The 72,089-nt window shown below is 38.9% G+C and overlaps 1 protein-coding gene across 2 annotated transcripts; it reads right to left on the reverse strand.

Moving 5' to 3' along the window:
* Positions 1-1,244: 1,244 nt before the first annotated feature.
* Positions 1,245-56,863, reverse strand: rpn2 (ribophorin II). Of its 2 annotated transcripts, XM_072556445.1 has the most exons (18): positions 56,734-56,863; positions 45,416-45,603; positions 42,644-42,739; positions 41,726-41,901; positions 39,206-39,281; positions 36,747-36,881; positions 32,223-32,399; positions 27,700-27,818; positions 27,358-27,463; positions 24,297-24,388; positions 24,037-24,151; positions 22,262-22,456; positions 20,206-20,292; positions 18,262-18,357; positions 13,996-14,071; positions 10,927-11,056; positions 5,030-5,107; positions 1,245-1,560 (listed from the first exon to the last, which is right to left on the reverse strand). In XM_072556445.1, exons 1-17 carry the CDS (start codon positions 56,744-56,746, stop codon positions 5,056-5,058), a joined length of 1,929 nt encoding a protein of 642 aa, XP_072412546.1. In that variant the 5' UTR covers positions 56,747-56,863; the 3' UTR covers positions 1,245-1,560; positions 5,030-5,055. The 2 variants fall into 2 exon arrangements, with proteins under 2 accessions (XP_072412546.1, XP_072412547.1); XM_072556446.1 differs by lacking the exon at positions 5,030-5,107.
* Between the last annotated feature and the right edge of the window lie 15,226 nt (positions 56,864-72,089).

Consider the following 72,089-nt stretch of genomic DNA (forward strand, 5'->3'; position numbering starts at 1 on the left):
GCAGGTTCAACTAAAATTGGGGATATGCATTAAGGTCAGAAGTTGAGTGAAGAGATTTCAAAGGCTTGTAATGCTGGAAGTTAGAGATATAGTGGGGCAAGCCTCAAAGGCATTTGATTGTAATTTGTTATTGTTACGTTTGCCCTATAAATACTGTTGAAGTACAACATCCTAAAGTGCAGTTCACTTGCAGTTTGGATCCAATGTAATACTCTGAATTATAATCATGCACAAATACTAAAGCGTAACTGAAGCAAAACTAATCAATTTGCAAAAGGGCCATTTCAAGTGATTGATCATATTAAAATTGATTTTTGAAAACATTATTTCTGTTCTGAAACAAAATCCAGAAACTAAAAATCAATTTTGTTTTTAACTACAGACTCCAGCCAGAGGAATTATTATGCAATGGTTATAAGTTTTGATGGCCTAAATTCAATAGCTGAAAGTTCATCTTATTTTGCTGTAGAACTTTGAAATTGATGCATGATAGTTCAATTTCAGAAGTCAACAGCAAATTAAGTAGTTTTAATTTCTTTTCAACTATACTCAACTTTGTGATCATTCACTGTATCATTGCAAAAGCTGCCATATTTCAATTAAAATTTCCCTTCAAGTATAATCAACTGTAACAAGACATTTGAGTTTACCAACATACTTTTCCATGTCATTATACATATAAAAAGTTTTTGATGCCCTTCAAAACATTTGAGAAAATAAACATTCTACCTAATGTAAGTTTTATTTATACACTTGAAATGCTAAATTAATGCAGATAATGCATATTTTGTAAACCAATTGTTATTTTAAATCATAACAGATTTACATGATATACCATTAATACCAGTAAACAGTAGTTATACTGTAAAACAAGTGACAAATATTTCCAAGGTATTGTAAATTTCATGTTATCCAATATACACTAGAATCAGGAGGTGCCAATAAATCAAAAATGCTGGTTAATCCACTGCAGTTCATGGTAACAGTAGGAATTGAACAAATGCCATTATGTATACTCTAACCTAGAGGCTCAGAGCCTAACCATGACTCTTTACTGTAAACACTGGAGGAAATACCTTTTAACTGTTAGCTGGTTCTTTTACAATCACTGCAAACTGACAACAGGGTCATTATTTACAGTGACAGTGATGCCTGAGTGGATTATGAAGACTTCCGTTAGATGATGTGAATTTGACAATATGCATTCAAGAATGATGGATGTTTCAATGAAGGTAATGACAATATTTTATTTCCTGCTCACGTTTATTGCAGAAAACATAACTGATATTACAAAACATGTACCAGATAGAGCCATAAGGGAAGCCAGCACTCTTGAGGTGCACCCAATTACTTGAAAGAAATCAGAATTGGCCTCACATTGGAGGCCTCACATGGACCAAATATCAGTGCAGTTTCTTAAAAAAAACATAAAAACATCTTCACCACTTCAAGAAGGAATTTACAATCATGTTTCAGAATTTGGTGGCACACCTTCAAACTTCAGAAATATTTTTCAGCTTCAGAGGTTTCCTCTTCATGAACTTCTATCAATTCCCTGATCTAAAATGAGAAAACCAGATCGATTTAGAAAAAAAAACTCCACAGGAAGTAATGAACACATCTGCATAATGTGAACAGCTATCACCGTAAACTCCTTTATCAGTGACTGACCACCACACAAAACAAAAACACAATTAATTCTTCGAAAGCAAACTTATCAGTAAATCACTTATTTGAGTTTCTGCAAATTCTAAGTTAGTTCTTGAACTATCTTCAACAGATATGGTTCTATTTCATTTGTAGTGCTTTCTGTCATATATAACCTATGCACTTCTGCCACTCACATTGCATAATTATTTTTCTTTGAACAGTTTAACTTTATAATCAAAACACATCTGACATAGAGCATGTATACAAATTTAGGAATTTAGAATTGACAAAGAGAGTCTCTTCTTTTTAGTAAAGATTAAACAGTCATGTTTTGTGAAATGAGTGTCCACTTTTATTTCAATCATATCAGAAAGCATACTATTCTGAGCTACTGTTGAAGTCACTTGCAAGATCACCTTTAAAGGTTAGCTTAAAATATCCTACAGTACTCACCTTTTGCTCAAAGCAAATTTTAAATAACATTATTGATTTGCAAATATTTAAATGTGACATTTTCGTGTCAGATACACAAAATAATAAGCAATTCAGTTAAATTCATGGCATGAACTGAACATTTGAGAAGAGAAAAATTGAAGAACTGTACACCCATTATAACACTGGTTCAGAAAATAGACTCATTAGAAGTTAATTTATATAAAGCCAACTTGTCTTCAGGGTTTTTAAATATCTATTCCATCATGGGTTGTGCACATGCTGGATAGGCCAGTACTTACTGCCCATTCCCAGTGAGGGTAGTGGTGAGTACACCCAAACCAGAGTTCACCTGGTATAAGTAGACCCACAGTCTTATCAAAACAAAAGTGCTCCAGAATTTTGACCCAGCAACAACGTAGGGTTGATATAGTTTCACATTGGAATGGTTTATGGTTTGGAGCTGAAATTGCAGGCATGGTTGCCACTTTTACAAATGTTATGAGTAGAATATATATTTGGGGGAAAAAAAAACTGGCTGCAGGTGGTTGCGTTCTCATTCATTTGCTGGCCTTGCTATTCTAGGAGGTATAGGTCGCAGAATTGAAAAGTGCTGTCAAAAAGGGCTTGACAAATTGTTGCAGTGCATCACTCCAGATGGCATGCATTGCTGATACTGGCTGTTGGTGCTGGAGGAAATGAATTTTCAAGTTGGTGAATGGGGTATCAATCAAGTGGGCTGCTCCATCTTAGACAATGTCAAGATGTTGGAGCTCCTGACTTGTGTTTTGTAGACAGGGAATTAGAAGGTGAGTTACTTATGACCTGCAATTTCTGTGACAGGTTTAGGTACGATTCTGGTCAATGACAAGCCCAGATGTTGACAGTGGGGGATTCAATAGTTTCATTAAGTTCAAGGGAAAATGGTCATTGTCTGGTTTGAAAAAAAAATTCTGAAGATTTAATGTAGTAAAATGGAATCAATGCATTTTAATTCTCTTATGCAGCTTGTGGCAATTTTAGAACCATCACACATGGTTGGGTTTGGTTGTGTTCAACATAAACTTTAGAAAGACATTCAAGGATTAATATTACATTTTTAAAATAAAATGCATTACATATAATTAAGGAGAAACAGATCAAGATATTGAGAAGTACTAAGAGCAAAGTACCCAAGTCAGTCCCTGCAATAATATTTTTTGAAGGAAAATCAAGAGAAGTAATAAATGTTTAAGTATGTGTGTCTGTGTTTGAGGGATACAATGATTAACTTGTCACTATGTGTGCAGCCAAGACATTTATTTTAAGAAGCTAGCATGAGAAGAGTTCCTGGAGTGATAAAAGGGTTATTTTTTGCATTGCGAGAACTTTCCAATTGGACATAATAAACACTGAAAAACATTAGCTTGCTTTGGTATTACAAGAACGAAGAACTGATTTCTTTTTTTGCTTTGAGGGGAAGTTTTGCATAATGAAGTTATTTTATTGTTAAAACCAAATATGCAATATTTTGAGCTTGCGTTTCAGTGGAAGATCACTATTAAAAAGAAACAAAACATAAACTAGTAAACCAGATTTCAGTCTGAGATCTGACTGTCCAGTAATAGCATTGTTTGGGGTCATAAATTAAAATGGAACTCAAAGTGACACAATCCAAGTAAAAATTCTAATAAAAATACTTATCAAATTACTGAGTCATCTCATCTTACAAATGCAATCTTTGTCATATTGCAAGTTTCCATTTAAGGCAGTCATTGCATTTCAAGCAATATTCTACAGGAAATAAGATATAGTTGACTTTTCCCCAGAAAAGTTGACGTATTAGAACTAACAATTATTACTTCAAAGCAATTCAATTGCATTTGCACTGAGGCTGAAATGTTCAAAACATTTTTCCTGAATAATTGTGCCCTATTAGTAATTCGAAGAACACATAAACAAATGAAGAGTGACATTTAAACATGACAACGCAGCATGCAAGACAACATGCAACTGACTACAATCAACACTGGTGAAACATGTCCCATTCAACAGAAACAGAATTAAAACTAGTACACTTTGTCAAGCCGGTATGATGAAATGTTGAAAATTCATTACGTTCTATGCTCAAATGTTGTACATCCTCGGCTCAGGTTATATGACCATAAATTCTCATATCTCTACTATGAAATTCTTACCTTATTTCTTATTATTGATTTGGTTAGTACAAATTATAGCAGCTGTTTTCAGGATAACCTTGCAATATCACAAGTCACTACGTATTTCATTCCTTTGTGGGTTTACTCTCTGACCCTAACCAGTTCTCTAAAGTACATATTATTTAGATTGGCTGACTTTAATAAAAAGTATTAATATAGAATACTAAAACTGAAGGATTGAGTACAAAACTTTCAAAGAACTGACAATTATTGATATACCAATGGATTAATTCTGTATAAATGTATCAAAAGCTTACAATCTTTGACACAATACATTCCTTTTTTCAATTCCAAGCTAAAATAATGTAATGCTATGGTCAACATCAGGACATAATTTGAAATTGGAAAATTTTGAAAAGAAATTTGCAATTTGGCACCTGAATCCCATTGTACTGCAGTCAGTTGCTCTGATGTTTAAGGTCATGGCACCAGATTGAAAGAAATTCTGTTTTGAACAAGCATTGCACTTCCAAGTAAAGTCTGACAGCAAAAGCACTTTGTCCAAATCTGAAATTGGGGGGCTGAATAACCTACTCCTGTATCTATGATTTGATGAGAGAACTGAATGATCTCAACAGTGACAATTTTAATTTTAAAAACCAACATTAAAATTTAATACAGCAACGTATTTCAGTAACAACTTTTATCGTACATAGTGGAATGGGAAATGTTTAATGGATCACATGCATCAGCAAAGCTAATTTTTCACATACATATATGTACACAGCTGATACGCTTAAAACCCTTACTTGGGTTAGGTTGTTTAGAAACCTTTTTACCGAAGAGTCCTATATTTTGCCAATCTACTGCTTTGTTCTGCTGCAATCCTGGCAAAGGAGAGAGGAATATAGATTTAGAAAGACAAAGTTGTTAAGGACAGAGGAATATGATTCAAAGTAAAGTTCACAGTGCAAGACATTCTTCAGTGAATTGCCACTAATGATAGGTCAAACTATTGAAGCTTACATGGAAGATTTTACCAAATCCCTAGAAGTCTTTTAGTTTCTTCCCTCCATTTTACTGCATGCATAATTTGCTTGAACAAATTTAAATAAAACTTCTTCTAGTTAGAGCTCAATTTGGATTCAAGCCATAATAGATGAAAAAGAAAACAGCAAATTCTACTTTCAATTTTCTTCTCTCCTGAATGCATGGGTCCATGCTCAGCTAAAACACTCACCCTTTGACATTTTCACTTGTCACTAAACAGCGTATGGTTCCAATTGACATCTCACTATCACAGTATGTGTTACTAAAGGAGTTATCATGCAGTTGCTGCTGGTGAAATTGTCTGTACGGGGGGCAAGGGGGAGTCATAATAGCATAGCCCATTTTGACATCATACATATATACATACAGTATGACAGCTGGATAGGAATTCTAAAATAATCTACTGTTATCATGACCCTCAGTAAACTATTACACCATAAGGAACATCACTTCCAAGTCTAGAACTGTCCTCCAGTAACACATGGAGAACAAGACTCACTAGTTCTGCTTTAAGAACTGATCACTAACGAGTCAGATGGAGGTATTTGACTTAGAGGATTCAAAAGAACGGTCAAACATGATAGACATATTATTTATATCTTTTCATTTCAAAACACGGCACCTTGGGTGACAGTAAAACATATTCCCCCATGACTCAAGTCCCTATGATGAAATACAAGTAATCTATTTTCAAGTGACTTTAACTGCATTTCTAAAATTATAGATCCAACAGGAATTCATCCAAAATATACGATCAGTCATCTGTGAACAAAGGAGCCTGCAGCATAAACAAACATTTATTTATAACAGTTATGTGCTAAATTATAGAGATTAACAGAATGGAGAGATGTGGGACAAAAGACGAGAAGGATGTTGAGAAGGCAGTTGAAAAGGTACAAAGGTGTCATGACTTTTTAAGCGTACAAAAGCAAGGATGTAATGCTGAACACGAGTTATATTCCAGTTGGAGTATTATGTCCAATTTTGGGCACCACACTTTCGGAAGAATGGGGGTTGTTTGGAAACATGGACGGGTATCAGGAATCTCTAACTGAGATACCAAACTGGGATCACTTTCCTTAGAACAGAGTAGGTAAAGGAGACATTTATTACAAGTATTCAAAATTATGAAGGGTTTGTTGAGAGTAAATACAGAAAAAAAAACAATTATCAACAATCAAGAGGGAGTTTTTCCCCACAGAACATGTTATGGTTGGAAATGCATTATCTGGAAAAGCAGTGGAAACAGAGTTTCAAAAGGCAACAAAATGTCTTCAAAGGAAGTAATATTTGCAGGGCTACAGTAAACAATTGGGTTAACTGGGTCTTTCAAAGGCCAATACAGATCTGATGTACAGTATGGCCTCATCTTTTTCTGTAGATTTGCACAAACCGTCCATCAAAAATAGTGTATGTACACTGCACAGCATTTGTTAACCAAATGACCAAGGGAGATGGCAGGTCTAATCCAAGGTATGCTACAGTGTGCCTTGACCAAAGTGGGAAAAACTCAGTGACCATCTTGTCAACCACTGATAACCAGTTAATATACGTTGGCTCAGCTTTGGGAGTCGCTATGGTTGAACAGCCTGGCAAAACATCTGTCTAGGTAGAAGGAATGAATGTTTACAAGTGGACATGTGTAGAATAAGACTTACATTCTCTTCAAAAGGATGGGGTGGGTTTTAAAGAGTAGAAACATCAGTGATAAAGATTATAATTTTGTGACTATATTATGGCTTTAAGGAGGTGTATTTTGTCCTGTTTTCATTTTCAGGGAAGAAAAGGTTGAAGCAGAGATGCCAAGAGATCTGCTCAAAGGGCAATTGTGAGGCCTTGGGTTTTTCAAAAAACATTGGAACAATAGCATTCTGAATGGATGAGATCAAGTTCCCTCAGAACCAGGAATTCAGTTTTAGCTTTCTACAGTTTTTAGGGTCTTGAAGCTGGATGTGGAAGCTCTTACCCCATTTCTGTTATAGCTAAAAGCTGGGGTTCTCTTCCTGCTGCTGGAACTGCATATGGGAACTTCTATTTTACTGAATTTGCCTTTGTCAAGACTGTGTTTATGGCTTATTACTACATTGGAACAATTAATTAGTAGTTAATGTATATATCATTTTGTTAAGCACCTTGATAGAATTTCATTTCAGCCAATTTTTTTATTTTGTCTGTTTAACTGCAGTGTAAGAATAAAGTGTGTTTTGAATAAATTCAAGCAGTTTGACCAATTAAATTGCATCTGGAAAGCAACACCTTCTATTATTTTCAAGAAAAATATAAAGTTATGAATTTGTAATTTCTACTTTCTGTATGTATATATATACACATACAAAAAATATAAATTACAAATCCATAGTCGTATACATTAAGACTTCGAGATGTAAAATGGGTATAAAAACAGTCACGTTTTCTGGAACGTTCCAAGAATATAAAATGGCATTCTACGGAAGAGAAAATACAAAGCTCTTTGACATCTCAAATATATTTAATTATTTTATAATTTAATCCTGTTTTTTTTGTGTCAATAGAAGAGAAATTAGCTCATGAGCTAACATCTGTTGATAAAGCTAATATACATGCAAACTAAAATATTTGTGCAAGTTATTATAGAAGATGAATAACAGATAACAAAACTGTTGGAAGACAAGTTATTACCAACAAAAAGAACAGAGAAAAGTTTTTTTGGGACAGGGAGGAAGAAAGATTCAGTAGACAATGTGCAAAAGACTTGTTTTTGAGCACAACACAATGACTGAAACAATTTTTTGCCCTCTGACCATCATCTCAGGTTCATTTGACTGCTTTGCCGATGACCCAACTTCCGTCATAGTAATGGCATTGCTCTCAGAACTTCACTATTCACATCTTATCCTGCACCAAGTCATGTTAGTCTCTAATGCTTAAATTACAGTTTCGCTTGGGACCTCCAAAACATTGAAATTAAAATTTCCATTGCTATGTTTTTAGTTCATAAGTCACTCTCGATCCTCCAACATAGCTGGTTCTGGTTCATGGCATACCTTATTCTCACAACCAAATCACAACACCCCTATATCTCAGTAATGGCAATTCAATCCACTTCTTTCTGCTTTTGGATCTTGCTCAAAATTCTGTCCTTAGCCTTGTTTTTGAGTTCGTTCAATGTAAAATGTATTTAACAAATGCATATTGTTCTTGAGGTCAAATAATATGGACTGCCCAAAACAATACTAAACTGCAATGTGTTAACTCCCAATGATTGTAAAACGAAAAGATTTAAGTGTTGGGTTTGCCATGGAACAACATTTTAGCACAGAGTACTTACAATATGTGTTTCTTTTGAGTTTTGAACAGCTACTAGATTTGGCCTTCTCTGAATAAAAAAAAAGGTTTTTTTTGCATTTTACAGCCAAAATGCCACAGTCTTCAAATCATTTTTGTCGTACACAATAAATTTAATTGCATGAGTGAGCAATGAAACACATTTATGGTCGGCAGCTCTGCTACAAATAATTTAAATTTTGAGACAGTGAATGATTGGAGTAAAATACAGTTCTAAAATATTTCAGACTCCTAAAGCCAACGGAATCAAAATTCTCCACCAAATACCCTGCCAACACTCTGAAACACCCTATATTATTAATTTGCTCAGCACAGTCGGGTATACAAACACACTGAGCAGTTGCACTCAGTGCAGTATATCCTGGATGGGGAAGGAGATTAGGGTCAAGAACTTTTTGAATGTTGAAAGATATGGCAAAACTATTTTGAAAGTTGCTTTGAGTTTTTTTCCCTCAGTTCCATAAACAGCAGTCGGAAAAGAATCAAAAATATCATTATTTAAAAATACATGAATCCTAATAATCTATCAAGTCAGTTTTTTTTTGATAAAATGCCTTACGTTTCCTCCTTTTTTTAAATAATCATGCATCCAGGCACAAATTTTTTCACAGCAATATTTGGGACTGACTGCCACCAAACAAGAAGCAGGAAAAGCCTAATTTTTCACATCAATTTAGTTCCTTGATATGATTAAATACGTTATTACAATAAATTTCATTCTGCAGGCCCTGGTCGAGATTTTAGCTTCCTTTATTAGAAAAATTACACTTGTGGAGATGTACTAGAAAGCACTACTATTGGACATTTCCAACTTGAATAACCACTGTCCGTTATCAACTAATCCCAGCTGGTCCTAGCAGCTGCATTACAACTGTCCCAATAATTGCCCAAGTTGAATTGGTTTATGATTAATTTTTGCAGACCTGATTGGGAGCTGGCCATTATTGACCTACCATTCATATGGAGTTACCTTGCTCAAGTTTTCTGCAAAAAGTCAAAATGCTCTCTCAACCACATAGCAAGAGGACTTTAAACAAGGCATTTTAGATAGAATAATTACATTGCTTTGCACTAGGCCTTGACTGTTTGGCAATTACTTCACATAAATGCTCTGCAGATACGTACAAACATATATGCAGCCAACAATAGACTGGATATCCTGTCACGTCAGTTATTTGTGATCTCATAAGTATAGCTGCTGTATTTAGCGGCAAATAGCTTTATTACCCCTCTCCCAACCATCAGGATGTTTTTTAAAAACCCACTTCATAGACAAAGGTTTTGGTATACATCTTTTTATCTAACACATGTTGCTCAGCATTAATCTTTCGTTCACATGGGATGTTTTACTATGCTAAGTGGGCTATGGAAATAGGACAGGCAGCAGTGAGTTAGTAATCAACATTCTGACTAAGTTCCATTTAAGCTGATCTCGCAAGCAGCCACTTCAAGGTTACGCTTGTGGGCCTGGGAGGAGACCTGCAGTGCTGGAAAGATAATTAGAGGGAAAAGCTGTTAGCAATCTAGAGCCCCGTCCTAATGTTCTGGGAAAATGGGTTCAAATCCCACTGTGGCAGATGATGCAATATGAATTCAATAAAAAAACTGGAACTAAAACTTGGCCACCATTAACCATTGTTGACTGGCGTAGAAACATACCTGATTCACTACTATTCTTTAGGGAAGGGAATCTGCCATCCCTATTTTATATGGCCTCGAGAGTTAATCAGTTTAAGGGCACCCAGGACTAATCAATGGCCTTGCCATTGAAGCCCACACCCAATACAAGAATTTTTTAAAAAAGTTTCAAGTATCTGTGATAGTTTACCTAAAAACTAATGCTATACATTATAGTGCAATTAGTTTTTTTCTGTTTACACTGGAACTTGTATGTAGTAATTATGAAGTTTGAGAATCAGGAATCAAAATCACTCTTTGCAAAATCCTATTATCTGTGTAATTCCCATCATCGTTCCTGTTCAGCCCACTTTAATTAAGACTGTAATGGATCTCCAATAGTTTATTTTCTCAGTTATGTTGAGATCGCAATCAAAGACAGCAAACTCCACAGTTTAGATGCGCAGGGTGAAACTTCCACCTTCCAACAAATTGGCCCTCTGTGGATTGCTAAAGTCTTGATTATCTGAAAGTGTCTGCAGTTCCCATCATTTAGTATGCTGGAAGTTAAATATTTAATTTATTTATAACATCAATAAAATATTCAATGTTAACTGTAATTTAAAAATTCCTTTAAAAGCATTTAGCTTAAAACAATCAAACATACAGTGATAAAGAAACAACAAAGTATTTGGGATGGATGAGAATTCCTTACCTCTTTACTGCCTTCTGAGCTAACATTCTGTTCCCAGCAAAGAATGTGATGCTGCCAAGTATAGCAAGATACTGCAGAGTCTGAAACATGTTCAGTTGAGTCCAGTATACATACATGAGTCCCAACATTCCTGATGGAAGCAGAGCAAAAGGAAACTTTTAGTATTATCAGTATAGAGATCACTTAAGCTGAATTTAATCTGTGAGCAGCTAAATACTTCACTGACCAGGTCAAAATGAGGATGCTGTATGTGCTCATCAAGTTCTTTAGCAAACACTGATAGTTGTATTCAGATTTTCTTTTCATGCAACATAAATGTTTAAACTTCAGCTATCTATATGGAGCATCTGACTTCACTAGTTCTCTGAAACATTAGACTATTAAAGTACCTGCACCACAATTCTTCAAATCTTTAAACTGCTTCTTATTAGAAGACTAGCAGATCTAGACTTCAAATTGTACACCATCATTACTGAATTCCATTTCTCTCCCAAAACATATAGGCTGGCATGGTTCCAAGTCAATTAATTGCTAGACATTAGAAAACTAAATACAGTTTGACTTGGATTTCCAATCAATAGGTTCAAGCTAATCAATAACAATAATGCAATGACTCTTAAAGCACTTAGCAATGACAACCAATATTAATAGCCAAATTTTGCAGCGTAAGCCTTCATAGCTGTCCACAATGAAGCTAAATATGGAGCCCCTGCGGTCTTTCCCAAGTACATACAAAACTAGGATTTAAATTAGTTCAATTGTATTGTATTTAAAATTTTTTCGTGTCATTGTTTCATTTTCATTGGTGTCTTTACATCAAGTTGTAACTTCATCCTCACTTTCCGCTTGTGCCTAATATTTTCTTCTTGCCTAACAAATAATTTTGCAACAATGGGGGAATAAAAACACAACTCAATGAAAGCAAAATAGTCAAAAATGATTAAATCACAGGGAACAGCAACAATTTCTGAAATTAATAAAATTTTGCACAATTTCAAAATGGCAACCTATTCGCCCAACTGATGTTAAAGTTATTTCATATACAGGTAATTAAATGACTAATCTCCCACTTTAAGATCTTGTAAACAATTAACAAGCAGACATCCCATCATATTGTTCATACAATGTGAAAGACATTGTCTTATATTGATAGGATGCCCTATAATCATGATAAGGTAAATATTACTGTAAATAAGTGACAATTTAAGGCAGTAAAGACATTACCAACCCAGAATGTTTACTGGGGTGTTGAATGGGATCCTGAAGTTTAGCAGTGTTATAGATGGGCTGCTGGAGTTCCGTAGCATGGGGATGTCAGGCAGTTTAAACAGGCATTACTGTGGGAAGGGAATCTGTGGAATGCACAATTGAATGCAAGGATTTGCTGAATGACAGATTTCAGGCAGGTATTTGTTAACCGCAATGTGAGGGACAGGTAAATCCCACTTTTAGCAGTACTGGTTGGAGACTTTTGGGGAATTTTTGGATACATTAAATTCATTATTTGCAATTGGTTCTTGGAGATGTAATCTCGTCTGTTGTTATGCTAACGTAAAACCTCCAAGTAACACATAAGACCATTGCTTTCAGATCAATAAGATTTGTTAAATTTGAAAAAAAATGCATTTAAAAGAAAAAAACTCTCAAGACAGAGCACTAATAGCAGGGCTGCCATTTGATTCCTCTTTCCAAATATCCTTAAAGGACAGAGTATTGTTCTCCTCGTTGAACAGCTACTAGTGCTTTGATAATTTTAATTCTCTCTGAAATGACGGAGTCAAAAATCAACCTGATAATATAGCAGGTTTAATTTTCCAAATAACTTTGGGCAATTTGTTATAAAATCACAACAATCTTATTGCCATTGTCACAATTTTTTAAACACTAACAGATTTTAATTTCTGAGTTTTTAAAAGTAGACTTCAAAAGTCTTCAAATGATCTAAATTCATTCTGGTCCAGCAACGGCCAGAAATAAAGCAGGCAAGCTGTCTTTCATTTTGTCTCAAAACTGCTTGAATAGAGAAAGGTACAAGTGACATCTGAACGTTGAATATTCATTTGTCTAGCACAATATATAATAGCCAACCGTGTTAATTAAAAATAGCTTCTAAATTCAACATATGTTTTGAAAATTAAATTACAATGGAATATTTCTGAATATAATGCTCTTTTTGGAGCTTGTGGAACACAAAACAAAACCTACAACAACTGGGTATGTAAATGCAACATTCCCACATTAGAGAAAAAAGGAGGTTTTAAATAAAAGATTTCCAAATCTGTTCTTCAACTTTTCTTCAAATAATTTTGATAAATGTTTGAGTAGAAATATATAGCAAATTCCATCATTGTGGTTAAATACTGATCCACTGCAGGAAATCAGGTACACAGCAGATGCTCTGCACAACTGCACAATCCAACTTCAGCTTAGAGTCATAGCAGACATAATATCAGATTGACATCCAGAAAAATATTGGAGGAGTGGAAAGAAACAAAGGGCAATTTCATGCACAATTTTAACTATCCTGTGACAGACGTAATTTTATTATTTCTTTTTTGTCTAGGTTAAGTCCAGTACCTGGGCACACATTTAATAGAAAACTCACTATAAGTACTTGCTCCATTTGTTATTTTGGTGTTATATCCCGGATATCAGTTTTTTAAAAAAGGTACCACATTTGCTTATCATACAATCATTAGTTTGCAAACGAGCCCATTTAGCCCCTAAAGCTCCATGCTGACTTTCTTCAAAGTAACAAATTACGGTACTATTTCCCTCTTTTATTCCAGTGACCTCACAATTGTATTCCCTTTGAGTGCCAGTTGGATTTACTTACATTATCTTTACTTCCACCACACTTGCAAACAGCAATTTTTAAGTCATGACCATTTAATACATTTAAAAATGATAGGTTTTCTTCCCATATCTCCTGTATCTCTTTCCCAAAACCTTCAAGAATTAGCAGAGAGTCAGCCACTAGGAGCACCTTTTCTTTGTTTACCCTTTCTAAGCTGATCATAATCTTGTTCACTTGTATTAAATCATAATTTTAACTTTCTAAAAACTCACCAGCATGGCCCAAATGGAAGATGATGGTGCTCGGAGAAAAGGTGAAATTAGAGATATTGACACCAAGTTTGATCCACTGCAGAAAACATTTTAAAATTAAAAAACACAATCTGCAAAAGTAATATATTACTTTCACAAACACAAACAGGTCTCAAAAATATCACAATGTACAGCTCAACATGTCTTCTTTAAAAGATTTCATCTCATTCTTTTAACTTGCACAGCTTCGTACAGGGCGAAGTGTAAAGGATGGCAAAGAAAGCCCATCAAATCCAAAAATGATGCAACTTTCAGCAGGTCTGTTGCCAATAACATTAATTCTTGGGAAGTTCAAGCAAAAAAAGAGCAATTCCTGTGGAAGATCTCCCTCAGACTCGCTAGGCTGCCTAAGGTTGCTGAAAGCATATTGCTACAGATAACTGAATCTCTCCCCCACCTCCAAAAAATGGGTCCCAAACCATTTTAGAATAATAATGCAAAGGATCAAAAAACTGTAATCTGAACACCCCAAAGATCTCCTGCCTATCAAAAAGATGTTGTGAAACTTGAAAGGGTTCAGAAAAGATTTACAAGGATGTTGCCAGGTTTGGACGATTTGAGCTATAGGGAGAGGCTGAACAGGCCGGGGCTGTTTTCCTGCGGCGTCGGAGGCTGAGGGGTGACCTTATAGAGGTTTACAAAACTATAAGGGGCATGGATAGGGTAAATAGACAAAGTCTTTTCCCTGCGGTCGGCGAGTCCAGAACTAGAGGGCATAGGTTTAATGGTGAGAGGGGAAAGATATAAAAGAGACTTAAGGGGCAACGTTTTCATGCAGAGGGTGGTATGCGTATGGAATGAGCTGCCACAGGAAGTTGTGGAGGCTGGTAAAACTGCAACATTTAAGAGGCATTTGGATGGGTATGTGAAAAGGAAGGGTTTGGAGGGATATGAGCAGAGTGCTGGCAGGTGGGACTAGATTGGGTTGGGATATCTGGTCAGCATGGACGGGTTGGACCGAAGGGTGTGTTTCCATGCTGTACATCTCTATGACTCTTATCAGGAAAATCCTGAAATGAAACACCGAAGGCATTGCAATCACAAGTCTTCATGGTGTACATGCCATTTCCGTGGAAATTGTTTGTCACATACAGAAATTACTTATTTCTAAGCTTCTTATTTTTCGAACAAAGATAATGCTGACTCTTCAGCTCAATCTCACTTTTTCTAAAGTCAGGTTCATTTCCTGTAGGACTGGTTTTGAAGCTGGTCCCAAAGCAGTTTACTTACTGGTAGTTGGAAATCTCAATTTATTTATTGATACTAATACTTAAAAAAAGTATTTCATATACTTTCAGTTTTACCCTCAAAGTACCTCTCATACCTGAAATAGATATTAAGCATATTATTTACTTAGACTATGCTTAGTTAATATGAATCAGCACAGTAATAAAGTGTCACATTGACAATCAACTCATCTTGTACATTAAACTTACAGCTTCAGCTCATTAAAAAGGAGACAATTTTTGAGAATTTAGATTCTTTACAGGAAAATGCATTTGCACAAGGCTAAATGCAATAATTGCTTTTCTAGAAATAAATGCAACTATGTGGATCTGACCATATGCTTGTCGGTTTTTCTTATGTGCTATCTAAAGCAATTAGTAAAAGCCTCGCTGATAGCGGCCAAAGTCGTTAAGGTTATGCAGTTACTAAATTTACCATAGTAATTGAGTTCTCTTCATTCTTTATGTGAAACTGGGTCTAAAATTATTCAGTTCAGCTAATTCGAAACTAAATTCATCTTTGTCTAATTGGAGTATTCCAATCATTCCTAAAGGATTAAAGCTTAACTTGATGACAGTATAAGAAACAAATTCCTACATGTTCAACTAGTCTTCCAATTCCATTTAGCTTCAAATTAGCATTTTTAAAATGTATAAAAGTAACAGTATTTTTATTACAAAACATTCATATTGCAATTGAAATGAAAATCACAGAGTCAAAATTGAATCTAAGAGTATTCTACTCAGTTTGACAAATCTTTTAATTAAAAACTGAATAGTTACAATGACATGATGTTGTCACTGTAAAATTCAGTACACATGAAGATTGTAAAAACTGCATGTACGTTACTCTAGAGGACATTGAGCAAAACAGAATAACTCCCCTGTCATAGTTATTGCGCAAATGGGTTTGTGATGTTCAGTTCAATTTCTCATGAAACTCTGATCATGAACTATTCAATTGAACAGAGGACATTGTGGGCCTGGCTCCACTGAAGTTAATAATCAATTTCAAAATGCAATCAGAAACTAAGTTCAAAGTATTTACACCACTCTAGAAGTCGGTCTTGCCTTAGCAAGGGATTTCTTCTGATAGTTTTCCGCAGTAGATCAGGTAGCCAGAGCAGCGGTTGATTTGTAAATGTAGTTTGGTCTGCATCAGAGACAATCCATAGCTAACTTACATAGATCTATCAATATGTGCACACAAGAAATGGGAGAGATCACATGCCCGTCTAATTCTGGTAAGCTTTCAATAACATCCCAGATGAAAATGTCCAGGACAACACTGGTGCGGGAGAGTTGATGGGGGAAGATATAACAGGGGAGCCTAGTAGAAAATCACAGATCGGTAATGTAGAGGTTAATGCTCTGAAAAGTGTAAAGTCATGCATTTTAGGTGGACTAACAAGACAAAGAATGATCGGACCCATTGAAGTACAGTGGATCAAAGCAACCTTAGTGTGCATATCCATTAGCTCCTTGAAGTCAGTAGGACAGGTAAATAAGGTGGTTAAGAATACCTTCATTAATCAAGCCACTGAATACAAGAGCAAGGATGTTCTAATAGAGGAGGCCACAGCTGGAGGATAGTGTACAGTTCTGGTCATTACACAATAGAAAGGATACGAACGCACTAGAGAGGGTGCAGGATAGGTTTACTGGACTGGAGTAATTCAGCTATGAAGAGGGACTAAATAGGCTGGGGTTGTTTTCCTTAGAGTAGAGAATTTGGGGGGGGATCCAAACAAGGTGCACAGAGTTTGAACAGCATAGAATGGTAGACGAGGAGAATCTTTTCCCCAAATAGAGTGCTCAATAATCAGAGGGCACAGTTTTAAGCTAGGCAGCAGGAGGTTTAAGGGGATTTGAGGGATTTCTTTTCACTCAAAGTGTTTTCAGTATCTGAAATACTCTGCCTTGAAGTGTGATACAGGCAAGAACTCTGAAGACATTTAAGAGCTACTAGATGAGCATGTGAAAACCATAGCACACAAGGCCACGGAGCAAGTGTTGGAAATTATGTTTGGTGTATGCTCAGCGACCACAATGGGCTTCTTTCCATGCTGTAAAAATTACAGCTGTATGACCACCTCGATGGACAAGAGCAGCAAATGCAAGCCAACGTTAGCAAGCTACCCTCCTAGCCACTAACCACAGTGGGCATGGTGGGAGAGGACGGGGTTGGGGTCGTGCAGGGTTGGGGTGGGATTGGATAAGGTTGGGGGCAGGCGGGGGGAGCGGAAGGGAGTTGGCGGGGGTGGGGTCGGCAGGGCAGGAGCGGATGGAGTTGGGGTTGGGTGGGATTGGGGGCCAGCGGGCGGTGACTCATGCGCGACATGCTTTTGCCTAATCTCCTGAACGGGGAGCAGACGTCACAGAAAACTCCGAGCCCCAGAGGAAATCAAATAACCGAATAATCAATTATCTGAACGAAATAGTGCCCACCCATCTCGTTCGGATAATCGAGGTTCCTTGTAACTAAATTTGGATATATATTGCCATTCTTTCATTGTCACTGGGTCAAAATCCTAAAAGCATTGTGACTCTACCTACAGAAGTGGATTGCAGCAGTTCAAGTTAGCAACTCCATCACCTTCTCAAAGTCAACTAAGGATGGGCAATACATGCTTGCTATGTCAGCAAAGCCCACATACCCTGAATGAATAAAAATAAAATTCTCAAATAGTTAAGATCAAGTGTCAGCAGGCCGTGAAGACATTTCCCACAGGACCCCATAATGAACTGAAAACCTTTCAATGTTTTAATTACAAGAGCATTTTTCTCAGAAGTTGATTGACCCTTCTCAGGGTAATAAAGGATGACATTAAATAATCTTTAATTTTAATATTAGAATATGCAATTCATAATTCCTTATAAGACCTCAGTAAAAACACATGGCTAAAATGTCTTTTCTTAGTTAATTTGAGGCCAGTTCACTTGAATTAAAATTCCAGTCAAAGCCCACAATCTTAAAAACTTGGACAAAACTACTACGTACCAGAATTATAAGCAGTAAGAGGGGTGCTAGAACAAGGGCAGTGAAAGTATTTGAGACTGCAATGGGTGGCTTCTTTTCAGGCTCCCGAAACAGGTGCTGTGAAGAGAATAATATTTAAATGCTTACTATTTTCAAAAACAAGCAGAGTCTAAAAGAAAATCAATGACTATATTGCAGCTAACATTAAAAATCATTTTCTTACATTAAAACAATCAACACATTTGTATTATTATGGGTGCCATTCTAAGTTTAAAGTCTTGAAACGCTATTTCAAAATAATCAATTAAATGGATAGGTTTTTGGTTTACAAAATTCATGTATCTGCTTAATAAAAGTGTGACCCAGAGCAAAGAACTGAAGCAACTTGCAAATGTGCATGTTCTTTGAGCGCTATGTCCCATTCATAGATCAATTACTTCTGAAAGAGTGGGAAGTTAACTGGGGGATGGGGTTGGGAAAGCTGGGGGTTGCAATGTGGTAACAGCTTGCCCAATCACAATAAGAAACAATAGATCAGGCTAAAAATACCCAAGTCTTTTTAAATTCACTCAGTAGAAAAACAGAAGATGACAATTCAGATTTAAAAACCTTCCTCTGTCTTGCAAGTGCATTTTGATGGGAACAGAAGATGGTTAATTGGCATTGATATTAGCAGTAAACAAAACAAGGCAGAATGTAGGAAGGTAACAAGTTGGAATAGATGCCTGACCTTGGAGTCTGCTAGAAGAAAGGATAGTTAACATTAACCATGCAGATCAACATGCTAGTAGAGTTCCAACAGGGACACCAGTCCCAGATATCAAATTGTTCCCTTTGACCCTGCCATGCCATGCTCTGCCACCAGCATTTACAGTACAACCAAAGAGAACATGGGAGGTAAAGTCTGAAAATTGGAAGTTTAAGGTCAAAAAAGCCCCTGGTAGATAAATGATGGGTGTGCCAAGATGGCAGATGAAATTTAATACATGGGGGTGTATATTAAAAAAAGGAAAATATAAAAATTTGATTTACACTGGAAAAAGAACAAGTAATGTGTGACTGAGTTCAAATACAAAAGATAGTGAAGAGTGTAGATAAACAGAGCAATCCAAATCTGTAATTTCCCAAAAATCGGCAGGCATGCAAAGCTATTGATGAGGACAATGGGAAGTTGGGGTAAGTGACAGAGAATAAAAACCTTATAGTAAGCTTGCAGTCCAATTATTGAACGGACAGTAAAACCATAGAGAACTAACAGCAAAAAATAACTTCAAGAATATGAAATTATGGTTACATAGAGAGACTTTAAAGAAAAACTATCCCTTCAGGTTGGATAGTCAAGATCATTAATTTTTCAACATAAGAGTGAACAGAGATGATTAATCATTTCATTAAGCAAATAGCGATTAGAACACAGACAAGGAATAACTGAGGCAAGAGGAACACTGCAATTTGTAAAGAGGAATATTGATACCTATTGAGTATGACAAACTTATACACACTGGCAACATATACTGAACTTTACTCTTCTCAAACTTAGATAAATTAATATGTTGTATTAATGTGCAATTGGATCTGATAGCTCACAGCTGGAAGCACCATGAAGAATAGTTTACATTTGGTTGTGGGTCGTGGTTCCTGTACTATAAATTTAATTTATGCCACTTTTTGGGTTATTGATTGCATAAATTGAGTGTTTAAAAATGGATCTGTATATGAAATTGATGCATCGACTGGATTTAGAGACATCACCGGCATTTTTAACACCTCTGTCCAAAATGTGGTATTATCTCAAGGAAATACATAATAATCTACAGGTGGTCACGTGGTATGAGTTACATAATTAGTACAATTCATTGTGTACACTGTAAAACATCTTGTTTTTCTAATCAACAGTATAATATTCTAACAACACAACATTTTATTTTATTGACATCTGTTTAGGGGTACTTTACCAAGTTTTACCTGAATTTCAGGCTTAGGGGCAAAGACATTCTGAGTTTGCACAGGAGTTGGAACCTCTTCATCAGGAAACTTAATAGCAACATCAGCCTAGGAGGGAATTTTAAAAAAATGTAGATTTACTGCTTGCATTTAGACAAAACTCATTACAAAAGTCTTGGTCGTAATGTGACTTCCTAGTTTTTGTGCTTGAATTACAAACAACTGAAATATTTCATGCCAAGTTAAGTTGTCTAAAGCACATGTTTAGAACATGAAAGAGATTAAGGCATGAAAAGCTATTCCCCCCAACCCACCCCCAGTGAATTCCTTTAATGTTGTACAAATGGTGCATTTTTCGCATTATAACTTTACTGTAATCAAACAAAATTACTTAATGTTGAAAATATCCTGTTCCATTTAAATAAGAAAAATATACATGCGTAGCTTCTTGAACATAATAAACCATTCCAAGGTCCTTAATAGAAGTCTGGTTAAATAAAAACATACTGATACATATTGAGATATATTTGGCCAGGCCTGGTTAAAGAAGTTGGCTTGAAAGGACATCTTAAAGGAGGATTAGAAACATAGTTCGAAATCCAGTCAGTGAACTGAAAACTAGTAGCTTTCAAAAAACCAGTTTTCACATTTGATAGCAAAGGACTAATTAATTACAAGATGTTTGACAACAACTACTTTCACAAGACCAGTTGCTATAGGTTAATAATTCTGATGCATTGGACAGAAAGAGTGCGTAACAATTTTTATGTGATGAATTTCACAAAAATACTTTAGATAGCCATTTTAACTCTGGTTTCCAATCATTTTTTAAAAACAGTTTTGCACTGAACACGACCAACTCTGGAGCTCATTAGGTATTAGGAGTAATAAACATTTACCCTTATACTTTGTTTTGACTGGACTTGAACAATTACAAAACTCCTTTATAGAACTCCATGGAACAATTATGTGAGTTGGTAAACAGCATAGCAGATGGACTGACAAATCCCATAGTTATGTTTGTTATTTGTTTCTAAATATTAGAATATAGAGAGTCCACAATGCATCAAAAACACTGAACTAGACGCAATGACAATCTAATACTTCACAAAGGGATTCTATTGGACTTACTATGTTTTAGATGACTATTATTCAATAATCAAACGTGGGTTCTCATTGAGATTACCGTAAATTTGGATTAGAAAACAAGCCAAACTGATAAATTTGCTTACTAAGGGAAAAATTGTTACAATATTTTCTACTGCAGTTACATTTTGAAAATATTAAATACAAAATACATGAGAAAACTAATTCTGATTTTTTTAAAAAGCAGGATGTATAAGTTTTAACTGGCTTGGATGTACAGTTACTTTGAATATGGATGAAGATTGGACTGGCAATCAGATGGAGTTCTAACTGTCCTGAATCATGGAACATTTCCTTCTTTTGTACTGTGACATTAGGTAATTTGACTGACAGTGAATTATAGTCTTCAATATAGCATGTGTGAACTTTGCTCTGGAGTCATGTAGTAGAAAAAAAAAGCTCAAAATACAAATGCCATTTAGTAATGAGAAAAAGAACTGTACATTCTGATATTGTGACAGGATGGGAGCTCTAATGGATGAGGTGTGCTGAGCACAATATTCACTGAGCTTAAGATCAAAGGTATGCTCAAAAAGGTAGTGATCATATTTTGTTTTTCACTTTACTGCACTGGACAAAGAAATTAAAACTATTTTGCCTGGAACAAGAGGTATAAAACAATGGTAGTTTATTTTTCTAAAAACACACTCAAGCACTCTGGTTATTTTCAGTCAATTGTAAAACAGCTTTGTAATGTCAGCATTCTGAGAACAAACAGCATACATTTATCATATTAAAATGAAATCATACCCTTAAACATTACCAGTATAACTGCAAAACTTCAAGTCTTGGTTTATCAAACACATCCAAGCAACATAAACATAGTCAGAAAATTACTGGGATTGTTAAAATAAGCACTACAGGATTCACTTCCATTAGTATTAACATCTTTGAAAAATAAATAATTTTCAACTGGAGAACAAAGACTTACCAGGTGCCAGAGAATTGGGTTTTCAATTGTTGCATCTCCAATAATCAAAAAGAGGGAATAGGTTCCAGAAACTGAGTTAAATTCAGATTTTCTTTCTGCCACATCTAGGTCAAATTTGTACACTTTTTTACTGTCTGGTTCTGCCACAAAAACGACCTCCTGATCAGTCTTCTGATTGTAGAGACGTACAAAAGTCTAAAACATACGATGTACCTTGTTATTAAATACTGCACAAGCAAATTATTGAGAAGGTCGATATTTTACAACAGACAATAATAAATTACTGCACAGAAAATGCACAACCAATATTGCACACTGCACTAACAATTCACAAAGTTATAACTTTGCAACGTATAGGCCTTGCTGCAGTGACAGGAAAGTGTGCTCATCAATTTTTAAGTAAAAAATTGATGTAGGCAGATTTCCCCAATTCCTCAAATTCGCTCTGTTTGGCTACTTTCATCTTTACATCATTCCTATCATACTGCTTGCTTGCAATAAAAAAAACCCACTATAAATCAAAATTGTTCCTTGGAATAGCTTAAGCAATTTGGCAAATGGAATTATGAAGACTGCTGCAACGTTTTATTGGCATGGGGGTGGGGGAGAGGTGGCAGTACTGCAGGAAATAGAATTAATATAGAAATTTGGCTACAATCTTATTAAAAGCAGTGTGGGGTAATGCAAAATTCTTGTTTCAATCTTAAATCAGGCAGAGCACAGATGCTTAGTAGAGAATAATGTAGCAATTCTTTACACAAAAAGGATAGCCGAGAAACAAAAGTATTTATGATTCAGTCTATCTGCAGTAAAATTCTGTGGACAGAAGCAAAAAATAAACACGTCTAGGTATGTTCAACAGATCAGGTAGCATTTGCAGAGAGAACCAGAGTTAAATGTTTCAGGTTGATACTTTATCATCAGACTAATACTAAATATATTGCCTTAGCTGATAAAATCATTTCTCTCCTTTGGAATTGGTGAGTTATCCTAACTTCTTGGAGCTGGGAATGTCGCCAATATGATGGGGGAGGTTGCCAGGAGGCATGCCTGAGGTCTTCTCTCAACCAGTGTTTTTCCATAAGCAGAATCCTTGGTGAAACTGCTGAACAGTAGCTCATTAAGGGCCCTTTCCACAATCATGAGAATCTTACTTGAATCAGAAGATCTCTCAGGATGGTGAAGGGATCATCCTTTATTGGCATTCCATGGACTGTAGAAGGGTTTAACAGTGGCAGTGGTCACCTCCAAAGCAATGGAATATAAGCACCATTTCCTACACTTGAATGCTGGAGCTTGCAGCAAGCCTGGACCAAGCTTCTCTTCATTAAACTTCCCTCTCTACTAAAAAATTGAGATGCCCTGTCCCTGGGTCTGCAACCTCAGCAGTGATCCCTGCCAGCAGGAGCGATGACCCACTTAACAAGCTGTCGGGACTTAGGGTTTGAAGTCATCCTCAAGTAGACTACAGCCTCTAATTGGATGCCACTGACAATGTGCCCCTCTCCCACCCTTTCCTGGGATGGATAGTCACCTCTTTTGGCTCTGGAGGTGGGACTTTGGCTGACCCTGAAAAGCTTTGCCCATTGATCTGGACTGATACTAAGGGCATTTCCCCATAATAAGTTTGAACACATCAATTCACGCGAGTGTCTTGGTGTGTTGTGTGTTCTAATTCTAGAACAGAAACTCTGCAGGTCAAAACTACAAGTGCATCCTTGTTTCAAGAGGCAAATAAAAAAGACACAGTTGGAATTAAACTGTACAATACATACTTGATGTGGAGTAAGCTCAGTTCCAGTATTCACATCTACCAACTGGAATGATAATGCAAAGCTCTGGTGACTGTCAGCAGCAACAAGCCCCTTGGCTTTTGACGGATAAGTCACCCTAATGGGAATTAATATTGAAAACTAAATTTTAAAAATATTCTTAATTATCTATGTATTTAAAAATTCAGAAACATCATTTCAATTTCAAAAGTGGCACATATTACTACAAATGTTTCAGCATATTTAATACTAATTTGCTGTACCTGGTGGTCTTTGGTGAAATGCTTTGATCCCTGTCAACTACTGAGAGGTCAACATTAGTGATATCGACTTCAGTGGCAACCTTGACTTTGATCTAAAATCAGAAAGATAGACAAGTTAGAGACTTATAAATCACTACTGATGTAAGAACAATGCCAACAAAGTCTCAATAAATAGGAAAAGCAACAAAGTTTTAGAATAGACATCAACACCATGTGTGAACATTATGGAGTGCCCAAGTTACCCTCAGCCATGGTGTATTGCCAAAAGCAGAAGGCCGGAATATACACTGATATGGAGGATCAGCCATGACTATTTTGAATGATGGAGCAGGCTTGAAGGGCTGATTTGGCCTACTCTCTCTTCTAGATCTAAGTTTCTAACAAAATTGAACTCTATTAAATGTCTATGTCTTTGTGGATGACAATTTTCAAATTTTGACAAGCTGCAAGCCAATGCATCAGACAAAATGTTTGTAGAAATGAACATCGGCTACTATCTTCCACATCTAGATGTGACTGAACTCTCCTAATATGGCGGCAGCATGATTTAGATCAGTCACTTGTCAAAATTGATGAAAAAACTGATATTTAAATAATTACAGAGGGCATGTTGTTTCTTATGGAAGGTGATTCTAAGAATTTTCATTTTTGAAATGAATGTTTTAAAGGTAAGACTACAGAAAACAAGTTCACATATGGTAAGGCCTCATTAGTGAATCAATAAAAATTTGACAGAAACGCTGTGGAGGAACAAGGTTAAATGTAAACCTGAAAAAATACTGTTGAGTTGCCAGACTGCCATTCATTGTATTAAATCAGACCAGAAAGAGACTTTGATATTATAACACTGGGTAACTCAGGATAAAGAAATCTGTTCAGCGCCATTCAATTCTTTTACTTTGATGTGCATGACCAGTCTTCTGGTGGACACAGAATATGAAACCTAATAATTTTCTCATGTTATCAAATTACCCAGTTTATATTCTCACAGATCAGTGTCACTTAGACAAGGTGGCCTATTAGACTTGGTTTCAACTAATCACTACAGGCAAGATTAGGAATTTCAGTGAAAGAAGCATAAATACCAACCATACAGACTGGACAACCATTAAACCTATTTATCTTTAAACACTGTTTGCAAAGGTTTTGGTACAAGCATTTGAGGCCTCTAAATTCCACAACCTTACATGAACACTTTGACACCTCTAAGTCAACTTGCAGAAAATGAGTAGTGGTAAGTTTGTCATTTAAGTACATTATAACAGTAACTGATAACCCAGGCTCCAACTATTTGATCGGCATCTCTAAAAAAAAGTTCCAAAATTAACCGCTTCCCAACGTTCTTAAGTTTCTACAGAAATACAAAAAGTAAAATCTTTTCATTCTAACCAAATCTCATGTCGATCAACCTGATCAACTACTGCCACCTGTATTCAATTCAGAAGCATCCAACTATGCTTTGATGAACTACATTGTTGACACAGATTTATCAAAAGATTTAGTATATTTTGTGGCAATGTCACTTAACATCTCTAAACAATGCTATAGCCTCAAATTGGCATTTTACATTCCTATATTTGCAGTCACTAGATATTTTGTCCCTCCATCTGCAGTTTCTCCCCCAGACACCAAAAACAAACTACAACTACACTCACTACTACTTTAAACTTCTGACCAAAGACAAGAGTTTGCAAAATTCAGCTGTACAGCTGCCTTGCCCACACTTTCTGGCATATCCACAGACTGCTTTAACTTTTTGGATTTCTAACCTCCCACCTCTAAGTTACATTTGTAAAATGTCATTAAAATGCCTCATAGGTAAATATGATTTCTCATCAAACAACTCCAAGTTTTAAAATGAAACTAAAAACGATTAACGTCGTCTTCTGCTGAACATACAAAATAAGTTAATCTTCAAATTATATATTTTATTAATATTCATCCAAGCACATGCGTGAAAAAATGTTCAAAATTGCTCATGCACAAACCTGTCTATTGAAGAATGCCATCTAATAGGCAATGAAATAACCATTTTGGTTAAGATTAGATTCCCTAGTGTGGAAACAGGCCTTTTTAGCCCAATTAATCCATACCGACCCTCTGAAGAGTAACCCACCCAGACCCATTTCCCTCTGACTAATGCACCTAACTCTACGGGCAATTAAGCATGACCAATTCACCTAACCTGCACATCCTTGGACTGTGGGAGGAAACCGGAGCACCCGGAGGAAACCCATGCTGACATGGGGAGAATGTGCAAACTCCACACAGACAGTCACCAGAGGCTGGAATTGAACCTAGGCCCTGGCGCTGTGAGACAGCAGTGCTAACCACTGTGCCACCATGCCACCCAGTGTCCTTGTATAACTCACTGACAAGAATTTTTTGATTGGTCTAATTTCAACAGCATCTTCAATACAATCCTTACATACACGGTTTCAAACATTCCATCTTCCTTCTGATTTATTCTCTACTTTCCATGCTAACAAGAAATATATTAAAATGTTTTGTCTGATTCTTTTTCCAAGCCTCTCTCTCAATTGCTGTGCAAGTCTCTTCTTGATGTTTTTAAATCTTCTGCACAACATCCATGTGTTAATTTATTGATGTTCCCAATTCTATCCTGAACATTATTTATGGAATTATTATACATAGCAAGGTATGCTGGATTAGAAATAGGCACCTGTATTAGAAAAAGAAAAATTTAAGAATTGGTGAAACACTACTAAAGAAAGAAGGAAGCCTAAGGACCTGCAGGAAAGGATGGGGGACAGGACGAAAGTTAAAGCAACATGTAAACCAAGGGAGATCAGATTAGTGTACGGCAGGCAGCAGGCAATGAGCGCAAAGCAAAGGTGGCAGCATCTGTGGAGACAAAAACAGAGCTAATGTTTCAAGTCCAGTAAGATATTTCTTCAGACCACACAGTTATGAAATAAAACCAGGAGTCCACAATCATTGATACAACTACATTCATCAAAATAATGTCAGTAGAACTGCTCTTTCATATTTATAGATGATTTAAAAAAAAAGCCTATGCCAGTTAAAGCAAAGCACATACCTCCACATGGTTTCCTATAAAACGGCTATCACCCTCCACACTGAGAGAAAAGTCATAATATCCACTTGGTGGCTTTACTTCCATAAAATTCATCTCAAAGATATCACTAATGGAAAAAAAATGTGAACATCATAGTGTGATCCTTTGACGAATAACAATAACTCAAAGCTGTTTGTTATAGCTAAATTATCAATGACTTTTTGCATTCATATAGCCAATAGCCTATTGCTAAACATTACGTACAAGTGATTTATGCTCATGACATGGTGAAATTTGGTGTTAACCATTTCAGGTGGTCTACAGAAACAAGAAAAAATACACACACACAATCTTTTTTCTTACCCTTTCAAAGCAAAGGATGTTTGTTGAAGAACTGTGTTTTTTGCCATTGTAGACTTGGCACTTTCAACCTGAACATCAGCTGAAGTCAGACTCTCAGACAAAATATTTGTCACATGCAACTGGAAACAAGCAATGAAAGAAAGATTAAGAGAAGAATATGATAAATGCTTTGAGATATGCCACTTCACAGAAGATATGTTCTAACTGTAGGTCAAATGGTGCTGCTTTTAAAATATAATCTTAAACACAGGTGAATACAATTGGCCTCTTGGGGGCATTACAATCTGCACTGTTTGCAGTGATTTTTAAAAATCTTTCAGAGAATGTAGGAGAGGCCTTTAAACTGAGCGGCTTTTTAGGCTATTTTAGAAGGCCGGTAAGAAGCAACTATACTGCTGTACATCGAGACTCACACGTCAGCCAGTGTCAGTAAGAATCTATTTGTCAGCTACATCGAACAGTTCCTTTTCAGTACCTGCACAGGCACAGTATCCTAACTTTTCCGCCGTTACATTGACGACTGCATCGGTGCAGCGTCCTGCACCCAGGCTGAACTGGAACAGTTCATAGACTTTGCCCACAACTTCCACCCCGCCCTCAAAATAACTTGGTCCATCTCAGACACCTCCCTCCCCTTTCTTGACCTCATCATTTCCATTTCCGGCAACAGTCTCCAGACGGTCATTTACTACAAACCTACAGACTCCCATAACTACCTGGACTACACCTCCTCCCACCCAGTACCCTGCAAGAACTCCATCCCATTCTCCCAATCCTCTGCCTCCACCGCATCTGCTCAGATGAGGTATCATTCCACTTGCAAGCATCCCAGATGTGCACCTATTTTGAACAATGTGCTTTTCCTCCTGCTGTCATCCAGACAGCCCTCCACCATACCACCCCCCCCCACCCTACTCCCTCAGTGCAATAAAGACAGGGTCCCTACCAATCCACCAGTCTCCACATCCAATGCATCATCCTTGAACAGTTCTGCCAACTCCAAATAGGCCCCACCAGCAAGAACATCTTCCCATCCCTACCCCTCTCTGTTCTGCAAGCACTATTCCCTCCAACACTCCTTGGTTCACGCCACCCCCGCCACTGAACCCCCTGCAACCAGAAGAAAATGCAAAACCTGTTGGTACACCACCCACCTCATCTCCACCCAGAGACCCAAACAATCCTTTCAGGTAAGACAGGGGTTCACCTGCCTCTCTTCCAACCCAGTTTCCTGCATCAGGTGCTCCCAATGTGGTCTTCTCCACATCATGGAGAATGAACAAACTCAGGGAACAGCTCACCGAGAATTGAAGCCAGGTCTGCTGGGGCCGACCAGACCTCCCAGTCACGGTCCATTTCAATTTGCCCAACCACGCCCTTTCCGACATGACCATCCTTGGCATCCTCCATTGTCAAAACAAACCACAGCTCCTATTGAAGGAGCAAAACCATATCTTCCACCTGGCCACCCTACAACCTGGAGAACTCAACATTGAGTTCTTACATTTTAAATAACCTCCCTCCTGCCTCTCCCCCTCCCTTTCTTTATTCCCTGCCACCAACCAGATTCATTCCTCCCATTCACGAACCAGGTCGTACCCTCTACCTGTCTGCACCTATCTCCACTTCATCACCTTGCCCCCACCTCCGCCTTTATCTGCAGCTCCCCCCACACCCACTCCCAGTCCTGAAGAAGGGTTACACCAGAAACTTCAACTTCCCCACCTCCTGGTGCTGCCTGGCTTGCTGTGTTCTTCCAGCCTCCTGCCTGTCTACTTTGGATTCCGGCATCTACAGTTGTTTGTCTCTAAGCAGAGTCGATAAGAATGACAGTTTCCTTCCCAAAAGGAACGCCAAATCCTATGTCCAATTAGCTCAACATTATATTTAGAATTGTGTCAAAAATGGTTTCCCTAAACACCAAATGTTGACATAATCCTGTAAACAAAATATATTCAGGCACCAACGTGGCTCCAAAACAAAACAAATACAAAAGGCTTTGTTAACAAACTTGCTTCAGTTGTAAACCAAACTAAAACCTAATCATCATCATTTTCACCATGAAACGTTATTTGGCTCCAAATAAATTTCCCATAATTTGATTTTAAATACCAAGACCAGATGTACACCATGTAATTTTTTTTTCTCTAATTTAACACTCCATAAAGTAGCTATCAATTTTGTTCAGTGATCTGAATAAGTTTAAAGTGCACTGCTTCCCCAGTGACAAAAGTTATACAATAATTGCATTATGTTGAAAATACCAAACATTTAAATGGCAAGTCATGTAGCCGGATGCATTCACATCTTATTTAAAATTGGATTAAAATAATAACAGTATAGTACCAGATGAACATCACTTCTTTTCAGATACACTTTACATAATCTTCACATGTTCTTTTAACCTGAATTAGGACCAAAACCAGATATCAGTCCCTCCCTTGTCACCAATGTGGCTCCAAAATTGGAGGAGATAGTGAGCCAGAATTAATTCTAATAAATTGCTCCTATTTCATGAGGCAAAGGAATATTCAAAGTTTTTTTCCAGTGCATGTGTCATGCTAAAATTGGACCTTCTTTTGTAATTTTCTTTCAGTTTCAGTAAGTCTACAAAGTAACAATCTTTGAAAACATCCATATGCTTTTATCTGAATGTTATATGATATGCTGTAAGTCTATATGACCAAGGGAACCAACAGAAACTCTTCCAAAGAGTTGCCTATTCCAAATAATGTCAAGTTAACTGGCATGATTTCCTGTCATGGCTTTAGGTGATGTTTTACTATGTTTTCTCACATTAGTCTGAACATTAAAAGATCCCAGGCTTCTGTCACTTTTAAACTATTTAGTCTTGGAATGGGATGTGGGTATTTCCAGGAAGCCACCATCTGTCACCAATCTTTAACTGCCTTTGAACCTCACCAAAACAAAGTTACCTTCAGGTACTGTACAGCCACTTGTCCTCCTGAGCTTACACTTCACAGTTCCCCACCCATTTAGATCACTCAATGAGCTGAATTAAATTTTGTATGTAGCATCTGCTAAGTCAGCTTAACTGTTGAAATATTTTTCTTTAACTTCTGGTAGGTTTTGTTCAATTGATTTTAGAAAAGCAAACTGTTGGAGAAAAAAAACCTTCAATTTACAGATTTCAGGGCTTTGTGAAAATGAGAAAGCATTATGCAGGTTGTACTTCCTTAAATCTCTGCTCTCTGGTTGGGCAACATGTGTAATCTGGCATCTGCAGTACTCCCAGTTTTCCCTTTAATGGCATCCACAGTTATCTGCATCTATCTTTTATTACTTTACTTATACTTTCACTAATTAGGATATCCTAAATCATGTATTTGGTATCCAATTGAAAAATCATTCCCCCATCAGGCATGTGATTGATACAGGTCAAGATAGATTTTTATTCAATTGTGAGAATAAAGGGTTTGTGCACTGAACGTGCTTGATATTTCTGATGGCTTAAAAAGCTTCATAATGACTTCAGTCACTGACTATGGAACTCAAGTGAATGACTTGCTTTTGATTGATTTAGAATTGCTTTGACCCTAATATGTGACAATCCTAAAGAACTAGCCCAAAAGGGCTGCTGGATTAAGGAAGTACAACTTGCATTGATTTTGCATACGTTATCTTTGATACAAAGTTTAGGAAGTTTATTAAATGGAGGATAAGAACAAATTTTTAAAAGAAAACGTAAGACAAAGAGAAAACAAATGTAAGGAAAGGGAAATTATTTTGCCTCTTTTCTCTATCATAAATTATTACATTTTTAAAAAAAAATTTAAATTAAATGACTGAGTACAAACGGCAAGAATCAAGTTCTCTAGTTCCCTTGCCATTCACTGTTGAGGGGAGAGTGGATGGAGTTCCAGAACATTATAGTCTTTGGAAAGAAAAATGGACGATGGAAACAGGAGGGGAGTCAGTATATAGAGGCAGTGAGGGGGTAGGGGAAAGCAAGTGTGAAAAGGGCAGATTGACAAGCAGCTGCTGAGATCCATATTTTCCCACCATGCTGTCATAATTTCTTATCTCTGCAATACTGGATTCCAGGACCCAGCATCCATTTATTAACTCCATCTTTAAGTGACACACGACTACATTTGATTTTACATTACATATATTCCTGTTCTTATAAACAAAGCACATTCTTCTGTGAATATTAGGTTAAAGTAAGTTTAAACTGTTTTATCTCATTCACCATGTTAGCTTGGTTCACCTCCAAAGGAACTGAAGATATATTCACAACCGACAAAAAATATCTGCTTCCAAGTTGTCAAGGGATAGGATTGTTGCACCCTCCCACAATTCACATCAGTTTGGTCAACAAGAATCAACTCTTAACTTGTTCAGCTTACTTAAGGCAGCAATTGAAGTCAGTGGACCAGAGAAGGGACCAAAAGCAGGTTCAAATTCCTATCACATCAGTAAGAGGAAAAAGTTTCTCAGTTTTGACAATCAAGTTACTTTTGTTAAAGAAGTTGAACTAAGCACAAATGGGCAGAAGTTACCTTTAGGTTGGGCTTCTTGTGCGAAACAGAAGCAATTCCTTCAGCTACGACAATGACTGGAATATGGTACTGATTATGGGACAAAGCCGCTGCAGCACAGGCAATGCTGAAAGCCTCGGACAATGTGGTAAAATGTTTCTTACTGAATATAGCATTAACAAGCTGAATGACTTGATCCTGAAAGTAAAAGAAAAGCTAAATTTTGCAGATTTACTGACAGGAATAAAACTAATTGATAACAATACAATATAGTTATATCCCAGAGGTCCATTTTTTACTTAACAGATTGAATATCAGATTTATTTTTCTTTTATATCTTTTACATGGTATGCATATCAATCAAAGCATTATTTAATATAAGGAACAATTGAAGACAGTTATCAGAGTTAACATACCAAGAATACATATTGTGTACAATGTTCTATCACAGATTCATGAAGTGACATAACTAAATATTGGAATTCTTTTGGTTGAGTGACTGTCCATAGCATTTCTGTATTGTAAAGTTCATTAAGAAAATTAAAACAATCTCAGTGCTATGGCTCAAGCATCCAGTCCAAGCTCTTGTGCTCCTGTACAAAGCAAGGGGGAAAATAGGTGAACTGAGATCCACTCCCTAGTGAAGTCCAGGTCTGAGGTGTTCAAGTCAGGCAACCTGGACCTAATCAGGAAATTCAGGTACTATGTTTGCAAGGCCATCAGGACACCAAGAGGCAATACTAAACTAAGCTTGAGGCTCAGACTAACCACATGGACACCCATCGTTTGTGGCAAGGTTTACACGACATATGGGCTACAAAGCAAAGTCAAACCGAATTGCAGGCAACAGGTCAACCCTACCCAATGAGCTCAATGCATTCGATACTTGCTTTGAACAGAAAAGGTTGTGAATTGATGTCACATGTCACTAGGTTCATCTGTACCTTTGGTCACTGGTGCTGACATTAGATTGGCCTTAAAGGTGAACCCATGGAAAGCCATTGGCCCATGAGTCTCCAGCCATGCACTCAGATCCTGCAAGGACCAGCTAGGGACAGGGGAGTATTCGCAGACATTTTCAACTACTCCTTACTATGATCTTAAGTCCCCACCTGCTTCAAGAAGACCTCCATCGCCCCAGTGCAAAAGAAACATCATGCAGCATTTCTCAATGACTACTACCTGCAATGTGGTCTAAAATTATGGATTGCTTTAAGTGGCAGGTCATGGCTCATATCAGCTCCAGCCTCCCTTATTTTGATGATCCCTTGCAATTTTCCGACTGATGCAAAATGTCCATGGCAGACCCCATTTCCCTGGCCCTACACTCATCCCTGGAAGATCTGGACAACAAGGATACCTATGTCAGGCTCTTACTTATTGACTACAGCTCCACCTTCAACACCATAACTCCAAACAAATTCACCTTCAAACTCTGAGACCTAGGTCACTGCTTCCTGCTCTGTAAGTGGATTCTCGACTTCCTGACCAACAGAATGCAGTCAATAAGAACAGGCAACAACACCTCCATGTTAATCCTCAACTCAGTGCCCCGCAAGGCTGCATACTCAGCCCCCTACTATACTCTTCTTATACACAGGACTGAGATCAAATTCTGCCCCAATTCCATTTACAAGTTTTTTGATGACACCACTGCTGTAGTTCAGATCTCAAACAATGGTGAGACAGAGAACAGTAAGGAGATAGAATGCTTAGCGGTATGGTCTAAAGGCAACAATCTCTCCAACAGCAAAATAAATATTAGTATAGATCTCTCTCTGCATCATCTCTGTCGCGATGCACTGTATTTTGCACTCTGATTGTGTTACACTTGTAGCCTGTGAAGCATACAAGACAACACGTTTCACTGTATCTTGGTACAGGCAGCAGTGAAAATGTGTTGCTGGAAAAGTGCAGCAGGTCAGGCAGCATCCAAGGAACAGGAGAATTGACGTTTCGGGCATAAGCCCTTCTTCAGGAATGAGGAAAGTGTGTCCAGCAGGCTAAGATAAAAGGTAGGGAGGAGGGTCTTGGGGGAGGGGCGTTGGAAATGCAATAGGTGGAAGGAGGTCAAGGTGAGGGTGATATGCCGGAATGGGGTGGGGGAGGAGAGGTCAGGAAGAAGACTGCAGGTTAGGAAGGCGGTGCTGAGTTCGAAGGATTTGACTGAGACAAGGTGGGGGGGGAGGGGAAATGAGGAAACTGGAGAAATCTGAGTTCATCCCTTGTGGTTGGAAGGTTCCTAGGCGGAAGATGAGGCGCTCTTCCTCCAGCCGTCATGTTGCTATGGTCTGGCGATGGAGGAGTCCAAGGACCTGCATGTTCTTGGTGGAGTGGGAGGGGGAGTTGAAGTGTTGAGCTACGGGGTGGTTGGGTTGGGTGGTCCAGGTGTCCCAGAGGTGTTCTCTGAAACGTTCCGCAAGTAGGCGGCCCGTCTCCCCAATATAGAGGGGGCCACATCGGGTGCAGTGGATGCAATAGATGATGTGTGTGGAGGTGCAGGTGAATTTGTGGTGGATATGGAAGTATCCCTTGGGGCCTTGGAGGGAAGTAAGGGGGGAGGTGTGGGCGCAAGTTTTCCATTTCTTGCGGTTGCAGGGAAAGGTGCCGGGAGTGGAGGTTGGGTTGGTGGGGGGTCTGGACCTGACGAGGGAGTCACGGAGGGAGTGGTCTTTTCGGAACACTGATAGGGGAGGGAAGGGAAATATATCCCTGGTGGTGGGGTCCGTTTGGAGGTGGCGGATGGTACGTTGTACATGGAGGTTGGTGGGGTGGTAGGTGAGGACCAGTGGGGTGGGGCTCAAGGGCAGAGGAGCGGGAAGTGGAAGAGATGCGGTGGAGGGCATTGTCGACCACGTCTGGGGGGAAATTGCGGTCTTTGAAGAAGGAGGCCATCTGGGTTGTACGGTTTTGGAACTGGCCCTCCTGAGAGCAGATGCGGCGGAGACGAAGGAATTGGGAATATGGGATGGCATTTTTACAGGGTGCAGGGTGGGAGGAGGTGTAATCTAGGTAGCTGTGGGAGTCGGTCTGTTTATAGTAAATGTCCGTGTTGATTTGGTCACCAGAGATAGAAATGGAAAGGTCTAGGAAGGGGAGGGAGGAGTCTGAGACGGTCCAGGTGAATTTGAGGTCAGGGTGGAAGGTGTTGGTAAAGTGGATGAACTGTTCAACCTCCTCGTGGGAGCACGAGGCAGCGCCGATACAGTCATCGATGTGGCGGATGAAAAGGTGGGGGGTGGTGCCAGTGTAGCTGTGGAAGATGGACTGTTCCACATATCCTACGAAGAGGCAGGCATAGCTGGGGCCCATGCGGGTGCCCATGGCTACTCCTTTGATTTGGAGGAAGTGGGAGGATTGGAAAGAGAAGTTGTTCAGAGTGAGGACCAGTTCAGTCAATCAAAGGAGGGTGTCAGTGGAAGGGTACTAGTTGGTATGGTGGGAAAGGAAGAAGCGGAGGGCTTTGAGTCCTTCGTGATGGGGGATGAAGGTGTACAGGGACTGGATGTCCATGGTGAAGATAAGGCGTTGGGGACTGGGGAAACGAAAATCATGGAGGTGGTGGAGGGCGTGGGTGGTGTCCCGAACGTAGGTGGGGGGGTTCTTGGACTAATGAGGACAGGACCGTGTCGAGGTATGCAGAGATGAGTTCGGTGGGGCAGGAGCAGGCTGAGACAATGGGTCGGCCGGGGCAGTCAGGTTTGTGGATTTTGGGCAGGAGGTGGAAACGGGCGGGGCGGGGTTGTGGGACTATGAGGTTGGAGGTGGTGGATGGGAGACCCCCTGAGGTGATGAGGTTATGGATGGTCTGGGAGATGATTGTTTAGATGGGAGGTGGGGTCATGGTCAAGGGGGCAGTAGGAGGAGGCGTCTGCGAGCTGGCGTTTAGCCTCAGCGGTGTAAAGGTCGGTGCACCAAACTATTACTGCGCCTCCCTTGTCTGCTGGTTTGATAGTGAGGTTGGGGTTGGAACGGAGAGAGTGGAGGGCTGCACGTTCCAAGGGTGAGAGGTTGGAGTGGATGAGAGGGGTGGAGAAGTTGAGACGGTTAATGTCATGGCGGCAGTAACAAATCAAATCAATTGGGTGCAAAGCCTGAACATGTCTGTAGTGGAAATTATAAATCTGCATTAAATCTCAGTATGACCCAGCTTGGAAAACCATACACAACTCTGGGCTCCGGAGTGGGACCTGTACCTGTGGGTGTCTGCTTCAAAGGTTGAAGCGTAATCAGACTGCCAAGGCTGTCTAATCAGGTTTTGTCATACTGTGCAGGAAAAATAAAAGTTAATACAATTGTGACCGATCTATCATGAAGCAGGAGGTACCATACTTTGGTCCACATGCAAAGTGGCTTAAACAAAATATTCTAAAAGCCTAGATGTATTTAGATGTTCCTTCTGCTAGCATAGAATCACCACAAATTATGTATGTGCATGCTTGAGCATACAATTATAAAAATAACACCACTTAAGATTTTTCCTTTTAAAGACACTGAGTATTAGCTCTACAACATAACTAATTCCTTCAGTCTCTCTGTGCTCACCTCTTTGATTGCTGGCTCCATTCCAGCATGGTCAGAAAGTTTATATGCTGCACTCACAAACAAAGCAGTTGTTTCTAATCCTTCTTCGAATTGAAGGTAAATACCTCCCAAATCATCAAGACGTGCAACCAGATCCTTAAAAAAAATAAACAAGAGGTTTTTTTCCCTAAAATAAAGAAAACTTGAACTTGTGTTATTGTTTACATCAGTTTTTTTTTGGTGTAGCACATCTTTATGTTGTTTAAAACCAAAAAGACTTCATAGAGGCACTGTGAGGCTTCCATAACTTCTGAATTCTGCTTCTCCAAATGTTATGTTCGATATTTATAATGACAGTAATCAATTTTCTACTTAACTTCATAGTCACAATTCTAAATACTTTTTTTCATTAGGAATGGTAAAATTGCTTGAGTACTCTGTTACTATTCCAATCACTACTCTGCTGAGGGTGAAAGTCACGTCAACGTTTGCAGCATTAAAGACAATATTGTTCATCTTAACCTGGCATGCCATGGATTTCAGTGAGAGGTAAACAGAGGATAAGGAGCAGAGCACAGAATAAATGGAAAATATCTAAACTAGAAACAATGCAATGCAATCCACATCTATTAGATACTGAGAGAGATGATAACAATTTGTTAGCAGGGTATCTGTACCAAGAAAATACATTTTTAAGAATTAGCACTTGAGTGTATTGGCTTCTTTCGTTTGATAAGTGTATTGTCGTTAAAATAACCCATATACACTAAAGAATATCTTGATTGCTTTTTGTTTTGATAATCTTTTGGTTTTTGAAAATTGCATAAATACGCAGAGCAATTTGTTCAAATATCTATTTGATAAACAGCTGCATTTAAACTAGTTGAATTCTAAAGATCCCCGGAAGTTCTTTCAAAGCTATTTATTTGACTGCGTTTTCTAGTGAAATCATTTTCCCTCGTGTATAGAAAGCTAGTTAAGTCAGATACTTCCATATTTAGTAACCAACAAGAACTAAATAAGTAAGAAAATTAATCTGAGCATAGTTTAGTGAAGTGTTTGCCACTATTTTTTAGTTCGACTTGAACAATTTTAACAACCGCTGTAAAATGTACCAATTGCTTGTTTTGTAGCAGTAAATGGATTTGCCTGGCAACAACAGCCTTAAACAAAGTCTAGCATAGCATTATTTTCCTATCTTTTGAAAACAGGATAGACCCAGTGAGGCACTGATATGACTAATAAAAAACAAGTGTTATTTCCTGGACAATTATTAATTTTATCTAGGTATCAGAACATGGGAAAACAAAGCTGATCTACAAGTCTGAAATCAAAAGAAAAATAGGTTAAAAAGGTAAGACAAATCCAGGAATCCAAGAAATACTAAATAGCAAACATGTTTACAAAGGAATTTATCACGAAACGCTTGATCTTTGACAGTATAATGAAAAATGTTTAATCTCAATTCCATGCTATTTGATATCTGAGAGGTACCTCTTCATTTAGAGAGGTGACTGGTGGCGAGCTTAATCCAACAGTCATCATACCAATTCTCTCTTTGGGGGGGAGGGTCAAGAAGGCCAGTCATTCATGGTAACCTCATCTAGTGTGGGAACTGAACCAGCAACTTTGACATCACTTTGCTTCCCAGTCCTTTGTGAAGGATACAACCTGAACCTCAATCTATGGTTCAAGTAGGTTATAGTAGGCTACGAACAGTAAAGCATAAAAAAGGTCCACGCCAACCTGTGAATCATTTAAGCCAATTTTCAGTTTTAAAATAAAGAGGCTTGATTACCTGGTGCTAAGGGAGCTCCACTAGTCTGTTTTCCCATCAATAGAACTGCAACATATATTTAAGAAAAGTAAGGCAATAGCAATTTGGAATTTATCTTAGGACATGGGAGCCTCTCGGACATGATTACTTGAAAGGGAAAACTGCTCAATGCATTATATCACAAGGGTATAATAATGACAGCATGCCATAAATTCTGCCTTAGGTGAAGCACACAGTTGTCATACTGATCAAATTTATAAATTTAGTTACATTTAAAAAGGGAGAAACTTTTTTTGGAATTTGTAATATTGAATATAAAGTAATTTCCGAAGTTCACAGGAATATGCAACTCTTTGTCCAAGAGTTATAATACTTTTGAAACAAAACCAAGGTTATCCCTGCACAAATAAAATACATCAATTATAAAAACTCAAAACTTGCGAATTACCTTTATCCAAATGGTCAGAAGTTCACACTTGTGCATACAAGTAATATGATAATTGCTTTAGAATTTGCATGTGCAATATTGCAATCTCTGCTCTAATATTTGCAGATGAAAGTTAATCATCGATCCCATCTATACTGCAAGCAGGAATGTTTCATTCTAAAACAAACAATTTTTCTAAAACCTAAATGCAATCCCCCTCATCACCAATGACAACCTTATTTTTCCTCAATCCAGCATTGAAACAAAAGTACATACCTCAATCTCTTCCAGAATACTCCTTAGATCAGCCTGCTGAGATAGGTAAGAAGCAGCAAACAATGCATGGATAATTCTGTAAGAAATAACACCACATTCAGGAATGTTAATTGTAAGAGGTCCATTTTCCTATATATGTTAATTTAACTTTATTATAGCCAGCATCCCTAACCATTTTCATTAGATTGTTACCATGGCAAATGTAACCAGAAATGTCTGTTTATATATTTGCAATCTCACATCGAAGAGGTGATCAGAAGAAGTTTCATTTAACGGCCCGACAATCTTATATCACAATGTACTGGTAAAAGAAAACCAGAATAATCAGAGTATACTAACAGAGTATCTGTAATCTCATTATTTCTGTAAAATCAAAAGATTGGAATGATCGGAGGTTACTCATTTTATTGAGATGCCAGTTGAGATCACAAAATTATGATTTGGTTTTGCACTTTTTGTACTGTCCCTTTTGACAAAAGGACGTTTTCCATCATTCTCAGCTACCTTTATCACTTAGCGGCTAAGTAAAGCATAGCACAACTTTCTCTAATTTCAATTACAGTTGCAACCTCTGATCAGTATTCCCAAGTGAAGTTTACAATATTATGGCTTTAAGACATGTAGTTTCTCTGTTTCTTTTTAAATGTGTGACTGCTCCCACAGAACCAGGATTTTTAGTTTTCGCTTTCTGCTAAAATTGCAGGTGAGACAATCTATTTTACTGAATTTGCCTTTGCCAAGGGTGCGTTAATAGGATGTTACTGCATTGGAACAGTTAATTAGTTAACATACTATTCTGTTAAGCATTTTGATAGAGTAACAGTTAAGTCAATTCTTTTCTTTTGACTATTTTTACACTACAGTTAAAATACAAAGTGCGATTTGCTTAAAGTCAACTAGTTTGACTAATCTAATTGCATCTGGAATGCACATTAACATTTAAGGCAGCATGGTGGTTCAGTGGCTAGCACTGCTGACTCACAGCACCAGGGACCCAAATTCAATTCCAGCCTTGGGTGACTGTCTGTGTGGAGTTTGCACGTACTCCCAGTGTCTGCGTGGGTTTTCTGCGGGTGCTCCAGTTTCTTCCCACAGTCCAAAGATGTGCAGGTTAGGTGACTTGTACACACCAAAATTGCCTATAGTGTTCCGGATGTGTGGGTTTGGTGCATTAGTCAGGGTAAATAAGGCAGGGGAATGCGTCTGGGTGAGTTACTCTTGGAAGGGTCAGTGTGGACTTGTTGGGCCGAAGGGCCTGTTTCCATAATGTAAAATAAGAAAAAGTTAGGGTCTCTGTTATCTTAAATGTATTTTGAGGGGGCTTAGTCTGATGCAAAAGAACAGGAACGTCCAACATCATCTTTATACACCACTGGGTATTAGGAGATGTATATAAAGTTTAACCGATGTAGCTGAATAAAAATACATTTATTTCAATACCCTATTAACAGACCTCACTGATCTAATTTTGGACTATTGACCAATAAGACAACAGTATTTAATAACCCACTTCCAGGACAAACCAGGGATTAAAAAAAGCACAATTCCAGGAACTACTGGAATATAAAAGCACCATTGTGCTACTGAGACTGTATAAAGCTCTGGTTAGGCCCCATTTGGAGTACTGTGTCCAGTTTTGGTCCCCACACCTCAGGAAGTACATAATGGCACTGGAACCTGTCCAGCGGAGATTCACATGGATTATCCCTGGAATGGTAGGTCTAACATATGAGGAACAGCTGAGGATCCTAGGATTGTATTCATTGGAGTTTAGAAGATTAAGGGGAGACTTAATAGAGACGTACAAGATAATACATGGCTTGGAAAGGGTGGATGCTAGGAAATTGTTTCTGTTAGGTGAGGAGACTAGGACCCGTGGACACAGTCTTAGAATTAGAGGGGGTAAATTCAGAACAGAAATGCGGAGACATTTCTTCAGCCAGAGAGTGGTGGGCCTGTGGAATTCATTGCCGCAGAGTGTAGTGGAGGCTGGGACGCTAAATGTCTTCAAGGCAGAGATTGATAGATTCTTGTTGTCTCGGGGAATTAAGGGCTATGGGGAGAATGCGGGTAAGTGGAGTTGAAGTGCCCAGCAGCCATGATTGAATGGCGGAGTGGACTCGATGGACCGAATGGCCTTACTTCCACTCCTATGTCTTATGGTCTTACAGCTGAATTGCCTAGGCTTCAGGAATTCAATTGCCCGGGGTCAGGGCTACAGACCTCTGTCCCTCTATGCTTTCAAGTCCACATTTCACCTTCATTACAGTCATACTGAGCAAAACCTCTGATGTGACTCTAAGGTTACCTAGGTATTAAGAACATTGTTGTTTTTTTAAAAACGTGCACATATGTAGCTTATTTCAATGTAGTTAAAAACTTACGGACTCTTGATTACATACTAGTATGATTTCTGAGAACTGATTAGTAAAAGCACTGATTTACACAAAGATTTCAAATTAATCAATTACGAAAAATTTCTAGAGCTCACCAATAATTGAAATAAAAGGAAAGCCTTACCCCAAAGATCCATCATCTTTAGATAGGTGAGCAGAAAGGGCTGCAAGAACATCCCGAGATGCCACAGGAAGAGCAAGATTACTCAAAGCTCCAACTGCATGGTAAACCTGGGTAATTGAAGAATCATCGCTCACAGCTGCCAACAAAAGATCTCGAGTTTCATTGCTGACTTTAATCTGTGAATGCATTTGAGACAAAAGTAAGCAGCTGCTAATTGCTGTTCCTGCTTGTCGCACTGTCATTCATAGTTGTAACCTCTTACACTTGTCAGTTCTCATAGAACAACATTGTTTTCCACAGCTCAACAGGACAGATGCACACATCTATGAAATAAACGAGCTGCATTTTAGATTGTGGACTGCACTTCAACATAAAAATACTATTGAAGCACTGTCCCAGACAAGAGAGTATTGTGACATCCTTTTCGCTACACTACTCTATACGACAATAGTCCATGCTGGACAGAGTTGTACTAACATTCTACTGCTACAGAAGTATCATGGAGGTAGCTCAATATTAAGCTGGCAGCATTAGTATCATGAAGCTTCTATCACGTACTATTAAATCTTGCAGATACATACAGCTAATCAAACTTGTATAAGCGCTTAAAACATGTTTGTACAAATGCTATTTAAAACATCAGATTTCCTGTATTACTACCACTTCTGTGCTTTCATACAGGCCCTTCAGTAAAATAGGACCATTTCATGACTGAAATCAATTGTGGAAAGAGGTTCTACAACCTATACTTTGCTTGGGTCCACAGGAGTGGGGCAGAGCATAGATAAAGAGTGGAGATGGAAAAAGCACAGCATGTCAAGCAGCAGAGGAGAAGGGGAGTCTATGTTTCAATATGTTTTTCAAAGCATAATAGCAAAATAAAACAATTCATCATAAGTTATTTTCTGCATAACTTACTTCACAATTTGAGAGGGCTTGACTCGCTTCAGCAGCGTAGAAAAGGGAGTCAACATTTCTGGAGTCTACTTGTGATTTCAAAAAGTTGCAAGCGACCTGATTGAAAAGAAGAGATCCAGAAATCACCTTCCGCTAGTTATACAATTATTTCTATTCAAGAAACAACAAAAAATTGTGTTAATTGCTTATGCACTTTTTTTAACATACTGATGGAGTAATCCATTCACTGTGGTTCCAAACAGTTGTTCCAGAACTATTCTGCTGAGTGTAATGCAGCAAAACAAATAACTGACTAATTTCCAATACTAATCTTCACATTGATAAGAAAACAAAACCAAATTATTAAAATATAATCACGGACAAACCACAAACCTCTACTTTCACAAAACTTTACCAAATTTGTTAAAGGTACTAGATCGGCAAAATTCCTTACGGCCTCACCAATGTTCTATTCTTGAAGCCAATCAGTTTTCCTTAAATACAATTATGTATGCAAGCTTTTAAACTCTCATTACCTTTGGCACCTTCCTTATTTCTCCTCATCATTTGGCACTACATTTAAGGATGGGAAAATTCTTAACATATTGGATCAAACAATATTTTGAAGCACATCTGCACTCAAGAGAGGTAGATGTTTAGAAGTCTCTTTCATGAATAGCAGTGGATGCTGGATCAGTTGTTAATTTTAAATCTGAGATAAATAAATTTTTGTTAAGTGAAGGTGTTAAGGGATTTGAGTCAAAGGCAAGCTAGACCACAGATCAGCCATCATCTTAATGAATGGTGGAACAGGTTCGAAGGGCTGAATGACCTATTCCTAAGAGAATCTGCAATAATTCATTTTCCAACTGTTGGACAAGTTTCCCCGTTATGATTCTGCAATAGCCATCTAGTGGTAGAAAAATGTGAATTCAACAATTCATTTTAAGAGATTTTCTAAGTGTTTGTGGTGTAACTTGGGTTGGCTAGCCACCTTTACTTGGAGCCACCAAACCTGCAACATAGAAGAACAAGGGCAACAGGCACATGGAAGTGCCATTACTTCTAAGCTACACATACTCCCAACTTGAACACATTTTTATTCTTTCATGGTCATTTGGTCAAAAATCTGAAAACTCTCCACTCAACATCACCATGAGTGTATCTTCACTGCATAGATTGGTTCAAAAGGTGGCTCCTTGGATAGGTAATAAATGCTTTGCTAGTAACACCTATGACTCTAGAGAAAATGTTATCCCTCTATTTCTTTAGAAACAAACAATCTGTTTCCTAGCCTTCAATGTTAGGAGCAGCAACAGGGCAGAATAGGCATACTCAAAATCAATGGACAATGATGGAAAATGACTAACTTCAGAATATCTTATCTGGCTGCATATTCTGTAATGAACACACTAGACCTGCTGGTTAGTTCTGGGGTACAACAGGTCACCTACTATTATGACTTTTAAACTGGGAATTGTAACTCAAAACATAACGCTGGTGTCCCAAAATATCACACCACATCTCCATTTAATGCATCAACTTTATCCATAGAGGTAAAATGTACAGAAAACACATATGAATAAAAATAAATAGAGGGAAAGGAAGAATACACATATCCAATAATTGCAAGACAAGATGGTGGAAGCATTTAGGGTTTCTATAGGGATAAAGTAGGTGGATGCAATCAGTCTTTACATGAAAGCTGACATCACACCTGCAGATGGTGTAACCACATCCCTAGGGAAGGGTCGAGATGATTCAAAGACAACGCAAAGATTACAAGAGGAGGCACCTCCTCTGCTATTGTTAAAAGAATCAGACTGCTGATTTAACATCCAGAATTGGATGAACAAAGATTTCCTTCAAATAAATATACGGAAGACCAAAGCCATTGATAACAATCGCCACTTGTAATTCTGTTCTCAAATTACCATTGAATGACTCCCTCTGCCTGAGGCTAAACCAGTTTATTTGCTACATTGGTTCATATCTGACCACAGAGGAATGTCCAAACACATTGTCAGAATTGGATTGAACAAAGATTTCCTTCAAATAAATATACGGAAGACCAAAGCCATTGATAACAATCGCCACTTGTAATTCTGTTCTCAAATTACCATTGAATGACTCCCTCTGCCTGAGGCTAAACCAGTTTATTTGCTACATTGGTTCATATCTGACCACAGAGGAATGTCCAAACACATTGTCATGCCAAAAAACCTATCTACTGACATCACTGTAACACTGTCCAACTTTACTCACCTCACCTCAATAGTGCTGAAACTCTCATTATGCCTTTGTTACCTCTAGACATAACTTCATCCTATGTTTTATCCGCATTGGCTTCTGGTCAACGAAAGTATTGATTTTGAAATGTTCATGCTTATTCACAAGTTCACGGCCTCATTCCTCCCTTATATTAATCTCCTTCAGCCCATAACCCTCAGAGACATGTGTACACATCTCATTCTGGCTGCCCCGAGCAACCTCAGTTTTATATACTTCACCATTAGTAGCTGCCTCTTCAAGTACTTTCGGATTTAAACTTGAATTTCTATATTACACATTTCTGTCCCACTTTCCCTCTAAGATAGTTGTTTAAACCTACCTCCTTGATGAAGCCTATGGACATGAGTGTGTGTCTCATTGTATGGTTCAGTGTCAATCCATTTTATTATGTTCTTGTGCAATGGCTTGGATAATTTACAATGTTGAAAGATATCGCATAAATATAAATTGCATGCTCATGAAACTGAATTAGGTTATACATTGCCTTTTATTACTACTTACCTGTTCATCTGGTACTTGATCCCCAAGCTTTTGCAAACCAACTATGGTGTAATAGGCATTCTCCAAATTAGAATAAGGCTGTTTTAAAGTTTGTGCTAATCTTTCAATATCAGAATCTGACAAATAGTGCTTAACAGTGACGGCCTGTGCAATGGCTAACAAAGCCAAGGTAAACAGAGTCTCTGTACCTGAAACATAAGAAAAAACACAGATAACATAACTTTTTTTTCATCTGTAATATTCATTATCTTGAAGCACATTAACAACAACTGAGTTCCATACAATAAAAACAACACATTGTATAGATATATCCTGGGCTTCTCTGAATTTACAGAATTGACTGATGTGGACATCATTCACCAGCAGCAATAAAAAAAAAGACAAGTATTCTTTTGACAACTGAAGATCTCTCAGTTCTGCTCAGTGTTCTATTTATGACAGGAGTTTTAAAAAACTGAACAGTGAAACTGGACAAAAAGAGAAATTTGCGGTTGTGAGGGCCATTTTAGATTAGATTAGATTAGATTACTTAGTGTGGAAACAGGCCCTTCACCCCAACAAATCCACACCGACCCTCTGAAGAGCAACCCACCCAGATCCATTCCCCTACATTTACCCCTTTGCCTAACAGTACGGGCAATTTAGCATGGCCAATTCGCCTAACCTGCACAACTTTGGACTGTGGGAGGAAACCGGAGCACCCAGAGACGGGGAGAATGTACAAACTCCACACAGATAGTTGCCTGAGGTGGGAACTGAACCCAGGTCTCTCGCGCTGTGAGGCAGCAGTGCTAACCACTGTGCCACCTTTTGCAACTTATTGACAAGAAGCTAAATTTGAAATTTCTTGCACCCTATACATTATCTGTATGCCAGCAAGATTTGAAAAAAATTAACAGACTTGAAAAGAATTGTACTCAATTTGAACTTCAGTATGTCTGCAGGCAATCCAGAAAGAAGCAATTAAACTCATCAACCCTAATCTCTAGTTTCTGTTCCTAATAGCATCATATGTGCCCCTACATCATCATACATGCAGTATTCAACATATTCTCCAGGACAAAAAAAGACTAATATAAGCCAACAAGCACCCATTTCTCACGAACAAATTATAAAAATATTCAATTACTTGATATTATTTAGTCAATTCAAATTAAGTTTATTTAGAGAGCTATGCATCAGTTTTCACTATGACATCAGGGAGGATTGCATTCAAGTCAGTGCACTCGAATGACAGATCCTATGTCTAGACACCAGTAACACATTAAACACTAATACTTACAATTAAAATACTGTACATATTTACACTCACCTTAACATCGACATAATAGTAAATTTTGTGTAAAGGTCAACATTTCCTTAATCTTTCTTGTATTTCATGTAAACATTGATCCTCGTAACTAGGTACTGGCCATAATCTTACAACCTTCATTACACTCAACACATGCGTCACAAGACTGTTTAGTTTTCCAATCACACCATTGTTCAAAAAAAAGAGGCTATTACAATAAGTCCAGCATTTAAGACAGCCAGTTTGACTTCAATGAGGGGGAAGCATCTGGAAACAATTACTTAAGATAGAACCAGTAGTCACATGGAAAAAGATGGTTTGGATACCTATGGAGATCTAAGTTCAAGTCCTATGTGCTCCAGAGGTGTGTAATAACATTGCTGAATAGGTCAATGAAAATCTCTCAAAATCTCTTGGCAATCAGATGATAAAAAGGTGGCCCGTTTATGAAAATCTAGCATGGATTTCTAAAAGGAAATGTCACGTTTAATTAACTTGGAGATTTAAAAAAAGCCATAAAAGTGGTTGATTAGGGTAATGATGTTGATGTGGTACACATGGATTTCCAGAAGGCATTTGAGAAGTGCTACGCAGCAGACTTGGAAGTTATTTCTCATGAAACAAAAGAAACAGTTGCAATGTAGTTACAAAATTGGCCAAGTGATAGGAAAGAAAGAGCAACGGTCAATGGTCATTTTACAGGCTGAAGGAAGGTTTGCAAGTAGTGTTCCCCAGTATTGGGACTTTTGCTTTTCTTCATATTAACGATGATACAAAACTTTGAAACATTTATAAACTGTGATGACAATGTAGGACTTCAAAACAATATAGTCAAATTGGTGGAGTGGGTAGCTTGGTGCTATATGAAGTGCAAAGGTTAAAGTGATGCATTCTGGTAGGGAAAATATGGACAGATAATATAAAATAAGGGATATAATTCTAAAGTGGGTGCAAGAACAGAGGGACCTGCACTTATATATGTACAAACCATTAAAGGTGGTAGGACAAGTGGAGTGAGCAGCTAATGAAGCATACAGTATCCTGATCTTTATGAAGAGGGGCATAAAGCACAGGAGTAAGGAGTCGATTCAGAACTTGTATAAGATGCCCATTGGACCTCAGCTACAGTGTTGCGTATAGTTCTAGGCACAAGGCAAGTGGAATGATGTGGAAAAGATTTACAAGAATGGTTCCAGGGATGACAGTTAAGTTATAAGGGAAAATTGGAAAGAGGGCAGCCAAGCAGAGTAGATCTGAAAGAAGTTTAAAAGACCACGTAAGCCTGGATACAGAAGGTAGGGAGAAACTGTTCCTGTGTGTAAAAAGGATCATAACTGAGAATTAAAGTGATTTGCAAAATAAGCTAATGGAAAGTGCACAAATCTTTTTCACACAGTGAGTAAATACCATGTGGAATGCCTGAAATCGTGGTGAATGCAGGTTCAACTGAGACATTGAAGAGGGCATTAGATAATCATTTAAATAGAAGCAATGATCAAGAACATGGAGAAAAAGCAGGAAAATAGCAGTAAGTCACAATGCATGTTTAGACAACCTGAGCAGATATGATGGGCCAAATTGCCTCCTTCTGTGCCAGCACACATCTGTGACAGTTTCTGAGGGATGGAATGATGTGATTTTAAATTTTTTTTTTCAAAATTTCAAATCCCTGATATTATAGTCATTAGATTACCTTTACTTTAATTACAATGTTTTCTGGTACCATGCTTCACATATCATACGAAGTTGACATAAAAAATATCTAAATGGATATTATATATCCATTTAGACACAGGATGCTAGTAAGACATCAGATATTGTACCACAAATAGTTACAAGGTCTGAAATTGCTTCTCCTTCAATCCCACCCTCTAAATCAACCAAAGTCCTGATTAGCTTTCTATCACCATTAGTCATTTTAATCTCTTGAAATCATGGTCATATCTACCAGCTCTCTTGAATTATGTACTTTTCCGCAACTCTTATTATTTTCCTCTCTGGTTCCACTGAAGAGATGCTCCTGACAAATGCATATCATCTGATAATATGGGAGGAACAACAGATACACAATCCAATTCAAAATTCAAATCATTGCGTTTGCCGATAAATAACTGTGCAGCAGTTAGAGAATTCAAGATATCAGAGAAGAATGTTAGAAATTGCAGGAAGCTCTACACAGCTTAGGCTGATGCCCAACGCTAAACTCAACTGCAAACGATGTCAATGAAATTTGACAGCATGGATTCTTAGCTGAAGAACCTCTGAATCTTTGCCCTGAAACAAGCAAAGAAAAAAGCAAAAACCAGCCTTGAACGGTTTTTCAGGTTTATGAAGGGAAACGATTTTATACATTGACAGAAGACCAACATTTTACAAATTTTCCCAAATAAAGTGATGATGATAACAATGAATAAATTTGTATGCAGTTTTAGTTTAAAAAAATTAGTGCACAGAAACTAAAGTATCCACGGAGGCTAACATTTTGTTAATACAACTGGAAACAAAAATATTTTTTCAGATTATCTTCTGCTATTGTGATTCAGACTACAATTTATTACTATTTGAAAGTAAAGTATTTTGGCGAGCTTTTTGTGGTAAGATTAAGAGAACAGTCGCTAATCAAGCTATTCTGCTCAGCTAAGAGGCTGATGGGAGACGATGGCACCACAACTATTGTAAATTTAAGACTGAATTGAATATTGAATTGAATTGAATATTTATCTGTAGGCATAAACTGTAAATAGGATGATTGAATGCAATTTTGCCCTCATCACACTGAAGAAAACTAGACTATAGCTACTACAGCTTAACCTATCAAAAGCATGGCATAACTGACTAGTAATTAGACAATATTTTTCATGTTTTAAGATAACAGTTATCCCTCTAATCTGCATGGATTTCAACTCATTCAAGTAATACTTCTGTAAAAGTCAATACCCTACTTGCGACTCAACCTTTGGACTAAAACCTGAGTATGTATTGGCATTCCAATTTTCAGTGTAAAAGAAATATTTATATCCAAGAGGTTAGGTATAGTTGGGGCTTTAGGGACCAAAGAGAATGGCCAAAAGCAGTAACAGGTTACCGACTTGGATGGTCAGCCATCATCGTATTGAATGGTGGAACAGGTTCAAAGGACTGAATGGCCTACTCCTGGTTCATACATTCCATGTTTTTAAGATTGTGAAATTGAATATTCACAGAGACTTTGCTCTTTAATTAACAGAAAATACCTCATTTTCAGTCACTATTCAAATAGTGTTTAGGAATATTCAACTGGATAAATGCTATACACACTGCCACTCATTGGCTACTGTTACACAATATTGTTTTCTGTGTCCCATCCTTTATCTTCTGTTCCCAAGGAAGTGAAAATTGATAACAGTGTATAATTACAGAAAGAGTCACCTTGAAAAGAGATAGTGCCATCAGACTTGTGAGCAATCTGGTGAATGTTTGGTACAACTTTCATTTGATAAGGGTGACTGAAGGAATGGACACAAGCAAGCATCTATAGATATTATTTGCATGGATTTCCTGAAGCCACTGAATGAAGTTCCTCATAAAAGAATGTTTGTTAACGTTTTGGAAGGGAATTAGGAATTAGGAATTGTGAAGTTAGGAAATTGGCTGACTGCAGGGCAACAAAAAATGGGTTAATAGGCAGAACTAATAAGTGGCATTTCACATGGACTGGTGCTGAAGCTTCATCTATTCAATATTTTCTTTAAATTACTTAAGTAAGGACCAGACATTACTCTCAATATAGATTAAGACACACAATTTTTCAAGCATGGACAAGGACAGGAGGTAGGACACCACAGAACACAGAAAACCTTGTCCAAATCTACCAGCAACTCAAAGTTGGTTGGCATTGTACGTAGCTTAGGCAAAAATAATATTAGAAAACTATTAGTATGTTAAAAAAAAAGCAAGGATCATCAATACTGGATGTAAAGACACAGAATAATGCAATTCCTAAATATAGCTCAGCTAAACACAGATAAAATTCAAAGAAGCGTGGGTTTGCAAATACTATCTTGCGACTCACTTCGGAGTCTCCACCTCCACTTTGGAAATCCCTATAGAACACACTGTTGCCACTATGGCCATGTAGTGGAGGGGGTGAATTTTAAAGTGATGCTTGAGATGCCAATCAACTCGGCTACTCTGTCAGGGATGGTGCTGAGTTGAGTGTTGTTTGAGTTGGATTCAGCAGACAAGCTGAGAGTATTCTTTTATGGTCCTGTAGTTGGAGGAGGGGGATTAGGGAGGCAGGAGTTGCTCATCTCAAATTCACAACTTCTATATTGCTGCCATAACCCTTACCTATATGGCTATACTAGTTAAGTTCTGGTCAGCAAATGCACAAGGGAGAATCTAGCAATGCCACTGCTGTTTTAAGATTGAGAAGAGATGGTTAGCTTCCGCACATCATCTTAAAGACACACTCCTCTGACCACCTGTACAGAATGGCAACAGTGTGTACGACAGGACTTCAAGAAGTGAGAGTCTGGACCCCAAGCAAAGTTGCAAGCTCGAAGGCAATGACCACTATAGAGTCCCATCTCCAATCCTTTCACTCTCTCATGTCTTAATCATTGCCCCAGACCCAGTCTCTCAATTCACATCAAGAGGTTAAGACAATTTTCAAGCCTCTAAATGGGGTGACAGAAGGAAAACATTTGGGAAGTCACTGGTGCACTATCCACAGGATGCATGTTGAACTGCTCACCACAAATTCACAATTTCTAAATTGCTCTCAAAATCACTGCTGCTGCACCTGTTCCAGTTCATTTTTGGTCAACAATAAGCCCAAGATTCATGCCAGACAATATCCCCAGTATTGTTACTTTGTTTTTGCTTCAAATATTCTCTGCTTTTGTTTAGAAATTTACATTGTCCTTCAGAAATGAAGTGCATCCAACTGCAGAGGTGTTGCACAAACCATTAACACGAGCAAACACTCCAGTGTAGTAAAGAACATATTGCATTGTTAAAGGTACCAATTTAAGTGCTTCTTCACCAGGTAGCTCAGTTAAAAACATTCCAATGCACCATTCAAAGGAAAAACAAAGAGTTTACCTGGTATTCTGGCCAATATTCCCCATCAAACTAATATTATTAACAAATTGAATTCTTCTCATAACCACTGAAACTGATACCATGCTGATACATCAATACACTTCAAAACATGAAGTTCAATGTAAATGATTCAAACATTTTGATGTGAAATACCATGTGGAAAGAAAATATCAACCTTGCAAGGCAGCACACCTGAAACAAAAACTCATAATAAAATTGTAACTTCAGCATTTTGCTGTAAGGATTAAGAGGATGGAACAGAGATCCATATTATTCCATTATCATTGAAAATAGCGCACATTAGATTAGATTAGATTAGATTCCCTACAGTATGGAAACAGGTCCTTTGGCCCAACAAGTCCACACCGACCCTCCGAAGAGAAACCCACCCGGACCCATTTTCCTCTGACTAATGCACCTAACACTATGGGCAATTTAGCATGGCTAATGCACCTGACCAGTACATCTTTGTGACTGTGGGAGGAGACCAGAGCACCCAGAGGAAACTCACGCAGACACAGGGAGAATGTGCAAACTCCACACAGTCACCCGAGGCTGGATTCGAACCTGGGACTCTGGTGTTGTGAGGTAGCAGTGCTAACCAGTGAGCCGCCCATTTCTGCAAAATTTCTTACCCCTTTAACATAAAGCACCACAATGTGCTTTAAAAATCTTATAAGCAATGTTATTGATAGTCTACATAAGGTGGCATTAGTGTAAAGTACGAATGGAGAAAGTGTGGACTGCAGATGCTAGAGATCTGAGACAAAAGGTGCAGTGCTGGAAAAACACAGCTAGTCAGGCAGCATCTGAGGCGCAGGGGAGTCGACGTTTTGAGCACAAGCTGTTCATCTATAAAAGTACTAACGGCTCATCAAAAAGTTCAATTTTATGAACTTCAAAGGAGGAATGGGGTGGGGGGGCATGACATTGAGGTGTACAAAAGGAATATCAGAGCATAGCATCTTAGTGCCTATAGTAAAATGATTAAAATCAGGAACTCTTAAGAGGCCAGATTTAGACCACTCATAGCTTGGAGGATTGACGAACTGAAATAGATTACAGAGACAGGGAAGGTCAAAGTCATGAGATTTGAAAACAAATATGAATATTTTAAATTTGAATTGTTGCTTATTCTAGAGCCAAAATAGGTCAGTGAGTAGAGGGATAATACGAGAATAGACTTGCTATGAGGTTATACATGGGCACAGTTTTGGATAATTTCAAGTTCATGAAGAGTACAAAAATGGTGGCTGACCAGGTGTCTAAAGGAATCAAAGATATGGATAAGACCTTTTACAGATGAACTGCGGCCGGAAGAGAGTCGGAACACGTCTCCATTTCCCTGGAGATGTAAATAAGCAGTCTTAGTGGCAGCATGAATGTGATGGGAAGTTCAAATATGATAGCAAAGTTCTAAACAACAGAGTTCAACCTGACAGTTGCCAGGGAGAGGGATGGAGTTTGTGGCTAGGGAAAGGAATCAAATGCAAACTATCAGCATTTTGCATCATTATCTGTCTGAAACTTGACTGTATCTTCAGTGCGCTAGGCAAGATGCAGATGCTAGAATTACAGGATACCATTCAAGGCTCGTACATAGGCTGTACTTTGACCAATCCCTCTTTGAGAAAGGTTTATAAACAGAGTGCTTGGTATATTAAGGTGTTGATATATTAAAGCCAGATGATGGTACATATAGGAATAGAGACAGGCATTCCATAGGATGGAAAATAGTTGTTTTATTAATAGTTGAATGAAATCTGAAATTTGTTTCAGGATCTATTAAAACTGTCAACCATTGGGTTGAGCATCATAAAGCAAAAATAGAACCACATGATAAATTGCACAGATTTTAACTTTGGTATTGCTCTCAGTGAGCTTCAATACTATTCTGGCTCTTCTATGACTTAATGTCAACAGTCATGCACAATGGTGCAGAACTGTTGTAAGGTGATTTTGGAGAAGATTGCTCACTGAGCTGGTAGACTTGTTCTCAGACGTTTTGTCACCATGCTCGGTAACATGATCAGTGAGCCTCTGATAAAGCACTGGTGTTCTGTCCCTCTTGTTATTTAGCTGTCTTGGCCTGTTGTGATGGGTGATATTACTTCCGGCTCTTATTCTGAGAGTAAATGGGGTCCAAATCGATACGTTTGTTAACGGAGTTCCAGTTTGAATGCCAGGTCTCTAGGAACTCCCGTGTGTGTCTTCGTTTAGCCTGCCCCAGGATGGATGTATTGTGGATGTAGGTTTGCTCGCTGAGCTGGAAGGTTCATTTCCAGACATTTCGTCACCCTATTGGATAACATCTTCAGTGGGCCTCTGGGCGAAGCACTGCTGGTGATTTCTGCTTTCTATTTTCTTCTCAAAACTGGATGCATTGTTCCGGTCGAACTAGTGTTGCTCTTTGTCTTGTGTAAGGATACTAATGATAGTTGGTCATGTCTATTGGCAGCTAGTTGGTGCTCATGTATCCTGGTGGCTAGATTCCTGCCCGCTTACACAATGTAATGATTGTTGCAGTCCCTGCAGGGTATTTTGTATATGACATTAGTTCTGCTGGCTGTTGTTACCATGATGCCTAGAGCCAGAGTAGTCTGGTCTTCATCTCCGAGATGTCTTTAAGGTTTAAACTCTAGCCACCCTGCCACACATTAATGAGCCACAACACACTGCAGCACCCAGGAATTAAGAGAGGCCGTCGAAAAACACCTGCACAACGTATTCAGGAACAATGGGTACCCAATAAGCAGAGCCCACCGATTCCTACAGAAGACATAAAGTAGACGACACAACATGCCCAGAAACTCTAGCTATCCTGCCAAACATTAAAGACATCTCAGAGATGCTGTCCAGACTACTCTGGACCTAGGCATCATGGTAGCCCACAAATCCACCACCACACTGAAATAGCTCCTGATGAATTTAAAGGATCCCAAACCAACAACCGGCAGAACAAACATCATATACAAAATACCCTGCAGCAAACATTACACTGGGCAGACGGGCAGGAAACTAGCCACCAGGATATATGAGTATCACCTAGCCACCAAAAGACATGACCAACTACCACTAGTATCCATACACACAGATGAAGAGGAACACCAGTTTGACTCGGACAATACATCCATCCTGGGACAGGCTAAACAAAATAGACACGCATGGGAATTCCTAGAGGGTTGGCATTCAAACAGGAACCCCATTAATAAATGTATCGATTTGGACACCATTTACCAACCTTTCAGAATAAGAGCCAGAGGTCAGATCACCCACCACAACAGACCATGACAGATAAATAGCAAAAGGGACAGAACACTGGTGCTTCATCAGAGATTCACTGATGATGTTACCTAGCATGGTGATGGAACATCTGAGAACAAATCTACCAGCTCAGCGAGAAAACTTACAACCTGAACCATAGTAATGTTATGGATAATACTAGTGGCTTGCAAGATGAAGAAGATGAGAAATAAAAGTTTGGAACATTTTTCGCACACATATAGTGCCTGAGAGCATTTGGTGAGAAGGGATTACAGTTGTGCTGGCCACAAAAAGAGCATTCAAAATGGAACACGACCTGATCCTTCATTCCCAAGGCCAGAAAAGAGGAATTAATACAACAGTCCATGATGTAAGTTTGACCATCATGATTTTGGTGCTCTAAGTAGTCGAAAATCTAAGTTGGCTGGGAAGAGAGGGCTAAACTTGAATAGATTTCAAGAGACTGACGGGACAGTTAGGCATGATGAAAGCTCAGCAGACCATAGGTGTTGTTCTCTCATTAGTGAGAGGATTGGTGGTGAGTTTAACCTGAGGGTCGTCATACCTCAGGCAAAGTTGGTAACCTCAGCCTATATGGGATTGGAACTCATGCTGTCAATGTCAGTTTGCATTGCAAACCAGCTGTCCAACCAATTGAGCTTTCAAATTTTCCAATTATTAAAAAAAAATTACTTGCTAAGCCACTTAACAACACACCTCAAGGGCATGTGGAACTTGTACCCAAACCTCCTGACACCACCACTGTATCACAAAACAATGGGATTAAGTGAGTGAGGACAACAGAAGAAAACTGAAGGACCAAGTGTCCGCTGGGGAGGTTTAAGGAACAGAGTCAAAAAGTGTGGAGCTGGAAAAGCACAGCAGGGAAGGCAGCATCTCCGAGAAGCAGGAGAGTTGACAGTTCAGACATTCCCCTTTGCCAGAAAAGTCAACTCTCCTGCTCCTCGGATGCTCCTGTTGCTTTTCCAGCGCCACGCTTTTCGACTCTGACTCTCCAACATCCGCAGTCCTCACTTTCTCCTACGTTTAAGGAGCAGAGCGATTTACAGTTTGGAAAGGGAATGGCAGGTAGCAGTGTACAAGAGAGATTCGGCAAGGTCGAGGACCACCATCCAGGGGCTGAACCACAACCAACACCTCACTCTTCCACCTGCCTGAGTGCAGCTCAGTGGTTAGCACTGCTGCCTCACAGCGCCAGGGACCCAGGTTCGATTCGGGTGACTGCACCGTGTGGAGTTTGTACATTCTCCTTGTGTCCCCCCTCCGGGTGCTCCGGTTTCTTCCCACAATCCAAAGATGTGCAGGTCAGGTGAATGGGCTATGCTGAACTGCCCACAGTGTGAGGTGCATTAGTCAAGAGGGAAATGGGTCTGTGTGGACTGTTTCCACACTGTAGGAAATCTAATCTAACGGTGATGTGGAGGTGTCGGTGTTGGAGAACCTCCCTAACCAGCACCAGCGCTGCCCAGGGGCCGATCGGCTCTTCCCCCAGAGACGGAAAGGGGGCGGCTGAGAGGGAGCCACGTCCTCACTGAGTGTTTGATCTCCCTCGGTGTGTCTCCGCGCCGCCACCCCGGTTCACGGCGCTCTCGGCTGGAGGAGGCTCTTCCCCCGCCGCCCTGATACTCTCTCTCTCTCGCCCCCGCCCCCGGGTTACCTGCTACTCCCATTGTCGCGGCGCCTCAGGGACGGAGGGATACGACAACGAGGAGGTCACCCACCCGGAGAGAGGTCAAATCCACCGCACATCCGCTTCCGGGGCAGCGGACTCATCCACTTCAAGGGGAGGGGGGGAAGGGGAAGCTGGAGAAGAAGGGGCACGGACATAAACACTGCAACCGTTTGAAGTGAAGATGTTAATCGTCTTTAGAGTATTTTTCACCAATTTAGTAAACCCGTATCACAAATAGCTCCCTGTTTCCGGCGGGGAGTCGAAGGTGCAGAAGGACTCCTCCCCTCCTCGGATGTACTTAATCCATTTTATTTTATGTGTTGAATTGAAAGAGTTGGTCGATTTCAGAATTGCTCCTGATGGACAAATTGTCTTTGTGCAATGTCCATTTTTCAGGGAATTGTCTGACCGAGCAGGCGGTGATGCGGATGTGTTGGGAGCCGATTGGTTGCCGCGATCCGTCAATCATCCAGGTGTCACGTGACGGACAACAGTCACGTGGGTTCTCTCATGTATCAATCCATTCATTGATCAGGAAGGAATTTGGAAGGAAGTTACAATTTTCATTTCTAATGGATTCTAAGGTTATAAGGTGTTAATGTTGGTTTCGTTCCCTTCAGTGTTCAGTGATGTGTAGTTTAGGTGCATTAGCCGTGGGTAACATAGGTTGGGAGGATGGGTCTAGGTGGAAAGTTCTTCAGAGGGTCGGTGTGGACTTGTTGGGCCAAACAGCCTATTTCCACACTGTAGGAGTTCTTAAAACAAAAATATTTATTACTGAGATAGCTTCTGAATCAGGACAGAATCACAGAAATTAGGAGTAGGAGTAGGTCATTTCATCCTGCTCCACCATTTAGTATGATCTTGGCCAATCGTCTATCTCAAAACCTATATTCCTGCTTTCTTTCCAACCCTCTTGATGACGTTAATGTCTAAACAATTTTCAGTTTCTTTCTTGAATCTACAAGGGGTATGGGGGAAAAAGCAGGAAAGTGGAGTTGAGGGTTGTCAAATCAACCCTGATCTCATCGAGTGGCAGAGAAGATTTCATAATGGAGGAGAAAGTGAGGACTGCAGATGCTGGAGATCAGAGCTGAAATGTGTTGCTGGAAAAGCGCAGTAGCTCAGGCAGCATCCAAGGAACAGGAGAATCGACGTTTCGGGCATAAGCCCTTCTTCAGGAAACCGGGGTTCAAGTCTCATCTGCTCCAGACGTGTGTAATAACATCTCTGAATAGGTTGATTAGAAAAAGAAAAGATAGATTAATAACATCGATTAGGTTCATGGGATGTTGGCATCACTGGCTAAGCAGCATTTATTCCCCATCCCTATTTGCCAGAGGACAGTCAAGAGCCATGTTGCTCTTCATTTAGAATTATATGTAGAGTAGACCAGGTAAAGACAGCAATTTCCTTTCATAAAGGACTTTACTGAAGCAGGTGGGTTTTCCTAGCAATGGCTTTATGTCATTGGTAGTCTCTTAATTCCCAGGTTTATTGAATTCAAACACCACTATCTGCCACAGCAGGATTCAAACCCAGGTCCCCCAGTGTTACTTGGACAGTCAGTCAGCACTTGAGGAGCAGGAGAATCGACCTTTCGAGCATACGCCCTTCATCAGGAATGAGGGCGTTGCTCAAGAGGGCTGAGAGGTAAATGGGAGGGGGTGTGGTGGTGTGGGGCTGGGGGAAAGGTAGCTGGGAATGTGATTGTTAGGTGAAGGTCGGGTGAAGGTGATAGGGTGGAGTGGACAGGTGGAAAGGAAGATGGACAGGTAGGACAATTCAAGAGGGTGGTGCCGAGTTGGAAGGTTGGATTTGGGATAAGGTGGGAGGAAGGGAAAGGAGGAAACTGGTGAAACCTACTTTGATCCATTGTGGTTGGAGGGTCCCAAGGCAGAAGATGAGGCATTCTTCCTCCAGGTATCATGTGGTTAGGGTGTGGTGCTGGCGGAGGCTAAGTTATGTGGTTAGGGTTTGGTTTTTGGAGGAGGCCCACCCGACAGGGCCTCCTCTACTGCCAAACACTAACCACCCGATGCCTGGAGGAAGAACACCTCATATTCTGCGTTGGGACCCTCCAACTACAAGGGATCATTGTGGATTTCACCAGTTTCCTCATTTCCCCTTCTTCCATTTGTCCCAGATCCAACCTTCCAACTTGACACTGCCCTCTTGAACTGTCCTTTTGTCCATCTTCCTTCCCACCTATCCACTCCACCCTCTTCTCTGACCTATCTCCTTCACCACCATCTTCACCTAAATATTGCATTCCCAGCTACCTTCCTTCCAGGCCCACACCCCTCTCATTTATCTCTCAGTCCCCTTAGGCCACAAGCCTCATTCCTGATGAAAGGCTTATGTTTGAAATGTAGGTTCTTCTGCTCCTCAGATGCTGCATTTTCCAGCACCACACTCTTCGCTCCAGCATCTGCAGTCCTCACTTTCTCTTGATTAATAGTCTAGCAATAAGTCCACTAGGCAGTCACTGCTTCATCCCATTATGAATCATGTACCTTGCATGTCTGTTAAAGTTACAAATACATTTTGTATCAAGTTTAATTCAATATTACTTTTAGTTAAATTTTAGAAGTTGACATTAGCTTTGTGGAAAATATTACAGATTTATAAATTTCCACCACTTTTCCCTGGGGAATATTGAACACGTAGCATCCCTAGAAGAAAATTGTTTCATCATTTTTATAATATTGGCATCAAGCCATAAAGCCCCTTCCCTTCACCGATTATGAATCCTATGTCACAGGCTCTATGATTACCTCACACTTTCAATAGTGAAGGAGTGACTTGTATGTAAAATGATGTTTGAAAGAGCGGTTGATACATAGGAATATTATTTTAATGTATTTTTCGACAAATACAGCTTAGAAAGGAAACATATTTTCTCCTTGCAGCTTGATCGAAAAATGTAGTCACCAGTGAAGTGATTCTCCAGTTACTTTGTAACTTAGAACTCTGTTCGTGGTGAAATACAGGAATCTGTTGCACTTAGTATAACTGTAACATCTGTTACCATTTATATCTCTGTGCCAAGTTATACAGTAAGACTATTTTAAAGGAACTCTGCCTGCACAGAAGTTTTGGCAACCAATATTTGCTTGGATATTTGAAGAAATAGAATGTTTACCTTTTCTCATTATGCCAAGGTGTCACTTAACATTATTCTGAAATCTGAGTGCCTTTTTGGCAAAAATAGAGTTTGATTTTACTGGACTGGATTGCTCCCCCCAACCCCTGCTGATAAGTCGATCCTAAAGATACTGACGTTTCAAAAGCATGTCCTAGATCAATAACATGTTAGAGGAGGGCTAAACAGGCTTCAGACCTCTGCCCCTCAGTGCAGAAAGTCAGATCTTCAAAGTCATCTGGACAATCCAAATGACTGTCTGCTCTAGCAGTCTCAGCAGCACCAGAGTTCTGATGGTCCCCTCATAGAATTGTTGGAGCAGGTGGAACTTAAACCCAAGCCTCCTGCATCAGAGATAAGGACACTACCATTGCATCACAAGTCCCTCTTAGAATTATTGATATGCTTAACTGTAACCCAAAATGGCATTTAAAGGCTTCAACCCACTATTAAGAACACCTCCCCAATTTAGAATTCAGCCAATTGCTCCTAATCACATAAGCCTTAATTTTATGTAACAATTGATCATATGGTGTCTTATCAAATGCTCCTTCCCAAAGATCTGCAATTTTAAATTCTTGTGTAAATGCAATTCCCATTTGAAAATTACAAATAAGTTTTGTACCACTACTCCTTCAGGTGTTGAATAGCAAACTAAAATCTTGCCCTGCATCTGTGTCTTTTGGTTTCTAATCCATTTGCCAGTTTCTCTTTATTAATTTCTGATGATTTTGAATACATCTTTCAGATCTTTGCTTCTCTGATTTTTTTTTGGTTTCTCCACAAAACTGAATCTCCCACTCCCAACATCATTCTGATAAATGTCTTCAGCCCTTCTCTAAGATATTGCTGTATCTGATCAACAAACAAAACACAAGCTGGAGGAACTGCATTGAGGCAGTGTCTTATCAGTGTTAGTAACATGAGTGAGTTGCTGAGAAATGCATGGGATCTGTCTAGACAACATTTTCTACTTGTGGAGTTTTTGCCCACAGTTTGTCTGTTAAGCTATATTTGTCTCATTTTCATTCTGGATGTTAGAGTATAATTATATATTTATATATCTTTGCACTTTATTAATGTTGAATAGTGACATTTATTTTGTTTATTCGAAACAGGAACTTTGCAGCATTGTTCTTTTTAATCAGAGCTTGTCATTTCAAACTTTGTCTACTAGGTCACTAACTAGATCATAACATAAGTTTAGTGGTCTCTTAAATGGATTGTAACAAAAATTGTTAGTCTCTTCTGTGATCATAAAAGGGTCTAAGACGAGTGTTTTGAACCTGAATCTAGATCATTCTAAAGATATGAAAACACAGCTAGCTAAGATGAATCGAAAACGCAGGTTAAAAACTATAATAGCAGAGATGCAATGTCAGACCTTTAAGGAGAAAGTTAATAGTTTTCAGTAAAGATTTATCTTAGTGAGAAAGAAAGACTTTGAGAAGGTTGCATTCTCATGATGGAATAAGGAAGTTAAGAAATGACCAAATTGAAAGTCATACAAATCTGCAAAAGTTAGTGGTAGGTCAGAAAATTGTTCTGACTTTATGAACTGCAAACATTTACTCAAAAAATAGCGGGAGAAATTAGAATATGAGAGAAAGTGAGATAGTAATATAAAAATAGTTGGTAAAAATTTCTTCAAGTATTTCAGTTGGAAAACAGTACATAAATCTAGTGTTGGTTCTTTCGAGAGTGACTCTGGAGAAAAAGGAAACAAAGAAAGGGAAAAGCATTGAACATGTATGTTGTGTCTGTCTTCAGTGTAGAAAGTTAAAAATCACACAACACCACGTTATCGTCCAACAGGTTTATTTGGAAGCACCTGATAAAGGTTGAATGCTCTGAAAACTAGTGCTTCCAAATAAACCTGTTGGACCATAACCTGGTGTTGTTTGATTTTTAACTTTATCCACCCAAGTGCAACACAGGCTCCTCCACATTCAGTTAGAAGACAATGTAGAAAATTTTCCAAAGATGCCTGAAAATTTGAGAAATGAACAGGAGGAAGGAACCTAAAACAGTCAACATCACCAGGGAAAATAGTGTTGGGAATATTAATATAGTGTATTGCAAAGCTGACGAGTCCCCAAGACTCAATGTCTCACATCCTAGAGTGTTAAAAGAAGTGGCTGCAGAGATAGGGGGTGGGTAGATTATAACCTTTAAATGTTTTTTAGGTTCTGGAAAAGACTTAGCAATTGCAAACTAATTAATATCATACCTTTATTCAAGAAAGGAGGGAGACGGAAAGCAGGAAACTATAGACCAGTTAACTTACTACCTATCATCAAGAAATTATTAAAATCCATTAATAAGAAGGTTTTTGTAGAATATTTAGAAAATCAAAATAAGATCAGTCAACACAGCTTTTTGCTCTACTTTTTGTCATTTATATAAATGTTTTGGATGCGAGCATAAGAGGTACAGTTAGTAAGTTTGCAGATGACACCAAAATTGGAGGTGTAGTGGACAGCGAAGAGGGTTACCTCAGATTACAACAGGATCTTGATCAGATGGGCCAATGGGCTGAGAAGTGGCAGATGGAGTTTAAATCAGATAAATGTGAGGTGCTGCATTAAGGGAAAGCAAATCTTAGCAGGACTTATACACTTAGTGGTAAGGTTCTAAAGAGTGTTGCTGAACAAAGAGACCTTGGAGTGCAGGTTCATAGCTCCTTGAAAGTGGAGTCGCAGGTAGATAGGGTAGTGAAGAAGGCCTTTGGTATGCTTTCTTTTATTGGTCAGCATATCGAGTACAGGAATTGGGACGTCATGTTACAGTTGTACAGGACATTGGTTAGGCCACTGTTGGAATATTGCGTGCAATTCTGGTTTCCTTCCTTTCGGAAAGATGTTGTGAAACTTGAAAGGTTTCAGACAAAGATTTACAAGGATGTTGCCAGGGTTGGAGGATTGGAGCGATAGGGAGAGGCTGAACAGACTGGGGCTGTTTTCCTTGGAGCATGGGAGGCTGAGGGGGTGACCTTATAGAGGTTTACAAAATTATGAGGGGCTTGGATAGGATAAATAGACAAAGTCTTTTCTCTGGGGTCGGGGAGTCCAGAACTAGAAGGCATAGGTTTAGGGTGAGAGGGGAAAGATATAAAAGAGACCTAAGAGGCAACCTTTTCACTCAGAGGTGGTACGTGTATGGAATGAACTGCCAGAGGAAGTGGTGGAGGCTGGTACAATTGCAACATTTAAAAGGCATTTGGATTGGTGTATAATTATGGAAGGGTTTGGAGGGATATGGGCCAGGTGCTGGCAGGTGGGACTAGATTGAGTTGGGATATCTGGTCAGCATGGACAGGTTGGACCGAAAGGTCTGTTTCCATGCTGAACATCTCTATGACTCTATGAAAGGGAAACATGTTTAACTAATTTCTTGGAGTTTTTTTTTGAAGAAATAACAAGCAAGATAGGTAAAAGACAATCTATAGACATGGTGTGCTTAGATTTCCAAAAGCCTTTTGTTAAGTGCCACATCAAAATTACTACCAAGTAAGAGCGAATAAAGTAGGTAATATATCAGCACAGATAATGGATTGATCAGATAACAAGAAGCAAAGAGTAGTGATAAATGAATCTTTTTCAATTGGTCAACTGTAAATAATAAAGTGCCAAAAGGATTAGTGCTGTGGTTTCAACTATTTATAATCTATACACATGTTCGAAGTGACAGCATTTATGAAAGCTAAATGACAACAAGATAGCTAGGAGAGCATGTTATGAAAGGGAGGTAGAGAGTCTGCAGAGAATCTACCTGGGATAAGTGAGTGTATAAAAAGTCGGCAAATGGAGTGGGAAGTGGAAAAGTGAGACAATGTATCCATTGGCAGGAAGACTAGAAAAACAGTACATTATTAAAATGGAAAGAGATTGGGAAAGTCAGTAGTGCAGGAGGAATTTAGGTGTTGTTGTACATGACTCATGATAACGTTAGAATGTAGGTATAGCAAGTGATTTGGAAGACAAATGGAATATTGATATTTACTGTAAAGCTAATTGATTATAAAAATAGGTAAATTTTATTGCAGTTGTATGGGCATTTGGTGAGACCTCAGTTGTGTATAATTTTGTTCACCTCAAGTAGAAAAAAGTTTTCAAAAACGATTAGAAGCAGTTCAGGGAAGAGTCACTTGATTAATTGCTGGGATGAAAAGCTTATCTTATGAAGAACAGTTGACAGATTAAGCCTATATTGATTGCAGTTTAGAGGAATGAGAGGTGATCTTATTGAAGTATACAAGATCCTGAGGGGAGTTGAAATGGTGGATATTGGGAGAATGTGTGAGGGATAATTTGGAGATGCTGGTGTTGGACTGGATTATACAAAGTTAAAAATCACACACCAGTTTATAGTCCAACAGGTTTATTTAGAAGCACTAGCTTTGTGAGTGCTGCTCCTTCATCAGGTGGTTGTAGATAACACAATTGTAAGACACAGAATTTCTAGCAAACACTGTAAACTTTTGCTGTAAATTCTGTGTCTTACAATTGTGTATTCACAACCACCTGATGAAGGAGCAGTACCCTGAAACTAGTGCTTCCAATTAAATCTGTTGGACTATAACCTGGCGTTGTGTGATTTTTAACTTCATGTGAGGGAGACCACTACTGGGAAGCACAGTTTAGGAAAAAGAGGTTTCCCTTTCAAAATAGAGATGAGGAGAGCACCTTTCAGTGAGTCAATAATGTGTCAAGTTCTCCTTCTGAGAAAGGAGTCAAGGCAGAGTTAGATTTTTGACAGCTGAAAATGTGTTGCTGGAAAAGCGCAGCAGGTCAGGCAGCATCCAAGGAACAGGAGAATCGACGTTTCGGGCATAAGCCCTTCTTCATTCCTGAAGAAGGGCTTATGCCCGAAACGTCAATTCTCCTGTTCCTTGGATGCTGCCTGACCTGCTGCGCTTTTGAAGAAGGGCTTATGCCCGAAACGTCGATTCTCCTGTTCCTTGGATGCTGCCTGACCTGCTGCGCTTTTCCAGCAATACATTTTCAGCTTTGATCTCCAGCATCTGCAGTCCTCACTTTCTCCTCTTAGATTTTTGACATACAAGGTAATGAAGGATAAGCCAGAAAGGCTAGGATCTAATTGAATGCTGGAGTAGGCTTGAAGGGCCAAATGACCCACCTTTTTCTTCTAAATACTATGTTACTAACTGGCAGGGATGCTGACATTATAGAATTTCTTACCTGTCCTCTTCCAATCTGGACTCTGCATTGATTAAAAATCTGGCTTTCTGTAGGTAACTTTCGAATCACTGACTGAAACATCTGGATTTCCACTTATGAGGAATCCTGAGGTGCAGTTGTTTTCAGTGGAATCATAACCTTTTTGAATGCTGACAGTTTTGCTGTCATTATTACCACAAATTCTGAGTTATTGAAAATGAACTGAGATAACTGCACTTGAATATTTCCGGTTGCCTGCAGCCTGAACACATTTTCCACTTGAGGCATATTCATGGCAATGGGATTAAAAAACAAAGAATGTTATAATCCTTTTTCAAGGTTTTTCAAAAATACAAATTGTAACTATTCTCAGGAAGGATGGATAAACTTCTGGTTGTTGAAATATTGTACTTTTACTTTAAATGTACCAAACATTGAGGGTTAAATGAAAAATAGTAGATATCTGGGAGTGATTTCCAAACAGTAATCTAATCACCAAGTCCAAATGACAGAATAAACTGGGAGTGATTTATAATATTGTCTGATCAGAAAGTTAAATTACTGGTTGAAAAGTTATTTCCACGTTATCTCCAGTTGTTTACCATATGTTCTAGTATAATTATTCATGATTGTTTCTTTCAGTTTTTGGTCAGTTCAAAAGCCTATTTTAATATTGGTATTGTCAGTGGGGTCACCCTGAAGAATTAATGTTTGAGATTCCATTTTTCCAGTTTTGCTGAGAAATAATCTGTGATTCATTAGCAAATAAGTCCACATTTGGCATATGTTAGGACTAAACATACCATTCCATTCACTTGTGCAATGAGAAACAAACTACAGATGTAGGAAATCGGAAATAAAAATAGCAATTTTAATACACCATGGGCCAATCAGTAGCAGTAAAGGAAAAAGACGAGTCAAAATATTTCCAATATGTACCCTTCAAATAGACTGAAACCTGAAAGATGACAAGTTATTAGAGTAACTTTCAGAAGGATAAGTAGATGGGTTTCCTCCGGGTGCTCCGGTTTCCTTCCACAGTCCAAAGATGTGCAGGCCAGGTGAATTGGCCATGCTAAATTGCATTAGTCAGAGGGGAATGGATCTGGGTGGGTTACTTTTTGGAGGGTCAATGTGGACTTGTTGGGCCAAAGGGCCTGTTTCCACACTGTAGGGAATCTAATCTAACCTAGAGAAAAAAATGGAGGGGAGGAAATCCAAAAGGAACAAGCAGATATGTTAATTTCAAAGAGGAAGTTAAGTTATTCAATGTTATTAAGTTATTCAATGACCTGCAAACGAACAATGGGTTGGAATTTTGCCATTGAGAGGGAAGTTCCAGTTGGGAAATGTTTTACCTTTATATTTCCATCTCCATATAATTAACACCCATGAATGTTATTTTCACTCTGTGGAGGGCAGGGTGAGATCAAATCCCATTGACTGATCCTGGTAGTAGTTTTGATATGACACAGATTCTGACGAGTGCTCCGATGGGTTATATGACGGGCCCAACTTAATCCTGTGAGATTCTGTCCCAGTTAGACCAAAGGCTCTTAGGTCCTCTCACCCTCACCCCACCCAGTCACAGTGCTACATCCATGTCCTCATGCAACTTCCATGCCCCCCCATTCCCCTTTGCTGGTCCCCTGCATCCTCCACATACCCCCATTCCACCTCCAATAACTACTCACTAAGTATTCATTATGGAACTAATAAGCCATATAACAACAGTATGTTTTGAAATGTCGTAAAAATACACTCATTCAGAAATCTATGTTGAGAAAAGCTGCTGCTCTTTCAACTCCATACAAGTGGTAATCTGACTTGGCCATTATGATATCAAGAACAGAAGCTTTACTCATTTCACACTTCTTAATCTTATCCAAATAAATACACAGTTTAAAGAAATAATAACTCCTTACCTTTCAAAGGTGTCAATTAATCAAGCCAAATACACAGCAGACTTCAGCTGAGCTAATCCATGAATAATCTTGGAATTGGAAATAAGAATTCATAATGAAGTCATCTATGAACTGAATCAACACAAACAGATGATCAAACATTGGTTTCTCAAGATGACATAAAATTTGCTAATTGGTGTGAGATGGAAGTGGCCAAATTGGGATTGCAGGTTGCAGGGTCAATCTGCATTCTTACACTGCACCTCGCAAACACTGCCTGTGATGGAAGTCAGGTGGGAACTCTAGAATGGCCTCCTGCCCACCAGTGTTAAAGGCTTGTGCAATTAACCATTCTCTGTGAAAATCCAGCCCAGTGTCACACCCTTAGCACATTTAATTAGTAAATCATTCTGATATATTTCATGTCATTGCTATCAAATGGAATTTTACCATATAGGGAAATGTGTGGACAGATGACCAAATGTTTAGTCTATCAGTCAGATTTTAAGAAGGAAAGTGTGGTAGAGATGTAGAAAGTTTTGATGAGGGATCTCCAGACCTTATGGTTTATGCAGCTAAAGGCATGACCACCCAGTGTGCCTTATGCACAGTAAAATCAGGATTGTGCAAGAGGCCAAATCCAAACTGCTCAATAGAAAGCAGCTGATTTAGCTAATACATATCAGTTGGATAGTGTTGATACATGGAAAGAATGAAAGAACGTGTAAATAATATGGAAGATGAGTGAATGTGAAAAAACTTGTGGATGCAAGAGCATGAGTGATATAGAGAAAAGTTTAAGAATGAGCCAATACAGCAGACATTAAACTTAGACAAAATGCCAATGACTTGTAGTGTATCGATCAATTGCAATATCAGCAAAAGTATAGGTTCACCTCCAGGGCCTAGACCTCCAACATTCACTTACATGGTGAGTGTAGATTGAAGTCCTCAGTTGGATATGTAATAAGGGAAATACTTCAAAAAAACTTCTGATCTCAATATGGTGTCAATTTACATTTTACATATAAACCATTTGAAGAATGTGCAAAAATTAAATCCAGCTCTAACACAAGGCTGTTTAAAAGATCTGTGAGAAGGGACCAGAAGTATCCATTTTTGGGTTCTCATTCCATTTTTTCTGTAAAGTACTCTGCGTTTTAAAGTCCAAGTTTTATTGCCCTATTAATCTGAACAGAAACTCTTCACTGCGTAACGTTGTATGTCTCCCACTAACAGTGAATTAAACAACACTTGGGAGGAATTGAATACGTGCTCAAAGTAAGTGGCAAATTGTTGGGGTGATTGCTGAGGGTTTTGTTCCACGTCAACCTGAGACCCACACTGGATTTGGCATTGGCACTGATGTTTCAATGGAGATGTTGAGCTGTGCTGCCAAATGGATGTTTCAATTAAGTCCTCTGGTTGAAGCCTGACAAATTGCATTTTCCTACTGAGGGTGAGGATGAATGGAGGGCATTGGAAGGCGGGGTGAGCATGCGAGGAGGAGTGCTGAGGGGTTAGGACGAGGAGCTTGGCCAGCTTAGCAGCACTTTGTTTTATTTCCATTGAATCAGGAGGAGCACTTCTGCTTGATCTACTTACAGAAAAATATAATTTTGAACAAGTTTTGGGTTGCTTTGTGAGTGACCCCCCCCCCCCCCCCCCCCCCACCGTGTAGCCGAAAACTTGGTACATCTTGCCCACTTGTAACTGAATTCTGTGTTGCATCCTTACAACCGGTGTAAGTTGTAAAGTACAGCAGGACTCTTGAGCCTGATTCAGATATCTCTGAACGAGACAACAGGACAGATGTTGTACATTAGTGGTGCAGCCCAACAACCGCACTCTAGTCCCAGTTTTCAAATCCTGTCCATCTATTCTTCAGGCTCAAAGGGACAGTCATGAGTTGAATTTCATCCTCCATATCTTTACTCTGTAAGATAATAAATTTAGAAATGTAAGTTATTAGTAACCTAGTCAATGAAGTAAAGAAGAAATATGTCAATTGCAAGGTAAAGGCACAATTATACAGCTTGCATAATGCTCCTGCCATCTCAATGTTTGTAACCAAGATTCACTCGAAGAAAAAGACCTTTGTTATTCACCGTATCTATGCCCCTTATGATTTTACAAACTTCCAAGGTCACCCATTATCCTCCTATGCTCCAGTGAAAAAAGTCCCAGACTATCCAATCTCTTCTGGTAATTCAAACTCTCCAGTCCTGGCAACATCCAAGTAAATCTTTTCTGAACTTTCACCAATTTAATAATATCCTTCATGTAGCAGGTTGATCAGAACTGTGCACAGTACTCCAGACGTGGCCTCACCAACGTCCTGTACAACCTCAACATGACGTCCCAACTCCTCTACTCAATGGACTGAGTAATGAAGACAAGCATGCAAAATGCCTTCGTAACCAGCCTGTCTACCTGTGATGCAACTTTTAAGGATTATGTACCTGAACCCTGAAGTCTCGCTATTCGACAACACTACGCAGGGCCCTATCATTAATTGTATAAGTCCTGCCCTTATTTGTTTTACCAAAATGCTATATCTCACATTTATCCAAATTAAATTCCATCAGCCACTCTGTAGCCCATTGGGCCAATTAATCAAGAAGCCTTTGTAATCTTAGATAACCTTCTTCAACGCCATCAATTTTGTGGCCATCTACAAACTTACTGATCTGCAGGCAAGTGGGACTGTTTTAATTTAGGAAATTTGATCGACATAGATAAGTTGGATCAAAAGATCTATTTCCATACTTTATGACTCTGTATTGTGACAATGTGGAATGTTAAGTGAATAATTGCATTGGCTCTGAGCAATGTGACTTTTTAATTATTATTAGACAACCTTCCTAAAATAACTACACAGATCATACATAAACCTGTACATATAACAGTTGTCCTGCAGGTGGAGCAGTCTGCTATTTATTGAGCATTGTTCAGCAAAATTTTATACAATGCACATAGGAACAGCAATAGAGGCATAGAGCCAGTATGCTATTAGATGCTTCAACTGGTCCTTTATTCAATTGGAATCCAACTTATTAACTCCACTTATCTGCCTTTGGTTTATAAGTTTTGAAATGGCTTACCATTTCAGAATGTTTCAGAATCCATAATTTGAATCATAGAATCTCCACAGTGTGGAAACAGGCCCTTTGGCTCAACAAGTCGATGCTGACCCTCCAAAGAGTAACCCACACAGGCCCATTCCCCTCCCCTATTATCCTATATTTACCAATGATAATTATACCTAACCTACACATCCACAAACACGATGGACAATTTAGCATGGCCAAATTACCTAACCTGCACATCTTAATCAATCCAATCTTTCAATGGAGGTGCCTCCAGATTTGCATTACCATTTATTTGAAAAAGTGATTCCTACTGATTGCACTCCTAGGTGGACCAGCTCGAATTTTAGATTGTGTGCTGGTTAAAAAAAAGCAATTTCACTATATCTGTCTTGTCAAATCTGTGAATCCTTTTAAACCCGAAGTTCAATCCCCTTTCAAACTTCTCAACTCAATGGAGTACAGGCAAAATTTATGCATTATATAAGAAAGCAAAGAATTACGGATATCAGAGATCAGAAACAAAACCAGAAATCGCTAGAGAAACTCAGCAGGTCTTGCAGCAAATGTGGGGAGAAAACAGTTGCTATTTCGAGTCTTATGACCCTTCTTCAGAACTGGAAATGTTAAGGGAAGGAGGGTCACAGGACTCAAAATGTTAACTCTATTTTCACTCTATAGATGCTCCCAGACCCATTGAGTTTCTCCAGCAATTTATGTTTGTGTTTGTTTATGCATTTTACCCACTTTTCAAGCATTGGTATCACTCTGGTGAACTTGTGAACTTGGTGAACTTCCCTCTCAGGTCAAATTCTCTTTTGTAATGTTTAGTATCAAAATTGAAAGCAGTGATCTGTATAAGGCCAGGCCAAGTATTGATATTTTGGGCTGAATCTTGTGGTTTTGGCTAAGTCCGAGTTGAGACAGGTTTTTAGGAGGGATTTTCTCTCTGTGCTTTATGAACCTGCCTCATCAACCACCCACCTTGCCCCTATTGTGTCTATCACATCTGATTTCAGCCGTATCACGGTTTGTTAATTCATTAATGAGATAGGTGCATTGCTGGCTAGGCTAGCATTTGTTGCCTGACCCTACCTGTCCTCAGGTGGTGCTGAGCTGCGTGCTTGAACTGCTGCGATTCGTGTGCTGTAGGTAGACCCATAATACATGGGGAAGCTGGCATAAGCTTCAAGTGCCCCTTCCCCACAGGAGACAGGGTGGTGCCACAAGACAACCAGCTAGAGAAGGAACAACATGCAGACCTTTCAGAAATCTCCTCTCTGGACACCCAAACGCAGTATTCATATTCCATAAAAACCACAAAATATTTAAAGACTAGGAACATGAACATGCTCTTTGGCCTACCAAGAACACTGACATATGACGCCTTTCTAAACTAAAAACCTTCTACCTGCAGGCGGTCTGTAGCCCTCTACTTCCTGCATATTCATGTATCTGTCAAGGCTACAATTTCTTCCACTGAAATAAATACAAACAACTTCATTCCTGTAGCAATAGCCATCCTTGCCCACCGTCACCATCAACAACTTTCACTGCCACCCTATTTCCCCTTAGTTTCTGTCGATAGAGTTGACAGCTAACTGCGATTCACCATTTTGAGTGACCTAACTGGTCAGCCCCTGATGAGAATTGACCAGGTCCTGGCTGGCAATTGTACATTTCTCCAACCGTGTTAACTGAACCCCTGGACTGCCTATTATTGAACCACAGGACTAATTGTAATCCATTTACTGGGTTAGACCCCTGATAGAGACATCCTTGATCAGATGGGTGCCTGACCATGGCCAATCCCCTGGACTAGTATGGGAGACTGCCCTTAATGTGGTAGGAGCCGTCTGACTGATGAGTACCACCATGAACCTTGGTGAGGACTACTCCCTCAAGATTTTGTAACCTGGCTACCATGTGCTGCACCTGCTGTGTGTTCACTGCATAAGCTGCTGGCACATGAAGCAGGTCTCAGATTGATGCAGTACCCTGCCGTACAGCAAAATGTATGCCG

The sequence above is a fragment of the Chiloscyllium punctatum genome, chromosome 37, assembly GCF_047496795.1.
Source record: "Chiloscyllium punctatum isolate Juve2018m chromosome 37, sChiPun1.3, whole genome shotgun sequence".
In the NCBI taxonomy this organism is placed as follows: Eukaryota; Metazoa; Chordata; class Chondrichthyes; order Orectolobiformes; family Hemiscylliidae; genus Chiloscyllium; species Chiloscyllium punctatum.

What these genes read in the sequence shown, in the direction of transcription:
- rpn2 (XM_072556445.1), bottom strand. An exon ending in AAGCCCTCTCAAATTGTGAA is followed by an intron (nt 41,902 to 42,643) that starts GTAAGTTATGCA and finishes ATGCATTCACAG; the next exon opens with ATTAAAGTCAGCAATGAAAC. An exon ending in AAAGATGATGGATCTTTGGG is followed by an intron (nt 39,282 to 41,725) that starts GTAAGGCTTTCC and finishes TATTTCTTACAG; the next exon opens with AATTATCCATGCATTGTTTG.